Source organism: Vidua chalybeata, chromosome 2 (genome assembly GCF_026979565.1).
Source record: "Vidua chalybeata isolate OUT-0048 chromosome 2, bVidCha1 merged haplotype, whole genome shotgun sequence".
NCBI lineage: Eukaryota > Metazoa > Chordata > Aves > Passeriformes > Viduidae > Vidua > Vidua chalybeata.
Genome location: NC_071531.1, coordinates 76,871,781 through 76,943,869, shown reverse-complemented (window position 1 = coordinate 76,943,869; position 72,089 = coordinate 76,871,781). Strand labels below are relative to the sequence as shown.

The following is a 72,089-nucleotide window of genomic DNA, read 5'->3' as shown; positions in this document are numbered from 1 at the left end:
ATTCAGGGAAATAGCCAACGGTTTACCTCTGATTACAAAAAATGTTGTAGTAAAAATGGTTCATAAGATGCATTCTGAATACCTCTAAATCTGCCAACTGAAGTAAATGGATTGGTGGAAAGGAAGAAAATGCTGATGGAGGAACAACAACCTGATTAGCTCAACCACATCAGTAAAGGAACAATTCAGGGGGGAAGGCTTTTGTTTCAACTTTATCTTTTTTTTTCTTCAGGTAAATTCCCTGGAGTTTCTGTTTTGTTAGCATTTCATGTCTAATCTCCCTCTTAAGTATATAATACAAACCCATTTGTATTATCTTGTATTATCTTCTCTTGTTTTCTTATGCACAGTTGTTTTAGAAACAGGTATGGCCTGATTCAGACACCTCTGAAAGCAAAGGACAAACTTGCATTAAGCTTTGGCAAAATCACCCTCCCTGTCATTACTGCTCTTGCAGCCTAAGAGTGCACTGACACATATTTTCATTTAATCAGGGCTAGTTTTAGTGAACTTCCTACAATCTGAATTCAAACTCTCCATGTATTTTTATATCTACACATTCACATGTTTCCTATATGCTTAAATGTTTGAAAGGTGTAATTAGGAAATATCACTAAGTTTGCAGTTCTGATATCCTCATCTTCTGATTCAGCATAACTGGAAGGAGTGAGTGTAAAAACGTTAATATCGTAATATCTGTCACTGCCATAGCCAAACATATCAGATCACAGTAAATTTGCCCATCAGTGTGCGCATAGTAAGTTACTTCTCTTAGACCATTGTGCATTTCCTGTAAGTATCCCTGGAAAATATTTCCTAGCTATAGGTTTTGAATTAATCAATCAACTTTTGTTTTTATAGCACCATTCTGGAAAATCCACTCATAGCACTTTCAGTAATAGAGATAAGAAAAACAAATCCATACTCTCCTTTTAAGTCCAAAGCATCTATCTTCTTGACTATGTTCACTTAAGACTTTTCAGCTTTATACTTTTAGGAACTCTATAACTACAAAACAACTAGACACAGGAGACAATAAAAGTATCCAAGTCACAAGAAAGAACATGGAGTCAACTGGACCTTTGATTTGACCCTACAAAACATGTCTTAATTTAATAATTTGGGAAAATTAGGAAATATTGTGAAGTCATTTCTGCAGGCCACAGTGTGGCTGCTGAAGGGCAGCTATGGGTTTATTCAGTTACCCATAGATATTGACAATGTGGATGTCTGCAGCTGAGCTAGGATCTTTTCAAGGTCATGAACAATAAAAGGGTCTCTTATGGCTCCAGTCCACTCAACTGTTCAGAATGTGATGACTCATGGCCTTCAAATGTCTGTTTCTCTCTTTCAACCATTAAAGGTGTTGAGCATGGTTAGCTCTGGTGCAGACATCTACAGAACCCCACTCATTTACTAAATGAGTTTTGTCATGAACTATAGCTTGACATCACAGTGAAGCTTCAGCTTAGCAGTGAAAGGGGAAAGAAATCTAATAAGAAACTCAGCAAATCCCACATCAGACCCGTGTAACAAGATGTTAGTGGCATGAGTTTGTGTATTTAATAGTAGTGTGCAAGCCATTAGAGTTTTGGAAGAAAATAATGCCATGGAATGATGAAGTAGAAGCTGTATTCACCAACTTAGATAAGATTTTGTCATTTCTTAGAAGAACTAAAATGTCAATGCAATTATTACTTTCAAATATAAATAAGCTGGAAATTTCCACAAAGTTCACAGAGGTGCCTAAATTCATTCAAAAGCTAGTTCCTCAGTAAAATAAGGCACTAAATGGATTGAATGTAAATTATATGCCAGGTTTTATCAGATGGTTCACTGACCCCTGTTCCCACAAGTCATCCAGGGAAAATGATTAACACATGTGGTGAGCAGAGCTAGAGCCAACACAGACGTACAACTGGGTATCTACAGAAATATGCAGAAGGGCAAAATGAAGGAATTTCTCATATGTGCAATACTCAAAGAGAGCAACATTTTGGGATCTAACCTGGAGTTCAAATCCTTGGAGAACTGGAATGGAAGACCTCTGAACTATAAAGTGAATCTTCTGCTTCTCTTCATCTCACTGCTTCCTTGGCTGTTTTGCAAAACTTGTTGCTGTCCTGACTTGTGTCTAATTTGTCCTCCAAGCACCATGCCCTCACTGTTTTGTGTTCACTGTATTTTAGTTTGCAAGCTTCCCTTGTGCTAATTCATTTGGGGGGGCAAATGATCCATCTGCCTTTTCTCTGTGTTTTAGCAATTTACAGAGGAAAATTCAGTAGCATCTCACATGTACAACATATGTTTTTACAGGAAAAATTATATACTACAGAATAAGTAGCTCTACTCTGAATGTAATTAAAAGTGGCTTTTATTAGTGCAAAAAATCCAAGAGTTACAAGGTCACTTATCTCTTGCTGTCAGGATGCACCTACACCTTTAGTTGCACATTTGCTGACAAGCTCTTTCTTCCCCTGGCAGGCTTAAAACTTACTCCTTTCATCTCTGCTCAAGGTAAATGCAAGTCTTATATGCAAACAAAGGTCTGTTGAAACAGCCCTTCTCTCAGACCATGCTCTCCTGACCTGAATTTGCTCATTCAAATGCAAATAACATTTGATTTGTAACAGTTTGTACTGTACATTTGATTTGTAACATTTGATTTGTAAAGTAACAGTGAGATTCCAGTCATGTAACTGTATCTAAAAAATGAATAATCTACTGCTATCAGTTAAGCTACCTATGGTCTTTTAACAATACAGGGATTTTCTGACTCTGAAAGGCGCTTTTCTTTCATTGTGAAAAGTTGCACATACCCAAGCTGGACATGTCTCTGTAATTTTTTCTTTTCTGGGTTGGCTCTAGGACATCAATGCTAGAGCAATCAGAGACTGTTAATTCGTTCTGCTGTGCAGTATTTCACGAAACCTCAAAAACCAAAGTCCCAGCCAGTCATGCCCGAAGAGAAGAGGGCGAGTTCCTCCCTGCCCTTTGTGGAGTCTGGGAATCATAGTGGCAAAATCCTACCTTTTCACTTCCTCCAGCATTCCACAGAACATTAGTTTCTCTCATCATTTCCCTGTGACCATCTCTTTAATTGGAACAACAAGTAAGGACAATGATGGGTTGGTGACAGAGGCAGGAAAGAAAATTATAATGTGAGCAAGATTCATTCTAGTTCCATCAGAGAGCCAGTAAACTTTTTGTGTGGCTGCCATAAGAAATATATGGAGGACTCCTATAAAGGCTAAAATAATGTCTTGACTCAGGAAAATAAAATAAAGCCTTCAGAGCTCAATAAACTGTACATTTTGCTTTCAGTCACTCATATGCATTTTCAGAAACTCCAACTCCAAGTTATGTGGAAAAAAAGGGATTGCAAAGATGCCAGTATTTTAGTATGTGTACAGAAAAACACCAAATACCTGCATAGATTTAAGTACATTGCAGTTACCCCTGTCACAATGAAGAAATAACGCATTTACTTTTGACCAAGCAAGGTGGGTTGACCTTGGCTGAATGCCAGGTGCCCACAAAAGCTGCTCTATGCATCCCATCTTCAGCTGGAAAGGGAAGAAAAAATATACTGAAATGTTTGTGGTCAATATAGGGACAGGAAGAGATCACTCACCAATTACTGCCATGGGTAAAACAGGCTGGACCATGGAAAAATTATGTGTTGCAAACTGAATCAGGGAAGGTAAGAAAAACAACCAAAACTGAAAACAGTTCCCACCCTACACCTCTCTTCTTCCTGGGCTCAACTTCATTTACAATTTTCTCTCTTTCCTCCTCCTCAGCAGTACAGGGGGATGGGGAATGGGAGCTGCTGTCAGTTCATCACACATAGTCTCTGATAGTCCTTCCTCGTCAGGGGCTGGGGGGTACATCTCACATTATTCCCCTGCTCCAGTGTGAGGTCCCTCTCACACAAGATGATTCTCTACAGGCATCTCCATAACAAGATTCTTCCCATGTGCTACAGTTCTTCATTAACTGCTCCAGCATGGAGCACCCCATCTGTGGGGTGGGGTACTTCAGGAACAAAAGGCTCCAGCATGGGTCTCCTTCAGGGTCACAGGTCCTGCCATCAAACCTGCTTTCCTGCAAACCTCTCTCACTGAAGAGAGAGCCAAGAGAGTGCCAGGAGCCTGCTCTGGTGCAGTCTTTCCATGGGGTCCAGCCTACTTCAGGCTCTCCCTGCTCCAATGTGGGGTCTCCACGAGCTGCAGGTGGATATCTGCTTTACTCTGGATGTCCATGAGCTGCAAGGAGGCAACCTGACTCAGCATGGTCTGCATTACAGGCTGAAGGGGAATCTCTGCTCCAGTGACTGGAGATTTTCTTCCCCCTACTTCTGCACTGACCTTCAGGTCTGCAGAACTGTTTCTCTCACACAGTCTCATTCCTCTCTTTGGTTGCAGTTTTTGTCCATTTTTTTAATCCACTTTTCTTCCTCTTCTTATATATGTTATCCCAGCCATGCCACCATCATTGCTGTGGGCTCAGCCTTGGCCAGAAGTGGGTCCACCTTTGGATCTGGATGTCATTTGCACTGTCTCACATGGGGGAAGCTTCTAACAACTTCTCACAGAAGCCAACACCTGTAACTCCCCAGCCACCGAAACTTTGCCACACAAACTAGATAGAGTAATATAAAAGGTATGATAGCATCATTGTGTAGCAAAATAACTTGTCATTGCAAGTACATTCTATTGACAGAAGAGAATTTTGGGTTAATTACCTGATTTCTCAAAGCTCTTAGCTATCCACTTTCCAGCCAGTAAGTATTGAACGTTTGGTGATCTCTGATTTCTTACAGATTTCTTCTGCCATTCTGTTTGCTAGCCACTTACTGATGATTGTCCTGGGAATGCCCTGAGTTTCTGAACAGCAGTGTGTTTTCTACTGCTTAAGGCTGTCAATAAATTTAACAGATCTAGCAAGAAAAACACATCCTTGTTCATCAGGCACAGGGAACACGAGGACATCATAAGATTGCCAGTGGGGGATTTAATAGTTTGGATTGCCCTGAAATGAGCTGTTATTTCATACCTCTAGCCTTCACCTCACAGAAGGCTCATTACTGACATGTTCCATAGTACCTCAGTAGAATTTTGGTGTTTGAGACTTTATTCTTAGAGAGACAAGAAAAACATCATTTAGAGGCTGTCAATTATTTGTCAATTATTTACCTTTGATGAAAGATCAGTTCTTTGACAACTTTTCTACATATATTTTAAATACATCGCAATGTCTTAGAATTATAGAGTCACAAGACAATTAAGGTTGAAAAAGACCTTTAAAATGGAGTTCAACCACTAACTCAGCACTGTCAAATCCATCACTAAACCATGTCTGCTAAGCATCACATCCATAGGTCCTTGAACATTTCCAGGGACAGTGGTTACACCACTTCTCTGGGCAGTCTGTTCCAGTGCTTGACCATACTTTCAAAAGAGATTTTTTTCCCTAATATCCAATTTAAACCTCCCCTGGTGAAACTTGTGGCCATTTCCTGTTGAGCTCATTATATGTGAGAAGACACTGACCCACACCTGGCTACAACCTTCTTCCAGGTAGTTGTACAGAGCAATAAGGTACCTCCTGAGTCAGCTTTTCTCCAAAATATACAATCTCTGTTCCCTAGAGTAATCCTTACAAGTGCAGGGAATAGTCTTATCTATAAAAATATATGTGTGCATACACATGATGTTGAAAACACGTGTTTTACATTCATCCTGCATCTTGAGGAAAGAGAAACAACCATGGGAAATATCTCAATTTCCCTTGAGAACCCAGTCCCGGTCTTCTCCAGGAGAAATTGCTCAGACCTGATGCTCTCACCTTGGTGTAGCTTTATCCTACATGAGGACCCTGTGCCTAAAGTTGTAGACACATTTTCCTGGTCTTTCCCATGGAATACTTTGCTGCCAATAAGGAATGCTGTAGTTTCTGGTTTCTGGTAATTGAAATCATCAAGCCCAAAAATTTTAACTATTTAAGCCAATTGTTGCTTAGCTTTTCTTAAATGTTCAGTATAGCATATAAACAATGATCAGAGACTCATTAATGAATAAAATGGATTATATAAGAAAGAGAAAGAGGAGACTATGGAGGATAGAGAGTAAATAAATATCACAACTGGCCTGTGGCTGAGCAATTAATTTGGCAATAAATAAGAAACCCAGCCCAGTTCCATAAACTGGTCCCTAGGTGACACAGAGATCTCACCCAATCGTGTTCCATCCTAAGCTGCAGACATCTCACTGGTCAGAGAACTGGGAGGTGAAAAGATCAGACCAATCAGCTGTTTAGACTGAGGTGTTTCAAACCTCCTATATAAAGTCAGTTTGAACAATAAAACAATCTCTGTGATTGCATGGGTCTCTGAGATGTGTGTTGTCCCTGTCTCCGACCACCAACCCCATGTAAGACATTGCTCCCCATGTAATAAATAAACAGAAGGATAAGGAGCTTTATACTCTTCTCAGTCTATTGGGAATTAGCTCCTGCAGGGTGGGTAGTTATCTTCAGTCCTTTCCCATTTATCTGGTTATTTGTAATTCTACCAAAAAAACAAAAAAAAACAAAAAAAAACCAAAACAAAAAAAAAAAAAAAAAAAAAAAAAAAAAAAAAAAAACAAACCAAAAAAAAAAAAAACAAAACAAAAAAAAAAAAAACAGAAATTCTATTTCCAGATTGTACATGCTGACTTTTGAGGAGGGAGTTTAAAATTCATTACAGGCATAAAACCAAATCAAGCTGACAGAATGCTCAAATATACTGTGCTGCCCAGATTTATAATTGAAAAACCCTCTGCTGCATGAAATGAGTGAAATAGAGCAGATGAACCAGCAGACAAGCAGGAGACCAGAATTAAACAAATTTGTGTAAATACATCCCAGTTATTTATCAGATACCAGGAACTCATTTTCTCTGTATTTGGCCTCTCTGCCAGATAATGTGAGCAAATATTGGTTTGGATTGGTGGGCAGAGGGCATCCAGATTGTTTTTTTATTATTTATTAATTTTGTTTCAGGTAGATGAGAACAAAGGCCTGTGTGAAATTTTGGGAAGAAATGAAAGACTGAAATGATGTGTCTGATTATGGTTCATAATATGGGCTCAGTTCTCCTTTGGGATGCTCTAAATACTCTGTTTGGGAGCCTGGTTTACTTTTCAGATATGGACCACCTGATGAAAAGTGGATGTCTGGCTTTGCCTAAACATCACTGTAAGCATTACCAGAGTGTTCTGGTTGTGAAAGTATTTACCTGAACATTGAACACTAGTTATATATCCAATTGTGGCACAGTTTAGCAAAAGTTATAAGTACTAGCTTAGTTTTGATCACATAATTAAAGGTACATTTTTTTTTCTGTTTAGCAGTTGTGGATTAAACATTTAGTATTGCTGTCTCTTTAATAAGACCTCTGAAACTCTTGGACTGAGATCTCCCTGAAGTCCCAAAAATCCCTCTAATATTAAATACACAGTAAATAGTTGACCTGGCCAAACTGGGTGATTATCCTTGGCATCTATGTATGTCATGGTGGTAACTTTTAGGAAGAGGACTTGATTGGTAGAAGGAAGCTGGCCTTACTATACAGGCAGTGGTCTATGTAATTGTGAGGCATTTCTCATTGAATTTAATATGACTTCCCACAAACTGAAAGCCAAGCAATGCCAAGCCTCTAAGCCAATTGCTACAAGTAAGTCTGATAGTTCAGGGAGACTCTTCCAGCCCTTATACCTTGTTATTAGCAGGATTGAACTAATATTGTCTTAAGATCAACCATTAAAATAAAGAAAGAAAGGTGGTTTACAGTTTTTTCCATTTATTTTCCTCCTAAAAGTATTTTGCTCAGACACCTTCCCTGGGATCCTACTAATTTGTTGTTTTGGCTTAAAATATCTACCACTTTTTATAACACTGGGAGTCAAACAAATATTATAAGCTTGTCAACAGATTACTAGATGAGAACAACTCTGGAAGGTGGTTAAAAATATGAAAGAAATCTAATTAGAGCCTGTTTCTGAGCTCTTTGGCTCAGTGTAGTAAAAGTAGTTGCAAGAACCCATGAACTGAACTGTCTGCATGAACCCATGTCTGTCCGCTGAAAGATGCTATTCCAGAAGAAAACTGGACATGAAAAATGTGGATAAGCCTTCAAGTGGAAAAGAGTTTTCTTCATCTTTTTTGAACTGATGACACATCAAGTGCTGTGCAGTGGAGAGTTTTATTTGCTGGTGTTTAGCCATCAGAGGTAGCTTTGATATTAATATTTAAATACCAGAGGTAACCACACTTAATTTTTTTCATTTGCCCTGGTCATCTTGCCAGGAAGATGACAAGAATAAGTACCAGTGCTTGCATTACCAAGTTGCAATCATTCAATGCTGACCATTTTAGAAACAGAAACTCTAGCTACCAGTCATGAGGAGAGTTAATATTTTATTCCTCTTGTGCAGTAGCACACCTCAAGGTCAACTTTGATAAACATCCAAAAGCTCAAAGGCTTACCCAGGCCTAGAGTCTGCAAAACAAAGCAGAAGTTTTGTGTTTTCTGGTGGATGGTCTCCTTAGAAACTTGAAAATTAAAGTTAAATGGCTAATACATAATAATTTGGAACCTTTGTATGTGTTTGTTCTGAAATTTGGGTAAGGCTTTCAAAGAGAAAGTTTTCATGCCCATAAATCTTTGTAACGATCCAAATTTGAAAGCTTATACAGTGACAAAATGTATTTTGTGCTTCTGAGCTGAGTTTCTCAAAGTATACTTATAAAGTGATACTAACCTCAGAGAAGTCTCAAAGCTTTCCGCTATTAAAGGGTTAAATTTTGTGTTATACTGAGGCAGAAATGTATGTTGAATGTGCAAGAAGGAGGGATAAATGTTTGAATTATTTTAAATCTGGTATTATTTTCCTACTTGTAAAAAGCTTGTTTAATAACCCAAGAAAATGTTTTTTTTTTTTTTTCCCTGTAGATTCAGTCTCACTCAACAAATCTTAGCAGAGGATGGGACCTGAGGAAGTTCCACATTATCATTAACTGTGCTCCCTGGTGCCTTTCTCTAGTTCATCTCTCTACCCAACTTTTATAAATTATCTGTTTGGGAAATTACTTAATTGCCCATCTCCCAAGAGTTCTATGAGAACTATTTAATTAGTCTGAAAGGTGTTCTTGAAACTATTCATTTATTTCATTTTATTTATATTACGTCCGATTAATAAGTGCTAGAAGTGCAAACTCTGTTCAAAGTCATTGGAATTATGTTGGGGTTTTCTTCTTTCTTGCTTTTTTTGTTTTATTTCCATCAGGCTGGCCAGAAAGGGAGACAGTGACTAAGGAGCTCAGAGTTTGGAGAGAGAACCTTTTAATACTTGTCAGTGCCTGCTTCAAGGCCCTAGTCAACCATTCTCATGATTAAATGACAGAACAGGTCTATTTCCCAGTTCCAGAGCTAGATGATGATGATGGTAATTTCATTATATTTTCTCCATTGCTTTCAACTTGTCCTTTTAATTAAAATGTAAAGGAATGACAGATTCCCCTCTTCTCACTCTGACTTTAGTGAAAGTTCAACACCCCAAGTGGGACTTGAACTCACATTATCACAGAACAAAAGTTCAAAGCATTAAAACAGGAGCCATTAAGGTGTCAAGCAAGTAAGCTAGCACTTACTAGGATCAATTTTCCACTTAGGCAGCCTTTGTCTGTCCAATTGTACTAACTCCCACTGAATCTATACCCACTAATGGATCAAAGCTGAGAAGCTAGGAATTCTTAAATCATTAATTCCCAAAGCTCATTAATATAATATTACAATGGCACTCACTTGTGTTGCCATAAAAGGTAGGTCTTTACAGGTTTGCTTTAATACAGGTGGCTTTGGGTTTTCTTGTTTTCATGGGGGGAGGATTTTTGACCCAGTATGAAAGCTTACCATCTTAATACTTCAAACTGACTTGCAGATTGGGTGATCATTATTTATTGAATAAATTTGCATGACTGTTCAATGAATTGCTAAGCTACTATAGTAGTAATAAAATCAAGGACAAGAAAGTGTGATATTTAATAGCGAAAATACTTTTTCTCATCATCATACATTCTAGTAAACTACCACTGTAACTTCTGGATGACGAAGACAATCACAGCTCAGTCATGAATTTGTCTTTCTACTCCCACCCAGATAAGCATAATCTTTAGAATGTAGGAACATTTTATAGCTTCCACTTGTTATTTTAGAAATAATATTAACATTATAAATATTAAAGAAAACATTTGGTGAATGACATGAGGACAATGAAAGCAATAACATTGAATTTATCAAGGTGTTTGAAAATAGTAACAATAGAAGGTCCCTCTCAGTTGTTCTTTTGCTTTTCATTGTTTGGTTTTAAGAGGTGGATATAATGTATATTCTCACAGTTCATCCACTGTAATCCCCTAAACCTTAAAATTTGTTAATTGATGCAATTAAGTTGGAACAAAATCAACAATTCGGTGGAGGTACGACAGCATCATCAGCAGGTTTCTAGATAAGGACTCTAACTCTCCTGGCTCTACCTATCCTCTTAAAGCATCTACCACTGACTGAAGTGATAGACTCCCATGACACTGCAGGGTTGAGAGTATATTACAACAGAGTCTCTCAGATTTTGATATTATCTAGCAGCTGAATTTACCCTAAAGGGTCACGTAGAAACAAAAGTGTGCTAACTATACAACCTATATATATATATAGAATCTATCCTGCACAGTAAATAAACGTAATTTTGCTATTGATCTGGTGTTCTTTAAAGATTTGATTAAAAAAGCTGAACAAACCTTTTTTGAAAGATTTTTTAGCCTTGAGACAGAAGTCCCTGTTGTATGGAAAATCAGTGATTCCAAGCAGAAATCTATACATAAAACACATTTAGTTTTGTAATAGCTACATACTTCTAGACTGTGAAATGCATAAAATCTCAAATTGCAAAATAACTGCCTTTCAAAAACTGAGTGCTGAAGTAACTTCTGCAGCAAAGCTTTTCTTTGTATATTAAAATACCAGATACACATTATTACACATTCTAAAACGAATTGCCTTGCCATGAAAAATAGAAAAAAATTGAAAAAAAATCGTAAGAAACTCTCTGAGCAGAACTACATTATTGAAAATGTCTTTGGAAATAATATGTGTTATAGAGCAAATGTTAGGAAGCCACAGTGATGTTACTCAGTCCTGCATGGATGTACAGGGGAGACAGTATGATTTAATTATTCACACAATAGTTTAAAAAACCCTGACAGGTATGAACTTGATGTTCTGAAAACAACTGACAAAATAATAGAAGCGAGGATTTGATCTGCATGCATTACAATTGAATATCTATGTAATAATTCATAACATTCAGAGGTTAACTAAAGAGAACCTAATATCTTTCTGTTGTCAAGGTTGAGTTAATTTCTCATTATAAGCCATATTCTAACAATCTCACAAATATAATCAGTTGTAGGAGAAGCTGGTAGCAATCAGTACATTTAGACTGCCTAATGCATTTCATTATGAGATATTACAGTGACTGTTTTTTCCTCTGAGAAGCAGTAAAGACCATTGTCAATTAACTGTCACATTGACATTTTTTACATGATCACAGGGGATGCTTGTGTTATTTAGTGCATTGAGACAAAGAATTTGGTTTGCAAGGGAAACCATTAAGAATTGCTCAGTTTTTCAGCCTCAATAACATTCTTCTAACCTTGCTTATTTCCCCATAAGTAACATTTAATGCTCGCCATTCTAATATCTATTATTCCTTTATATAAAAATGTCAGAGTTTTTTTCCTTTTAACTCAAAAGGCTGCTTCTTTCATGATATTCTCCATTTTTCTGATATTACTCACTGTTCTCTTCTTACCTTTTGACATTTTTTTCAAATCTTCATAATAAAAAATGTCAAAGGAAATTTAAATCACAAAATCCATAAAGTTCTCTATGAAAAGTCAAACTCAGAATCTAGTGGTGGCTGTGTCAATGCATGACATTATTTTCTCTGCAGTAGATGCTGAATTGACAATTGAAAAATATCAGAATTCCATTTAAGTCTTCTCTGTATGTCCTACTTGATGTTCACAGGTGATGAGGAATATTGCAGGTAAAATATACTAAGATGATCCAGGATGAAGTCTCTTTCATGTCCTCATGGATGGCAGTCAGTGTTGGGCTTTTCACATGCTAAGCAGGAGTTTATTATTTCATCCTCAAGGATATTTGCTCAATTTAGGTATGGACTGAGTGAATGGTTAATTTGAAGGAAAAAATGCACTGAAATACATCCACTGATGACTTCATAAGCAGTCTGGGTCAGAAGGAACCATAAAGTTCATCCAGTTCCAGTCCCCTGCCATGGGCAGGAGCACCTTCCACTAGACCAGTTTGTTCAGAGCCCCACTTGGCCTGGCCTCGAGCCCTGTAAGGGATGGGGCATCCACGGCTTCTCTGGGCAACTCTCTGTTGTGCTATAAACAGAAAAGTACAGACCTTCCCAAGTCACTCTGTCTGGAGCATCAAACACTGCAGAACAGGACTCTCACCTGGGTCATCATATGCATTTAATGATCAATGAATGCTCTTAATATGCACAGCAACATTTTTGATGACCATTTAACATTATGTGGTCTTCCTGCATTTTATTAAACAACTTCCACACAAATAATAATTCAATATTGTTATGAAGTAGAATCAAATGTTCATATATAAAACAAGACATATTTGTATGCATATGTTAAATTTTATTCCAGTCAATCAACAAGTATATTTTCTTTCTGTTTTCTGGCAGCATGCTAATAAAACTAGTTTGATTCAGATAAAGAAGTCTATCACCCTCAAGCTAGGGAGATTTCTTCTTTCTTTTCGTTTCAAGAAATGTCCTAGAGATAATCATCATAAAATTAAAGTCAGTACAGTTGGGTTCATGGTGCTGAGATGGTGGTGGAATCTAATTAAAAAATACGTCTGTAGGTTTTTATCTGTAAAATATTCCTGTAACATATACCACAAAGCTTAACAGTGTAATGATAGGAGGATGTGGAGGCTGATACGAAATTGGGTCTGAGGTTCACGGATGCTACATTGTCTAGCTTTATCATTACTCATTGCATATTTATAGTCAACTTGACCAACATCCAAGGGACATTTTTTGTATGCAAATAGAGAGCATAACAGTCCATATCTGAACAGATTAATCTCTTTTGCCAGAAATCATTGTCTTAAAATTTGATTCAATAATTTCAGATGGAGATTTTGAAGGTCAGTGCCCCCTTTCCCACACATACCTAATAAATACAAGATAATGATCATGTCGTATAACCAAGCAGTTTCAGGACTAAATCTTTAAAAACAGAGATTGTACCAAGATTATTCAATTTATAGTCACTGTGGAAAACTAAGAAAATGAATGCAATTTAAACCACTGAAAACATCTTAGAAAATCCTACACTTGTTTTATTAATTGAGAACTGAACCTGAAAAAGTCAATATCAAGGCAATTGGACTCAGACTAAAATGAAAATGTCTGTCACAGTGTTTTATCCTGACTATAAGTTCTGCTAATGAGTCTTTTCTCATATACCCTACTGTCAACTCCAGAGCTGTGACTGGTAGCAAAGTTAGGGCAAATGTCAAATTAAGCTCAGCAATGATCAAATACTGGATTGTGATAGGAAAACAGTTTGGGTTAATATTAAAAACTCGGATTTGTAGTTTGTTCAGCCTAGGTGTGAGAGGCAATTTTTTTTCACAGAATCAATTAAATTGGAAAAGATCTCTGAGAACATCAAGTCCAACCTTTGATTGACCACGTCACGGCCATGTCATCTAGACCACGGCACTAAGTGCCATGTCCAATGGTTCCTTGAACACCCCCAGGGATGCTGACTATACCACCTCCCAGCTCCCTCAGCTGTTCTTCATCAGACTCGTGCTACAGGCCTTTCCACTCTCTGGGCACATTCCAGCACCTCAGTGTCTTTCTTGGATTGAGGGGCCTAGAACTGGACACAGGATTCGAGGTGTGTCCTCACCAGTACCACGTATAGGGATCCTGCTGAGCTGGTCCTGCTGGCCACACCATTGCTGATACAGGCCAGAATGGCACTGGCCTTCTTGGCCACCTGGGCACTCTGCTGGCCCACGTGCAGCTGCTGTTCACCAGCACCCCCAGGTTCTTTTCCACTGGACAGCTTTGCAGCCACTCTTTCCCCAGACTACAGCACTGCTGCGACCCAAAGGGAGGACCTGGCACTTGTACTCATACAACTGGCATTGGCCCAAGGATTTGTCTGCAGAGCCTTCTGCGCTCTAGCAGATCAACACTCCCACCCAGCTTGGTGTCATTGGCAAACTTACTGAGGGAACATATGATCCTTATCCAGCTCACCAGTAAAGACATTAAAAAGGATTGGGTGTAACACTGATCCCTAGCGGACACTACCAGTGACTGAGCACCAGCTGGATGTGGCACCATTCACCACCACTGGGCCCAGACATCCAGCCACATTTTAACCCAGGGAAGAGTGCATCTGTCCAAACCATGGGCTGCCAACATTTCCAGGAAAAAGCTGTGGAAAACTGTATCAAAGGCTTTGCTGAAATCCAGGTAGACACCATCCACAGTCTTTCCCTCATCCACTGGAAGGGTCACCTGGTCATAAAAGACTGTGTTGGTCAGGCAGGACCTACCTTTTCTAAACTCGTGCTGGCTGGACCTGATCCCTCAGTTGTCCTGTATGTACCACGTGATCACACTCAAGATGGTTTTCCTTGAAAATTTTTAAAAAGGTGATATTAAAGCTCATCCAAGACTTGTTTTTCTTAGTGCTGATGCATTAAGACTGGAATCCTGCCCAAAGATGGGTCTAATAGGAGACAGCACAGCTAGAAATCTGGCTATTTCAGGCTGTAGCTAATGAAGGAAACAAGTGGTTTCGTGGTTTGTGGAGTCTGTGGTGCTCAGGAGAAGTTTCACCTCATTTACCTGCAGAGGTTTTTAGTGTAGGTACTGAAATGAAATGTCCTCACTTCTCTGTAGAGGCAAAAATAATCGCTGCAGGGCACCATTTATCTAACCTGGTGCAGATGTGCAGAGAGATATGAACCATGCCCCAAAATTATTTGTTTCTCTTCAGAGACTAAAGAAGGACCCCTGGATAGCTAGCTTGGATGTCAAGTTCTCCATTGTAAATGCCAGGTTTAGATGAGATTACTCTTATCCCAGTCTTCATAAATTTCACAACATATAGAACTAGTGTTTTATTGCATTATTATCAGGTAGCTAAATAAAAAATGCCTAGAAAAAATTTGGATTTCCATGGATTTCATGTTTGTTCTTTTTGTAAGGAAAGCTTTCCATAAGTACGTATTGCTAAAAGCAAACTGTAGAAAACTGTTGCAACTTGAGGGAATATTTAAAATATTTATGATTTAGGTGGCAGATATGTTTCTAACAAAATTGTTTGCCTATTTCCAGCATAGTTGAAAGGGAAAGCCTAGTAGGGATCATTCTAGCTTTTTATTTATATCACAGTACTTCAGCAGGTTCCCCAGTGTCTTCCTTTTCATTTATGCAACACCTGCCTGTAGTTTCTTTCTAAAATTTTTGTTACTACAGTTTTTGTCTCAAATTTTCTTCTTATCACATTCTTCTTCTCAATACATTTATAAAGCACACCTCAAAATAGTTTTTCACTGGTTATCTCTTGTCCTTTTGTTCTTTTTTTTTTTCAATTGCTATAATTTGGATCACTAAGGTGTATATTATGACCTCAAAAAACATTTCAAGACATAATTTGTCTAAAAAATATTCTACTACATGGAACATAATGACAGTACTGTATAATAGTACTGTTGATAATTAACTTGTAAGTACTTCTGAGCCTTCTGGATATTTTCAAGTTTGGCAGAACGACATCACATTCGGGTTGTTTATTGATTACTTTTCTCACAGGAACAGAAAAAGGATCCACAGGAGACACATAACCTCTGTTTTCTAGAGATGTTTTATAATGTAACATTTAATACCTTTCAAGAGACTAAAAGTTTAATTTTTACTTAATCTGTTCGGTAGCTTAGAATTTGGCAAACTTTATAATTCTTGTATCCAACACCTTCAAGAGAAACTGCTTTCCTCTGATTAGGTCCTGTGCCTTAGCTGGTTGGTGTGGAAAACTAACATTCAGAGGAAGGGAGGGCAAGTGGCAATGCAAAACCTTAAGTTAATTTTTGGGATGCTTTATGACCAAATTTAGGGATGAACACACCTAAATTAGGCACCCTCTCCTTCCTGGTCTCTATCTTTTTTATCTGTAGATTTAAATTCCTTGTTTAAACTCCTAGACTGACATTTGCATGTCAATGTGAATTCCCTGGAAGGGTTCCAAGACTGAGCAGGCCATGCATGGTAGAAAGAAGCCCCAGATGCAAAGCTGACCTGGGGCACTCAGCCCACTCAGTGCATTTTAGCAAGAGGTGGAGGAAATAACTGAGGAATGGGGTATCTGAATACAGACAGCACTCTGAGAATCTCACTCTATCGCTGCCAGAAGCAAACTGATTCACTGAGCACTGTGTCAGCTCTCCATACACACAGTGCTGCTTCACGTCTTTGAAGGATTTTGTAGAAGGTCTGAGGAGCCAGTGAAGCATGAAGAGAAAGAGCTTCTCATTTCTTCGAGGGAGAAACCACAGCTGTGTGCCATGCAAAGTGTGCTAGCTTGGCATATAGTAGGATAGTAGAAAACACAGACTCTCCCAAAGGATACAGGAAACAACACACAGAAGGTATAATGTCTTTTTTTTTGTCCATAGATCTCGTATGTTAAGAGATCAAGTACTACAATTCTAGTTCAGCTAAAATGACATTATCTTATACATCACCTTGGTTTAAATTATTGCTTTCTGTCGGTGTCTAAAGTGTAGAACTGATATCATTTTAGTGATTGGCAGTACTGTACTATAACCTCCCTCAGCAAATCCAGTACACTGCTTGTCTACAGTTTAAAAAAGGACAACATCAGAAAGACCTGGCTGTATCCTTGATGGAAAGACCTGTAAAACAGTGATGGTGGAATAAGAGGCAATAAAAAAGGACCTTTTTTTTGCTGTTGTTTTTCCCCTTAAAAAGTTCCAAGGAAAATATATTTAACTTTTGTCTTTCAATGACCATTACATTTGTTCTCAATCTACTTTTAGCAATTAAACAAATACATAGAAATTAAGGGAAGGAGGAAGAAGAGTGAAATCTGGTAACAAAAGGAAGCAAAGAATGATAATCCACAGAAGTAATAAACATGGACAGCAGAAGTTATGCCGCCCTAGTGTGTGTTTCCCCTTTGTAGATTCTTTGAGGTTGAGCTAATCCAACTCTAAGTAGAAGCGTTAGAAAGGGTATGTCTACTTCTTCATGGCTATGTGAAATTTAAAGGAAATTAGTATTTTTTTAATGTCTCTTCATAGTTCTTGAACTCACTTTAAAATCAGGTTATTACAATATAACCAATTGGCAGGCAGCCATGCAAACATGCAAACACATAGGCAAGCATACATAGGCACATACATACACGATTAGGACACTGCATAAACTTATGGAATCAGGCTAAAAAAACACCTGATGTGAAACATGTTAAATGTCTTTGCTGGTGTAAACCTGTTCCAATGATGAAGAGTTAAATGTTTACAATCAGAAATGAGTATGAAAATGCACAAAAATCAAAGTAGAGTGAAAGTCTTGGTGTTTTTTTTCTTTTTTTCCTTTTTCTTTTTTTCTTTTTATTTCTCCCTGAAAATAAGCTTTTATGTTGAATACATGATTATAGGATATTTGAAAGAAAATATCTAAAACAGAAGATTTGCCTTTATCTGTTGAGAAATAAAAGACACATAAAAGAAGTGTAATGCCAGAGAATCAATTGGATTGAACTCATAGATAGTGCTGTAGGCCTAATAGCAAGGGACTGCAAGAGACCAACATGACAGGAAAGGCAGGATAAATAAATACTATATGATTAGATAAGGGAGACAGGTAAGATTGGGATTATGTGTGATTTTAGTCTCCCTAAAATTATGGAGAAACCTTTGAGATACTGGCTGACGGCATGTGGCATGACAGACATAACAAATTAATATTTTCTGAAGCAATATATCAAGAACCCTGCTAACAATAATTTATTTCTAGATTTTGTGCCGTTTTGTCTCCAAGATATTAATAGGCATATATGAACTACTCATCTATTTTATGTAGTGTAAAAAATGTAAAGATAGGATATTTCCTGAAAAATGTTACCAGAGTTTCAACAGATTCTGAATGATAAAATAATGTTTTAGGAATGAATTACGTGGGAGGATGTGTCAGTTTGATTTGCTCCTCGAAAGGAAAGATGCATGAATACTTAGTGTAGTTTCTGTCCCAGCATAACAGCCTTTACACAGCCTAGATACCAGAGTGCTTTCACCTTGTGTTGCATTTCTCAGTTTCTGGAGCCTTTTATGCATTCTGAATGTTGCAATAAAACTTCCTTACACATTTGAACTTGCTCCAGAAATAAATCTGGGTCAGCACAGGGTAAGAGCTGAGCATGAGATCAGAGAGTAGGAAAGCACCTCAGTATACCCATGGACCAATCCCCCCAATCCCCTAATAAAGAGAGTCATATAGAGCAGGATACTCAAGGCTAATTGGTTTTTTGGATGTCTCAAAGGACAGAGAAACCACAAGTATTCTATTCCACTGGTTGACCTCCATCACAGTTGACTTCCATCATAATAAAAAAGTCTGTGACCAAACACGGTCATCCACAGGATGACCCATAGGATTCAAAGGATTGGCATGGAGCTGATTCAGGGGGAAAACCAGCTATAATTGAAATAATCCTTAAAAAAACTAAAACTGAGAACAAAGGAAAATGAGACTACTAAAGGAAAAAAAATCAAAAATAACTAGATTCAAGCTGAAATGAAAAATGAACAAGGAAATTCCAGAAAATGCCAATATAGTGGAGAAATTCTGAAAACTTAGTACAATAAATGAGCCAAAAACCCCTGTAAGGGTTTCATAACAGGCTATGTACATGCACAGCCTACAGCACAACAGTCCACAGTAAGTCATTTATTTATGCCACAAACAAGTAATTCTCATCTATTCACTGTTTTGTTTTTTTTTGTTTTGTTTTGTTTTGTTTTGTTTTTTTTTTTTTTAAGCAGTGAGAACTTACATCATCTTATGTATCACATGAATACAAAAAAATTTAAATGCTCAATCTCTGGTTTAATGGTAATTTGGTTATTCCTCAGTTCTTATTTGTTAGTGTAAGCTCTACATTCTGTGAACTTTCACACTGAATTTTAATGAGCTAATAATTATTATATCTATTAAGCATTTGTTTACTGTACTTGATGCTTATTCATCACATAGAAATATATTTTTCATGCAGTATCCTCTCATAGCATAGAAATGTTGTCTCTTCCCAAACACACAATAACTTGTTTTCCACCAGCACCCCTAGGTTCTTTTCTGGAAGGAGCAGAGCTGCTTTCCAGCAGGTCAGCCCCCAGCCTATGCTGCTCAGTGAGTTTATTCTTTCCCAGGTGCAGCACCCTGTATGCCCTTGTTGAATTTCAAAAGTTCCTCTCTGCCCATCTCTCCAAGGTGTCAAGGCCCTTCTGAAGGGCTGCACAGCTCTCTGTGGTGTTGGCCACACCTCTCAGCTTTGTGTCCCCAGTGAACTTGCTGCAGAGGCATCTGCCCCTTCATCCAAACAAATGATGGTTAGTCAAACAATACTGGGCTCATTACTGAACCTTGGAAGACACAACATGAAGAGAAACAATCCAGTCCACTCACTTTCTAGGACTATATAATTGCAAAGGTGCCTAAATTGACACAGAAATCCTCTTTTAGCATTGTCATTTATTGTGAAATTATCCTAAATACTCCAAAATGCCTGTTTTCTGCCTGCAGGGCTATTGAAACTTCATGTTGGGGGGAAAAATATTTTTCCAACCCCCGATTAGGAAGTTTAAAAGGTTTTTATGTGATGCATACGTATTTTATCGTACAGCATCTGAGAAAGTTAGATGCTCAGCCCAGAAATGGCAAAATTGTGTTCTAGACATTACCTCACCTATTGTGACTACTTCATACCCCACTTGTACCATGTAAAATTGCCCAGCTTCAAGGGTTTTCAAAGCTATTGCTCTGGAATCTAGTGTCAATGGTACAGGTATTCCAGCCCTTCTTCACTCCAGTTATCCTGTCTATGCAATTATTTAGAGAAGCAACTGTGAAAATTGCTAGTGCATTTTGGAATTCTATTGCATTTGAGCTTCTTCTGGTCATATGAAACTAAAATATGGTATAAAGGATATACACAGTCCTTTACACTCCTGCACTACAACACAAAAATTTCCCCCCATTTAGAGCATTCACAGCCATGAGGAGTCATGCTTAGCAGCTCTGTGATTCTCTCCAAAGGAAGTGGTTTATACCCATAGCATATGGGGTATAACATTGTATTTTTCAGGAAACTGTAGGTGTAGATTCACTTCATCGTATCTTGCTTGACACAAAGAAGCTGGGATTGAAGATGGAATAAAACAGTAGATGCTTGATGGACAGGGGTTTTTGTAAAAAGGATTGTGTCAAACGGAGGCAGTGGTTACCCTAAGGGATTCTTCTAAAACATTTTTCTTCTGATTATTTAATTATCTGTAAATCATAAATCTATAAAAATCTGAACACCACTAAACCCAAAAATAAAACTTGAAATAAAATTTTAAATTGTGACTATATATCTCTGTATACGAAACCTGTAAAATATTGAGAATTTTTATGCATGCTAACTCCCCTTCCTCACTCTAACATAATTACAAAATTATATGAGTCAGTTCTAATGAGCAATAGTAATAATTAAGGAGAAAGTGCACTGGGCAATGGACATTGTCCTCCTATCTAGTGCAACGTGGCATAATTCTCAGTGCTTGAATTCCCTTATTGCCTATGCATCGTGGAAACAATTGTTTCCAGAAGATAGACTAGAAATTGAAAGAGATCAAATCTTCCCTTACTGTTGAGAGATCAATGTAATATTTTTATGGTATTCGGATTGTGTGTGCATATCCATATTTACAATATGATCCTGAGATTAGTTTAAGGAATATTCCTCTCTATAAGCCCTTCCTCTACAATTACCATAAATAGGTTCATAACTATTTTTTTTTTTACCTGGCTATATCTCTTTATACTTTGGTACTTCTTTTAGGACATAGCAACTTTCATGTGCTACTTTTTCTGTCTTGCTTAGTTTCTCATCTCACACATAGTTGAATGAAAAAACTTGAACCATTGGGGTGAACCAGAAAATTGAATATCTAAAACAAGTGAAAAACTAGATGAAAAATAATGAAGCCTGTAGGATAAGCAGCAGTATGACAGTAATGACAGCAAAGAGTTGCACTGAAGTTGCCTGAACCTGCAACAATCATGCTTCAATATTAACTGACATACACCAAAAATGATTACAAGAAATTATTCTTAAAGAAGCAATATGAAGATGGATATGCTTATAAAATTAATTTATCATAAGACAGGTACAAGCTGGAGCAAAGGTTGTGCAAAACTGACTGAGGCTGTGGCAAGGTGGGGGTAACCATCTTCTACCAGGCAACTGGACAAGGTGAAATGGCTTTAAATTCTATCAGGGGAGATTTAGGTTGGTCATTAGGAAAAAATTCTTCACTGGAGGAATGGTTAAGCATTGGAACAGACTCCCTAGGAAAAGGGTAGAGTCACCTTCCCTAGAAGTGTTCAAAAATCAATTGAATGTGGCACATCACAATATGGTTTTGTGGGTGAGAAGGTATTAGGTCAAAGTGTGGACTTGATATTTTACAGGTCTTTTCCAACTTTAATGATTCTATGATTGCAGGAAAATATATCATCCTTGCTTTGTATTATTTAATTCCTTTGGTTCTCCCTATTTCTTCTTTCTGTTTTAACATTCTCTCATAATAAGTTTTTCAACTTAAAAAAATTATTTGTTGAACTAGAAAACAGTGACATATATGCTGCATGTCAGCAGGGCCACTGAGGGCACAAAATGTTAATCACATTTAGATATTCACAACATTGTTAAATTCTGATTGAGTAATATTTCCTGTGAAAATAATTATTTATCATGATTACCTGGGACATATTTTTTCTAAGTAGTTTATTCATCAGTGCTTCGACTTGCACAATTTTAAGTAATTTTTGTGACAATCCCTATGATGATCCTTTTGACAGGACAGCTACTATAACTGTTAATAGAGAAGAAGTTACTGATTCACCAGTGGATATATTTTCTCTTATTCAAGCTAAATATGGATAAAGAAAAACCTTACATGTTAAGTTCAAGACTCTAAAGCCTCAGATTACTCAAGATAACCAGGGAAGCTTCCTTTTGCTTTAACAATATAAGAACACTGTATCTGATTTTCCCATTATGGTATACATCATCCTCAATAGATCATTTTCAGTGTGACATCCTCATTAATATACTTCTTACTTTAGATCCCTTAATTATTAATTTTTTTAAAAATTATGCTCATCACAATCTCTCTGGATGCCCATGTAAATTATTAAGAAGAATGAGTAATGGATGACTGATGTGAAACTAAATTGAAAGAGACTCAGCTGCACAATACAATATAGTCCTTGCCCAATGCCCTGCTTCTCCCCTAAGGCAAAAGCCTTAGTCAAGGGGTTTGAAATGTGCCCAGAGGGTCAATGGGTTTAGCCTGTACTGACCTTTACAGGGAAAACACATCAAAAAAAGGAGAACATCCAAGTAGATTGTTCTCAGCCATTGTGAGGTCAAAATTAATTAATATATGAAATGTGGAAATAATTTCACCTGTTTATTTTCCCAAAGTAGAGGTGTCTGCAGAGAAGGTAGGTTTCGAAGTCCCCATTATAGTCACTGGAGGTGTAGTCAGTTAACTCCAGAGAGCAGTTTCTGTCTTCATAAACTAAACACTCACTTCTCAATTTGATTGCTTAAATATGGGCCCTTGATGATACCCTAGGCTATGCCAGGCATCTAGAGAGGTGAGAGCCATGATGCTGAGCTCACAGGAGAGATTGCTTTCTGAAGGTCAGATGGGACACCCCATCTCAAATGGCATCTCAAATGGTACCATTGCCTGTGATAAGACAGATGAATCTGGTAGATCAGCTGACTTGATTTCACCACAGACAGAAATATGGGAATTAGATTGTGCCATAATTAGAAATTAGGGCATTAGGAATTCCTTAAGAAGGATGATTTCCACCTTAACATTTAAAATAAATACAGTCACATGTTAGCTTGATCTGAAGAGACTGGAAGCAATAGTCTTCATGCCATTGTCAATATGGCAAGAGACTCTGCTTGTGTTTGTTGAGCCTGAGATGGTCAACTATTTACAGCTTCTTGAAAAGACATTGCATCAAACTGGTAATGAATAGGTATCTTTCATTACTCTATTTAAAGCCCATTAAAAATATAATGTGTGAGTTTTCCATCTTAAAATTTTGTTTTGTTGAAATTTGAAAGCCTATTTCATATTTAGATTATAGATACAATATTTTTCCTACAGCAAATGAATTGCATTCCATGTCTTCTACAGTTGTTGACTTGTCAGCAGCAACCTTTATTTGTTAATATATTTTTAATTTATTTCCAAAAGCATGTATCTTCATTAATTTATTGTATTGTCCTTGGTCAAAAGCCTGAATATAATATTTTCAAGCAAAACCTGCAAATTACAAAACTAGTGAGGAGTAATGTTAATGTCCTTGACTTCAGCCTTTCTGCAGATTTCTCTTCTTGGTGACCTTCCTTTTTCTAATGAGACCACCAGATTTTTCTTTCCAGAGTTCACCAAATGCATTGCACAAATCTGCTTTGCTGCACTTACACTGCAGTATTCAGTTGTTTCTATAAAGCAAAAGCAATGGGAAGATTATTTTCATTGTGATATCTTATCACGTCTAAGTGTAGATCATCTTCTGTACAGCCGATGGCTGATGAATAGCTTCAAGACAAGAAAAACATGCATTCTGATTTTCTGTCTTTCCCGAAATCTCAGAAAATTGCAGTATTGCTACTGTCTACAGTGTCCTTACCTTTCTATCACTGCCTGAAGAGATTCAGACAAGGAGACATTATTATCTAGTTGTCTCTCAAAAATACATCAGCAACAGGAATCATGTCCTGTGTTTGATTTTGTTCATGAACACCTTCACAAAACCTGTTGCCTATAAAGTGGCAAAGGCAGTATTCTAGATTGGTAGAGTTTAGATACATGTAGATAGGAACTCAAATAATCATTTTATCTCTCTATGGCCCCAGGGTAGAATCAAATGTATCAGCTGATACATTTCTATTCTTCTTTTGAAAACTCAAGTGACAGTAATTCCACTGCCATCCTTGGATATTCTATTGCTTAATTATTCTTATCATTATAAAGATTTCTTCCCACTATCTATCCTAGATCTCCACTGCAGTTTAACCCCACCACAACTATTCTCCCCCCAATAGGTACATGGAAAATTTTGTTATTGCTTTCTCTGGAGCCTTTAAAATATTTGAAGATCATTAGCATATCTTCATTGGAGTTTTCATTACACAGATTCAATCACTATGTCTTTTGGAGACTTTCCTTCTAAGACAAGGTTTTTATTCCTTTAATTAGTTTTTCTCTTTTGGATCCTGTCTAAATGCTTTAGAGTTTCCTTGGAACATAGTGCTCACAAAAGGATATTCCAGAGCAGTGCAGTTTAAGACAGTTGACTGGAACTGAAGGTTGTTTCATGTCATTTAACTATGAAAATCCAGTTTATGAATTTGGTCTGAAGTTGCTTTCGATATGTCTCTATGAATATTATTGTAATTAGTAATCTCATTCTCCTGTTCCTTTTATGATGAGCTGCTCTCCACTCAAGCTCTTCCTGCTCTATATTTTGGGCATTGTAAAATGTACAGGTAACATATAGGTAGTTAAAACCACAAAAAAATGGAAGAAGTAGACAAACCAAAGGCAAGTGATTTCCTCTTACATGTATTTGGGAGGTAAAAGAAGGCAAATACTGTGGCTGGACTGCTGGAAGAAAATGAAAATCATGCACATCAATCCCAAAAATTTAATACCATTACTGTCAGGAATAATTACAATGGACATTACAATGCACATGTCTTTAATACTACACTCTCAAAACGCTTTCCTTTAAAAAAAAAAAATAATTTTATACCTTGTTTTATCTCATTTGCCTTATTGATTTCAGTGACTTTGTCATTGTATTATGTTCTTCCAAGTTTTTGTTTGATTTTTTTGTAAATATCCAGCATATGTTCCTAATTAGAATGTGTATATATAATCAATGTGATAACCAGTGGATTACAACTCTTTTCAGTGAATATTTTCTTTTGTCTTTCCTTGATTTTTAATACTCTTCAAGCAAAATAGTTGTATATAAAGATAGGATTTCATAGAAATGCACAGCAGTAAAGAGACTCTCATGTTCTCTCAGGCAAGTTCATCAGTGTTCTTTTTAAACTAAGAAAAATCCATTTTAAAGCAGATCTCTCTTCTTTATGTTTCTAGAAGGAGAACTTTTAAAAAACTGTTGGCAACTCTTTCAATAATAACAGAATAAAATTCCTAAAACCTTAACTCCTTAATTCTTGGGAATTTTCATTTTCTCTCCCTCTCATGTTTGCATATTAAACTGGGAGATAATATTTTGCATAAATTTTAAGAGTTTTAGAGGTCAATGTCAGTCTTAAAATTTGAGGTGGCTTAAGTGCCACAACATGCATGCAACAATAATGCATGCAATTTTTACTGGGCCAAATTAATCTTACCATGAATGTGTAAAGCTGCCAGTATTGCCTGCTGAAGAACAGGTACAGGACTGCACTTCCTCAAATGCACAGGTTTCAATGTTTGAGTAGTGTGTTTCAGAGAAAATTTGTTTTGCATCTCTATTTAGAAATTATTTTATTTGTTTTTTTCCCATTGGAAGAGCCACCATTAGATCTTTTAATCTTAGTTTTGCTGAGAAATCTTAAGTCTGATATTCCTCTGTCAACAGGCAGACACAAAGAAAGTAGTTTCCTTTTAATTTCTTTTTTATTATTTTTTTTTAATAATGAACATTGAAAATAGTAAAGGAGAAGTAGTTTAAGATAGGCCATAAATACGTGGTCTTCATATACCACAAATGGCTAAGTAAATACCAATATGGACAAATAAAAGTCATTTGAAGCTTCTCTGGACAGCCCTTCTACGTAGGTGAATTATATACACTATTATGGCCCACTGTATGAAATCCTTTATTTGACTGTTAGTTGCTGGAATGATTACAGTGTAGATTTTTTCCTGGCAAATGTCTTTCTTGACCTCAGATACCATAAACATAACCTTAAAAATAGCACATTTTCAACTAACCATAAATATTGAGATGAATTTCAGAGTTAGCAAAGATAAATTTTTCAAATAACATAATAAAAACTGCCTTGATTGAGCATGAAATTTGCCCCCTGCAGATCTGAAGGCATGTGAACCACTCGAGTGCCATTTAAGTCCTCCAAATGGAAGTGAAGTGGTGAACTTCACTCCAAGCACACATTTTAGATGTTCTTCTTGACATAAAAAGTTTAGTTCTTAAAATTTTATTTTTAAAATTAATAACGATGTTCAGAGCAATACATTTTTCATTGTGTCTAAATATTATTTTCAAGCCTATATCTCCAATGGACTTTGTTAATAAAGAAAATAATAGAGCCTCAGGAAATGGTGTCGTGACGGTAATAGACTTGGTTCGGTAAAGCTTCTGCTGTTAATTAAGAAACTTTCATCTTTGAAGTGCAATATTAAAAAAAATTCTTATTAACAAAGGTATGTTAGGTCAGCAATAAAGTAGATTTCCCTTTGAACATTATATCTAATCAATCCAGAGAGAATTAACACAATTATATTTTATCAGAAATATGTAGAGGGAAGGATCAACAAGTGGGATGGAGTGTGACTTTGGTATTAATTACAAAACTGTTTTAGGAAATAATCAATCCTTTGTTAATCAGGTCAGGTATATGAAATGCCAAAAAAATTATTTATCAAGCCACAAGGATGAAAGTCACACACAAGAGAAGTCTCTGAATTGTAGAGCAATCATATGGGCTTTTCTTTGCATTTTAGGTTGTATTTCTAATTCTATTCTATTCCAAATATCACTAATTAACTAAGAAGGAAAACATTAAATGGCATAAACTGTAAGAGACACATGAATTAAACCATTTCATTTTTCAGTGTTCCAGTTAGACTCTCAAAACACATGATTATTATTTTTTCAGTATTCATTTCTGAATGCATTTGACTTGATTTGATGGAAGGCATATATTTAGTCTCTTCAATCATTCTTGCAATAAATCCTAACTGCTTTATTGAAACAAGAGCCACCTGAAAATTTATTGCAAAATGCATAACAAACCCCTATTATTCTTATATAAAGCACTCTCATTTCCAAATTTGACAAGTTCCCTAGACCCTACTCTTCCCAAAATGTAATGCAACTAAACTGGGAAATAGGAAATAAATCTCAGTATTAAAAAGATCTTCAGGAATAACTAAGCATCAAATTAGGCAGCATTCCTATAATCCAGACACAAAAATGTCTGAGAGAGGACCTGTCTGTTCTATTCTCTATTGTATTACATTATAACATTTAGCTCATAACTTTTCATGCTTATTGAAACTTCCTTGAAAAAGTTTCAAGGTCTGTCAGAAGCAGTACTTTTTTTCCTACTCATTTCTTCTTATTTCCAACTTATTTCTCTGACTTTTTCTTTGATGTTTTTTAGTTAGTGCTTGAAACATCAAAATCTCTGCATAAGCCTGATAGAAGTCCAAGAATTAATTAATTTCTGTTTCCACTTTTTTACCAATCTTACAATTTTGTAACTGTCCATATATTTTGAAATGTGCATGTAATTCCTAGTCTGTATGAGCTGCTGCTTATTTCACTCTCTGACGTGTGGTAGCTCAGCATCCATTACAGTACAGCCCAGAAGCCATCCTTGTTGTACTATCTGGCCAAACACACACGTAATGAGAGGTTTTGTTACATGGAGTTTGATGACTTGATGATCTTGGAGGTTCTTTTCCAGCCTTAATAATTCTATGATTTTATGGCTGATGATCAAAGATCTTTTTCCTAGGAATCTTCAAATTAAAGAAATTGTCCTCAAACCACCTGCTCTTCTCAGGTCAGTTGTTTGATTCTCTTGTTAACATCTATCACACTGTTAATTACCATTGGAAAGACACCTCCACGGTTACTAGTTTTAGTGCAGCTTTTAACTACCACCTCATGGAACAAACGAGATTATGGGATACACTATTCCTCTCCTGTGGGGGAAAAAAAAAACAAAAGAAAACAAAATAAAATCCCCTTTTTTCTTCCTTTTTCTTTTGGTAATAATTTTTCAACGCTGTCTTACATTTTTTCATTTTTCCAGATGCCGCTTTCATTAATAAAATACCTGTTCATTTGCAAATCTTTTCTCTCATCTCCACTCTTTCCTCTGCCAGGGATCTGTCTCTGAGATGTTACTGTCTTGCCTGTTCCAAGCATTTGCTGGATTTCTTGAATCGATCTCCTAGTGTCAGCTGCACAAAGCCAATGCCAATTGGCATCTGAACAATATTCACAGTCAAGCCTAAGTCTTAACAGCTATGCATGGGTTCCCTTTTTCCAAATCCTCCCAATATCATCTCCTACTATATACTGACATATTGTTCATAGAAAGGAAGGCTGATCCTGAATGCTAGAAATAACCTCTGACATACACCTGATGTTAACTGAGTACATTTCCATTATTCAAAATATACCTGCTTTTTTTTTTCTCCCTCAAGACCTTAATTCACCAGAATGTCTCTAGGCTATTTTTGTCAAGGTTTGAAAAATGGCTTAGTGTGACTTTTTTGATGCAAGTTAATACAGTGATAAGCACAGTAAAGTCTCCAGGAATAGCAAATCATTAATTTACTTCAGAAAATAAGACTTCAGTGATGAATAAGCCCCATAAGGATTCCATAGTTTTAAGCAGCTTCACTGACAGTGAATATCTGAACTGGCTAAAAGAAAAGTAAAACATGTTACCAAACCTGTAATTATTTTATACAGCTAAGCAGTACATAAGCTTTAGAATGGAGGGTGCTTGGCAAAGTTGTTCGATATTAGACTTTACTAAAATGGATGACCTTTATTTTAAACATATTATATCCCAAAATTATAGGACAAGAGAACTAGAAGATGTAGCTAAGAGGAGCACAGAAGAACGTTTTAGGCAAAATATATAATTTTGGACTGTCATCACAATGTAGACAATATCTTGAGTCCCAGTTTCATGTGTATTAATAAACTGATCAAACCCTGCTGATGGAAAAACTCACAATTAATTAATTCAAGGTGCTGTGATGTCTCTGGTCTGGAGTTCAGCCCACAACTGCAACCTCTGTCAGACCAGAAGCAAGATAAAGTCAATCTTTTCCTTTATCCTTAGTGATGTTCCATTTTGCCTATCATTCTTGAAGTAATTTTCCCAAATCTCCCAATGGTCTTTTAAATCCCATCTCAGTTAAGTTACTCATAAAACACTATTGCAATTGAGAAGAGTTTGCTGAGGTAAATATCTAATGCAATATCCTGAATTCACCAAAAATCCAGAATAATGCACTTGTTAGACTATCGGCATGGTACTCTGATGTTGAGAGAGATCCTTAGAAATCCGCCAAGTCTTTTTCACTATTTGAGATTGTTATTACCAAACCAAAAAATGAAATGTTCTTCAGGGAGGAATTGTGAAGATCACATTTGTAGCATTTTTTAACGAATGGCTATGTGTGAGGTAAGGGTATTAGTGACTTCTAGCCAGGGGAAAATTTGTAAATGGTCAAATATCTGCTTCTTATCAGAACCTCAGGTTATCTGCCAATATGGACTTTTTGCAAGGGCATGTAGAGATAGGCAAATGGGGTGATGGCTTCAAACCAAAAGAGAGTAGGTGTCATGGTTTGACGCTGGCTCAATGCCAGCGCCCCCCATGAAAATACACCTTCCCAAACCTATGGGAGTCTCTGAAGCAGGTCTCTTGGCTCACCATTGCATCCCCCTAAAAATGCAGTCTCTGTTGCAGGAGGAATTGGTTCAGTCTATGGCTAATGAGAAAAGTCCAGCCACAAGCCACTCAATCATCTCCTCCCACCTAAAAATTTCTTCTTCTAACATCTCAGGTCCCAGACTGTCTCTCTTCTACTTCAGATAGAGGAGGAGTAATATTTTACAAAGTCTTCATTTTCCAGGAAAGGGTTAAAAGTCTCAGACTCCCTGGACAGCTGAAATCTCGGCCCAGATCTCCAACTTCCACGGCTGGGCACATTCCCCCCCTCTTCTCCTTCTCCTCTGCTGGCAAATTCCAGGTGCCGTCAGGCTCTCTGTGTCTTTCCCTCTGGGTGGAGGGGGGCAACAAAGATATCTCCATTTCTCTCCACTCTTCCGTCCACAGGGGGGATCTGCCCGTTTCCAGTCCTTCAGCCCCTGGCCTACCTCGACCAGGCAACATGGCTTCCCCTCCCCTGCCCAGCCTGTCTGCACTCTCTGACAACCGGAACCAAAGAGACAGTTCCCCTGGGAGTTCTTGCTTTTAACCCCCTGTGTTCTCAGAGGCATGTCCATGCCTTCAGTGGTCACTCCAGGTGCCAATATCCAAACCTGATCACTGATTGGTTTGACCACAACTTCCTTGGAAACTTCACTTCTGTGTCAAACCATGACACTAGGTTTTATTAGATATTAGGAAGGAATTATTTATGGTGAGGATGGTAAGGGAAGAAGTTGCCAGGAGAAATAGTCTCTGAAAGTGTTCAAGGCTAGGTTGGATAGGGCTTTGAGCAACTCAGTTTGGTGGAATATGTCCCTGCCCATGGATGTGGGTTGGAATTAGGTGAGCTTTAAGATCCCTTCTAACCCAAACCTTTATAAGATTCTATGATATCCACGTGGCATTTCAAAGAAAGAAAATTTAAAACATCCCTTTCTAAATTATGGTGATTCCTCAATTTTACTTTCAAGTTACAGTTACATTTCTAGTGGAAATCTATTCCTTCTGGATTTTTACAACCAACTGTAAGAGCTATGACAGTATTTGGTTCCAGGCCCAGTTTGAAGAAGGATTTGGCAACTTTGTTTCTACTCTCTCTCTATGTGGACAAATTTATCTGATGAATGAAATAAATGAGTTAGGCAGAAAAATTTAAATCACATGATACTTTGGTAGCTGGGGTACTATTAGGCTCATGCAATGAGTAGAATTAAAGGTTTTTAATTCTTCTGTGAGTTTTAATATTTGAATTTTAAAACTTATATTCCATTGCTAATCTCAGCAATGTTATATTTATTTAAAAAAAATGAGAAAATCAGTTCTATTTATCCTTGTTGTTCTACAAGCCATATTATTCTGGACAAATCAAGACTCTGTACTTAGTTATCTGAGGCCAAATCATACGCCTGCAGAAAATGATAAATCTCTATTAATTTTCATTTACACAGAACTGCTAATCTCCCTCATGTTAGGGGGAGATTGGAATGGCAGGTACAGGATGATGTGCACTACTACTGCTCTTCTGCTCAAAGGCTCGGCCTAAATGGTCCCCTCACGAGCTCTTGAAAATCCAGAATAGCAGCAAATCAGAGAACTTTATGGTTCTGGCAGTTAAAAAGAACATTAAACTCCACATAAATGTTAACACTTTATTTATACAAGCCATGAATTTATTGTTCATAGGGCCTCAGACACAGCAAGGCAATATTTTTCCATTTTCCTCTTAAAAGACATTTGATTTGCAAAGGTAAAGATCCTTCATGCATCTTCCCAGCAGCCTATTTTAAAGGATGAAAAAATTAATTCATTCTTCTCTAGAAATCAGCAAGTAGAAGGTAAATAACTGTGCCAGTAATGGAGAACCAGTCTGCCCAGTGGGGACATTCCCTTGTGCACTATGAATTTCCCTGCTGATCAATAAAGAATGTAATTTACTTTGTTTGAAAGTAGTCTGGAGTGAGACGGGTACACAAAATCCCTATCCAGCTTTTCTTATCTCTATTTATTTCTTATAGTATGTCCAGAGAAGCAACATGAAATAATCAAAATTAATCCTGACATTTTTTCACACACCATTAAAAAAACACTTTAAAAAAACACTCTAAAAGTAAAGTGGAAGCCCCTGGACTAAAAAGTTAGAATTTCAGGAGTGGGTTTATTAACAGAGAGTTAATTAATCAATTGCAGCAATAATGTTCTGCACTGGAAATCACTCACATCTTAAACAGAGGGTCTCAAAGGAAGAGGAGCACTGAAATGTCTTGGCCAAAATACAAAGAAGAAAATGTAGTCAGGCAAACTGTAATACATAACAGATTGTGTGAACCTTGTTTCATGAATGAATCAGAGCCATGACATCCTTTTGGAGATAACCTACTGGCTCTAATATGGTGAGTTTAGTCCTGTTGCTCTTCACAGCTTAATGTCAACCTTACAAAAGAGCTTTGACAATTTGAAAAATAACACAGAAATAACTTGTAAACATGAAAAAGGATCCAGAGCTCACAGAGCACAATGCGAAAATCCCATTTCCATTGATGTCAGTGATATTTGGTTGAAAGTTTTCTAAGGGACCTTTGGAAAGTAGTACTGTAGAGTGCTGCATTAAATAGTTTAAAATTAATTCCTTCACAACCAATCTAATGAGGCTAAGAACACAAAATACAAAAGAACAACAAAGTATGTTTTTATGCAAAAATGTGCAGTTTGAATTTTTCTTGTCATCCCCAGCAAGGGACTTTTTGAACATGATATTATTCCATTAAGTCTACAGAGAATATGCACAAATACAACTATAGCTTTTATTGTTCCCAGAGTTTGCCCAGCAGCTCAACAGTTTGGCTAAAATTTTACTTACTGAATCTTGATTGTCGGGTAAGATTCAAGAGAAAAAAAAGTCGCTTGCTTACACATATTTTTTATTTTTTTCAGGCTTCTGAAAGTAATTATTTTTACTGGTAAATGGCATGATTTTTATGTAAAATGATTCCGTTTTTAGATTGTAAAACCTTGGGATATGACTGTCACCCTGATCCCAGCCCAGACAGGGGTCTTACACTTAGATGGCCCTGTGGTCTTTTTTGTTGTGTATCTATTCACACCCAGTCCATGAGAATTCCAGGCTGCTGATGTTTAGCACTGATGGGATGGCCTGAGCCACCTCCAGAGACATGAATGCAACCATACACTGAATATTTTTGATGCTAGCTTTTCACTTTGGGTTCACCTTTAGTTCCTCGCATGTACACTGGTTTGAGACACACTTTAGGACATCTGCATTGTGGTGCACTGCATGTCTCAGCTACACTTATTCCATTCATATTTGCTTAGGGCCGTCCCACATTTCCTGCCATCCACAAACACCTCTGTCATGAGGATCTCTGGGTCTTTGAGAGGAACTCAATGGCTTCCAATTTAATGAAGGAGTGACCTTGTGACCCAATGACCTTAAATACTGTGGAGTGATTAAGCAATTATTCTGACTATTTCATTTCTGCACATTCTGCATGCTATAAAACTAATGGTGTTCATAGCAACAGAGACAGAAAATCATAATAAATGCATTATATTGAAATGACTAGTCCACATTTCATGCCTTTATAACACTTAATAGAGCATCAATACAGAGTAAATTAGAAGCCAAGAGCAGCCAAAGCCCTATAAGATTACTTCCAAGTTACTTTGGCACTCATGCCTTTTTCTTAATCTTTACTTCACATTTACTGTAATGTTAATTATGTAAATTAATATATTCAGAAAGCAGGGAGTCCTTCTGCAAAATAAAGATAAGATTGAGGCTGTTTTCTTCTTCTCTGATGAAGTCTACAGCTCAAAAACAAGGTACCTTTACCATTCATATTAGGGAATTCACACCCTTTTTTGGTGTTACACTGCAAACAATTCTATCTGAACCATTAACAGCAGCGGAAAAGGAATCTTAAGGTTGAATAATTGGGGAGGCTGGCAATGACAAAGAAATTGAAAGGCAAATTGAAGGAAGTGTGTACAGAAGTGGACAAAAAGGATGACGAAATAAAACAACCTGATTTTTCATTTGGATAACTGAGAGAGGCTGTCAAACATTTTCACCTCCAGGGCTCTTTTTGAATTAGCACTAGTTTGACAGTTGCTGCTGTGAGGTGCCTCAGGATTAAAAGTGTGGAGAATAAAGATGTCATTTTGACTCCAAGAGAAGATGACATTCAGTAGATTTGTATTGGATTGCATCTTTATCACAGCAAAAACCATGTCTCACTTGTTCTAGTAAGTGTCTTGCTTACTTTTCATTTTCCAGACACCAAAAAATGCAGACTGACAGTCTGATTAGCTCACATAACTTCCATTAATGAGTCTTCATTCAATCACATTTAAGGGACATTTATTCTTTAAGACTGAGGTTATAAAGGACAAGGCAGTAATACTATGCCAATTACTTTCTTCTTTCAGCTGTCCCTATGAAATACAGAAATTACTATGTTATTCAGCCAAAATGAGAAAATATTTATCAGAGTTGTCACTGAATGTAAGTGTTGTCTCCCATGAGAGTTCTACCTGTAATTGAACCATTTGGAAAGCAGCATGGGTAGTTATATTTTCCATGTCGGTGTAATTCACATTTATAAATAAGAATTCACTAAAACAGAAAAAAAAAAAAAAAAAGGAAAAAAAATAAGTACTGATAGATTAATTTAAGAACTACTCCTAATGCTTAAAAAAAAAAAAAAAAAGAAGCAATGTCCTCCCCTGGGAGGAATGAATTAACTTGTAGGGAAATCTCTATAAAGAAATCATCCTTTTTAAAAATATAGAACTGATAACAACTTCAAAAGAATAATGTAGGAAGATATTTTGAAAAAAAAAAAAAAAAGAAGATACTCTGAATATTAGCCCAGGATACATTCGAAGTATGTATCAGTGTTCTCTAAATGTAAAATTTTTAATATGTTCAGTATTTTGCAGCCAAAAATGACATAATCTTAAGTGGCTAGACACTTATGATACCATTGATATCATGGCATCCTCATTTTTTCCTGAGCTGCTTCCTGTCCCCCTCCCCCTCTTCCCTCCATAGTTATGATTCAATTTTTGTATGCATAAAATGTTAGTAAACTAGGATATCTTTTAAATTAGGTGTTTCAGTTAAGTGGCATCTAGATGCTGGGAAATAAAGAGTCTTAAAAAATGATGACTATGCAGTTCAGAGGCAGAAGTACCAGCAGAATTTATATCTGCTGAGGCATTAGTCCTAAAGCCTACACTTAACAGTGTCCTCTCTGTAAGTATTACCAAACTGGCATAGAAATCAAAGTGGATTAAAGAAACCAAATCAAAACAATGATAAAAGCCAATCACCCCCACCACCCCCCCAACAACAGCAACAAAAAACCCCATCCTGAACTTACAAAACTTTATGGGAAATACATATTTTTATTCTTTACTCAAGATAATTATTCTCCCTAGTGATGCCTTTTGAAAAAAGAAATCATATTCCCTATTCAGGCTGTGCTTAACCTGATGAAATGAGACAAGCATTTTAGTCTCCATTGGTAAAAAAATTAATCTGTTCTTTTTCTTAAATCATTCTATTTTCCCTAAGTTTACTTTCTGGTTTCTACTGAAAATGTGTTGCTTAATGCACTTCATTTCCACATTTGACTTTTTCTTAATGGCTTATAATGACATTTTTCAGACATTCTATAATGAACCAATGTCTTCTCCTCGTGCTATTTTTGAGCGAAATGCCCCTAGCTCATCTGAGAAATATAATTACTTTTTCAAAACTATTTGATGTCCTAAATTTCTATACAATTCTATTAATTTCCTCATTTGATGTAATGATTCTGCCATGATACTTAGATTCTGTTTTTGCTGTGCTGCCCTTCTTTGAATCATCAGTAAATTCTGTGAACTCACATTTAACCTCTGTATACAAATCATTAAGAAACTTTCATAAGGCTCTTATACAGATCAGTTCTTGGGACTCTTTCCTGTTTACTGTCTCCTATTCTGTTTATCAAGTCCATTGCTTACCTTTAATTTCTTTTTTACTGATCCTGTTTTTCCCAATTTCTAAATTAATCACCAATATGAGAGTTTATGGAGTACATTATGGATGCATCAATTAATCTATTGCTTTTCCTTTGTTAAGAAAAGTATGCACCTTGCAATAAACAAATAAGATTAAATATGTTGTTGTTTATTATGCTATCTATCAATTCTCTCAGGGTATACTACAATTGTTATATGTTTATAAAAACAAGGTAAAATGGACTGTTTTATTTTAGTTTCAGGGAGAGATACAACTAGACATAACCAAAGAACTGATTTTTGTCCACTAAAAATATGTTAGTATGTCAAATACAGCTGAAATTAGAGTAAAACTACATCATGTCCTTATATTGGCTTCATAATTTCATTTATATATTTTATTATTTCTCTATTTGTTACATAATATTCACTTTTAAATAATATTTTTTTCAAAATAGAAAGTTTTTTTCCAAGAAATCAAAAAGTTATGCTATATCAAAATGTTTTTTTCTGTGCAATACCATACAATAAAAATTTGTCCAAGCTGATCTCACCTCACATCAAAAAAGAAAAAAAAATTGAACTGGTTTTGTCTGAATAGCACTGAACGAGAGAAAAACTATTTGAGTGGAATTTTTCCAGCTAGCTCTTTTATTATTGTCCTTAATTTTCTGTGCTGGAGTTATAACTTTAATTAATTTTCTAAATGGAATTTTATATTAAAATTCGAGTAATGCTGTGAACATGGCAAGATGTGGACTGGTCACTTCTGGAACCTGCACTCTACAGGGAGAGACAGTAATAATGTAGGGACAACAGTCTCAGTTGTCCCTCAGCATCTCATTAACCAAGGACAACAATTTGATTCATGAAAATAATTTTTTAGAGAGCACACAGCTGAGTGAAAGGATATGAATTCTGAAATGGAGGAGAGCCACAAAGAAATAACATCTGTTCCATCTGCTTTACCTTTGCAATTGAAGAACAAAGCCCATAGCTGCTGTTTGAACTGAAAGTTTGTTTTATTTCTATGGGCGTGAGAAAGCTCATGCGCACACCTTGCTCCAGCAATGTATAGTTGGTGTTAGATCAGTAAGTAGAAAGAGAGTTTTTCTTTCTTTCTTTCTCTCTGCTTCTACCAGAAAAATGGACTCAAATCCCAGTCTCACTGGGATGGGAAAAATTGGAAAGAAGGGAAAAAAAATTCCTGTGTTCTATATAGCTAATATGTTGCCATAACTAATTTTTCTTAATTCTTAAAGGGTGTGAATCAGCAATATTCCTTTCAATCGTATTATTTAGCATTTTCCTTCCTGTGAAAACTTACCTTCAGTGAAAACCTGATGATGTGTAACAACTTCTTCACATTTTTAAATGCTTGATTTTTGTGAATAACACTGATCTTTTGAAATGCAGACTTTTAAGCAACATCCTATGAAAGCAAAATAGAAGAGTTTCTGCCACTGAGACATGTTCCTTTCTATTTTCTCCTTTTACTGAGCTTTATCTACGTAACATGCACTGTAAGAGTACAACACTGCTTTAACAAATGCAGAATCCAAATCCTAGTAAATTATCATTCTTCTTACAACTGCAGAAATCACTTCTATGTCAAAGAACATATGAGATATTGAATGATACATCTTTATTCTCTCAAACAGTTTTATTCTATCTTTCATCTCATATAATTACATTTTTTTTTGTACGGCTTTCTTTGGCTCTGTGTATAGTAATCTTATAATAAAAAAAAAATTAAAAAGACATATCCTCCCATAGACTGAATTTGAATGACAGCCAATCTTGATTGCAGAACAGAGTCATTAAATTTAGAAGGTATTTCAGGTAGGAAAGTTTGATTAATATCAAACAAAGCCCATTTAATGCTACACCCTTTTCAGAATGGAATGGCACATTTAATAATTATATGAAATGGCTTTAATTTCTAACACCTATTCCATACCACTTTCATTTCCATAAGATTGACAGGATAAGAATACTTAATACCCAAACAAGAAATTCTAATATTCAGAACCATAAAACTTTTGGTGTTTTCTCAGTGTAACTCCATAATTGAAACAAAAATTGTTTCCTATATCCCTTCCTACTTTGTGTTCCTTTCAGTATGGAAAAGAACAAAACAAAAACCCCTCAAACTCTTGTTTAAAGCTGTACATTTCCTAGTCCTTCCACCAAGGTATTAGCCTGAAATATACCAAAACCATGTATGGAAGATGCAAAATTCCATCCAGACAGAAGTATTTTAAGAAAAAAATTGTTTGCATATTCCTTTTATTCATATTTATTCAACTATCTTTTGCAGTGATGAATAACAAATGTGTATATAAATAAGAAATCTCCATATGTCAGAGATGTCAACACATGGAACAAAATATATTATTCTATGCTACATTATAAATGACTATCTGAAACTGAGCATGTTATTTAGTTTTCCTCTTATTTCAACATTCCAAACTCTAGAAAACATTCCAGAAATGCTGCTTTTTAAAATAAGGAAGGCCACACATTTAGATGATTGTTCCTGCCACTGCATACTCAGAAACAAAAGCCTGCTTCAAAAGATTTATTATCCAAAAAAAAAAAATCCCTTTTTACTGCTAGATTCTTTCTGAAGATTTCCAAACTCTTTATTCAGAACAAAGGTTATTGTCACATTGCAGTACAAGACACTGAGGAGTATCATGCACTGCCCATTCATTTGACAGTCCATGCAATTGCCATAAATCCAACTGGCCTGAAGGATGGATTAACTGCTTCTGGAGTTTATTTTCATGTATGCAGCCTTGAGAAAATCAAGATATCTGTCTATCTTCTTGGTAATCCCTTTACTTGCTCAGAATATTTTCCAACATATTGGAGGAGAAGGGCAGAATATTAAAAACTGAATAAAAGGAAATGGGGCAAAATAAGTTAAAGGAGTCACAGAATTGTTCTTGTGCTAACTCAAATGTTCCAGGACATTCCCCAGCACAGTGTTTCGGCTGTGTGCTGAACTAAGTTCTATGCCATGCAAGACAATAAAGGAATATTTTAAACCCTTTTTAAAAGAGGAAACTCCATTAACTTTCCACATTTATCATCTCCCATGTTCATTAATTTTTACTTGCTGAAAGAAACAAAACTCACTTCTAATTTCCCCATGCTCCTCTCTGTTCTTTGGGGGATAAATTGTAGATGTTCTCACTGGCAAGAATTAAAAAAAAACTAAGCTGGATTAAAGTTAATAGCTGTGACATCAATTTGTTACTTCCACCTCTGGATTTCCAGATTTATTTATTAACTTCATCCTTTGAAAAATTATATACTTGTTGTCTGTCTGAATTAAGCTGTGTGTTGTACAAGTATACTTGATTGATGCCTAACAGAGGTGTATAACATGTACTCTGGTTTTAATTATATGGGAGTAAGGATATTATAAGTAATATCAATATATCAATTAGAATATCAATATATATCAGTTATATATATATATATATATAAATTAGAATAAGTAATGCTGCTAATACATAAACATTTTCTGTAGTAAACGACCTCACTTTGGTGTCAGATGTCTCTTTCTTAACATAAATTTGAAGTATACTTGCTGAGAATGTACACTGTTCTGTGATTTAGTTGTAGTGATCTTTGCACACCAAAGGTAGATAAAGTAGTTCTTGTAGAAGAGTACTACATTCCATAGAACAAGAAAAAATAACTGTATTTTCACTCTGGATATAAAAAATGGTATTCCCACTTGATGAACAAAGAGGCCTGACGATCAGATATGTCATCTTGCCAAAAACTCACAAGTTTTGAAAGATTTGAAAGATCAGAAAGATTAAAAAAGGACAAAGAATCACAAATTTATATTTTTTTTACATCCTTTTTCTGACCTCAAAATTCTTTGCAAAGCAATACAACACTTCAGAAATTACTAGTTATGGAATAACACCTTATGATCATCTTGATTGTTTTATAATTATCAATCAGTGAAAACCAGAATTAGAAATACAACCCATATTTTACAGGCATCCTAAACCTAACCTTCATATTTATTCACACCACACACCTGAAACTGTACTGATCAAGATTTATTGAAATCTCTTTGGCTTGTAAAATCTGAAAGAAGAATTCTTTTTTCATTAAGTATTAAAGAAATTAGATTAGAGGGGGATTTCTTTTTTTAGGGGGCTAAAATTTTTCCTACTTGTTCTTATCTGATGGTTTTTCAATAGATAATTTTATGTAATAATCTGGAATGTTTCCTCCAACAGTTTTCTGTTCAGTGTATTAGCCCCTGAAATTTTTATGTGTTTCAAAAATAACTAGATAGGCTGAGATTGAGCTTTCATATTATTTTATTACTCTTAGAAAACTCCTTTAAATTTAAACCGTTTGAAAAGCTCTTTCGGTCATCAGTATCATTCCCTCAAGAGCCTCCATTTTGAGGATAAACATTCAAGTCCATGATTTTTGCTTTTTGTTTGATGCCTTTTACAGTGAAGAAAGAAAAGCACAGCAAGGTATAAACTTTTCCTGAAAAACACTGTTGTGTCAGCACATACACAGAAAATAGCTTTAGTTTTAGTTTTAGATTTTGTTTGGCTTTTTCCCACCTTTACTGCTCCAAAAGCAAAATGTACATTTCTGAAACTTATAGAGATATTTATTGTATCATATGTGCTGCTCAGGGACATACAGTTGTGATTAAAGTTGGCCCTTTTTGCATTGTTAAGAATTTTTCCATACTTCAATACCAAGCAAGAGTTGTACTAAGTATCTAATTTCTGTCACTTCTGCTAAAGGAAAGGTATGATGTAAAGGACAGTGAATTTGTCCTCTTGGGTTCTGTTCTGGCAAATTAAATCAGAATTCTGTTAAGCAGTGTTTTTCACATACTTGGAATGAAAATGCTGAGCCCACATTCTCTTTCATGAATAAACTTCATTGAACTGCATTAATCCATTAAACACACAGAAACACTGTTGGAACAAACCCTGGCACAGAAGTGAACAGCCCAGGTGACTTAATAAATCATCTCCCATTCATCACCTTTGACATGCGGCAAACGCGTTCCAGAATTGGCTTCGCCTCCATTTCTGGGATCCTCAGCAGAGGTGCTGCCTCTGCCACGTTGTATATTACCTGTTCCACATGAACAAGACCATTAAAATAAACGAAGAAGGAAAAAACATCTTTCTCATTTCTTCTCTCACAGTCATCCCACTGACAAGCATATCTGTTTTTGTCTTCTTAATGTTTGAGAAATGATCAAGTTATTTCTAGTTGGACAGGATTTTATGTTCATATAATTCCCGTAACAGGGCTCTAGGTTTCTTCAGTGGTACACTTCTGCATCTGAACAGCACACTTTTGGCTTAAAAAATCTTTGGGGTAATGAAAACCATCAGTGTGTGACAGTAATCATAAAATAGCACTTATCTCCTGATTGAAATTGAAGGTGATCTCAAGAAAAAGCTAATTCTGAGCCTACTCTAGACTAATGTTATCATTCTATGATCCTGTGATTTTCAAAATAGAGGAAAGGATCTTCTTTCCATCCCATTATCTCTTCTCTTGACCTTTTATTTCAAAAAGGCAAATTCTCCTTCTCTCACCAATTTCTTTCAAAGAAATAGGAAGGAGGGAACATCATTGTAGATCTGCTTTCCATCCATGGTTGTGAAATTTCTGATCTATTCAGGAATTTTATGACCATATAAATCTCTGAGTTGCATGGAAAAAAAAGGTAACAAATGTATCAGCTCTTTATGGTGCGTTGAATTGAACAGCATTCCTGCAGTTAAAAAGCCTACCCACAAAACAAGTCTTTTCCAGGGGTCCTACAGCCAAAGCCAGTCTCTGTATAACACAGTAGTAATTTCTGAAGTCAGCTATGAACCTGGCTGCAAGAAAATCTAAATAGGCACATTGGAAGATCATAGAACTGTTAAGGTTGGAAAAGACCTTTAGATCATTAAGTCCAACCCCCAGCTAAGCACTACTACCATGTTTACAAACCAGGTCTTCAAGTGCTATAGCCACATGCTTTTTGACTACCACAGATGGTGACTACTCCACCCTTTTTCTGGGCAGCCTTTTCCAATGCTTTACAACCCTTTCTGTGAAGAAAATTTTCTTAATATCTAACTAGTTGGGCTCTGGCAAACTGTGAGACCATTTCCTCTCATCCTATAACTTTTTACCTGGCAGGAGACACTGAAACCCCTACAGCCTCCTTTTGGGCGGTTGTAGAAGGCAATGAGTTGCCTCATGCGCCTCCTTTTCTCCAGGCTAAACACCTGCAGCTCCCTCAGCTGCTCCTCATCGGTCTTGTGGTCCAGATATTTCCCCAATTCTGTTGCCTTCCCTGGATATGTTCCAGCACCTCAATGTGAGAGGCCCAAAAGTGAACATACGACTCAAGGTGCCACCTCACCAGTGTGGAGTACAAGGGGGAATGGTCACTGCCTGGGGTTGTAGTGACCCAGATGGTGTTTGGCCTTGTTGAACCTCATACAGTTTGCCTTCTCCCATCAATCCAGCCTGTCCAGATCACTTTGTAGGGTCTTCCTACATTTCAGCAGATCAACACTCCTGCCCAGATTGGTGTTGTCAGCAAACTGTCTTAGGATGCACTTGGTTCCCTCATCCAGGTCACCCATGAAGATGTTAAACAGGGCTGGCCCAAACACCGAGGCACTTGAGACCAGCCAGCAATTGGAATCTACTCCATTCGCCACTACGCTCTGGGCCCAGCCATCCAAACAGCCAACCAAACAGTTACTCAGGAAAGAGTACATCCAGCCACACTATGGGAAGTCAGTTTCTCCAGGGAAATGCTGAACATACTCCTTGAAAGGACTCAGCTATTATCTGCCAATGAAAAACCCAGTTACAAAGGATGGGCCAATACTGCTGTATGAGGTTAAATAATCAGGAATTTTGGTTGAGCAGACAAGGAAGAAACAAACAAGCACATTTTTATATTTTCACTTTTTTAAAAAAATAACTATTTTAAACATTTTAAAACAGATCTAGCAAATAAAACTGATATGAGTGAAGTTGAAAAGAAATTCAAAAGTATAAAAATAATATCTTTCATTACATGAATCTTTTCTCTGGCCCACATTACCTTGTGGGATTTACAGATATTTTTGTCAGCACCAAAGTGGAGGGTAATGAGTGCTGGTGTGAGGACAAATAGATTACCCAGAAAAAGAAAGAAGGGAACTTCTTAAACTTGCCTTCTCATGCAAAAAAATATACTGATGAACTAATCACTGTGCATCAAAAATCTCAAAAAATATAGTGCATTTATTGGTTGCCAACTTGCTATATTCTTACCTTTACCCATCCAGCCTTATGAAGAATTTTTGTACGTGTCTTTCTTATTACATACATCTACTCCCTGTGAAAGTCAAGGCAGGAGGGAAAGAACTCTTAATTATGACAATTAAACCAGAATTTCAAAACAGAAATTATTTCATTTCTGTGACATGAGGTCAATAATCCTATTAGTTGTTAATGCATTTGTATTCCCCAGGCAATCACAATGGTAGCATTATAGCTGCACACTCACAGTACGGGGCTAGCATTGCTTGATAAGTGCACTGTGTCTCCACTGTAGTGGTGATTTACTTGTGGAGTGGAATTACTTTTATTGTGTTAACAGTAGATAAATCTCCATCCAATTTTTTTGCTGATAGATGGCTTTTGCATGGAGCTCCAGCTGAGCAAGAAGGGGCCATGAAGATACTTCAAGGAGAGAGGGAAGGAAAATAATGGACAGAAAGACTATGTGTCTAAAAAATCAAAGCTGTCTGCTAAAAATCCAAGTTATACAGTAAACATCTCAATGGCAAAAACTCCTGAGTTTTCCAAGACTGCTGCCGTGACATCTAGAGTCAAAGTGAAAATCTTTACATTCTTTTCTAGTTACTCTTGTAGGTTGCATCTGGGACAATCTAAGAATGGTCATTTGACAATGTTGATACAGTGTCTTAAATTTATAAGCCTGAACACCTTTAATTTTTCCAGCTATGTTACTTTTTCTTAAAACAAGCCAAATCAAAAAGCTACTCTAAACCATGAGCTTTTCCTATTCATACTGATTCTGGACTCGCTATAAAGAGAAAACAAAAACACATCACATATATTTTTGCTTCTAATTGTTCAAATAGTATAGTTGGTTTTATTCTGGATGTATTATCAATAAATTCACTAGTTCTCAATATTCTGACTTCCTTGTAGTCCTTTGAAAATTAATTTCTTTCTTGCTTTTCTTGTGAAGCTATTATTTTCTACCAAAAACTGATGTTTTGTTACTTATAATGGATCAGTACACTGTAAGGGGATACATAAATAGACAAGGAAGAGGTCCATGGTATGATGATGTCTTTTCCTATATCATGTTGTTAGACCTGAGCTAAACGTTGCTTTGGTCAAATAATACAGATTTAATTTTCTTTACTTGTTAGAGGACAATGTAAACAGTAGAGGAATAACTTTTAAGACAGCAATATGCTTGGAAGAGAGGGTGTGTAGAGAGAAAGATGCACCATCTTGTAGTTACCTTCTTAAAACACAAGAAATGTCCTACCAATATTTCCAATACTTATTCCTTCTCTGAAAGTAGCAGCAGAAAAGGCTGTTTAGAGAGAATATGCAAGTCTAAACCTTGAATGGAGATGACTTCTTTGAAAGTTATTGTAGTAGGGATGTTAGAGTGTACATATCTCCATCTTCCCTTTTATGTCTGTTTAAAACTTTCTGTTCTCCATGTCACTAAAAAGATAATTAAAAAAACCACAACCACCTCCCCCCCCCCAGAAAAAAAATACGCAATACCCTAAAACCAAAGCACAAAAACCTTAAAAACTTACCCACAAAATGAACAAACAACCCCACAAAACCTCTGGATTGAAGGGAGCCCTGAATTTTGCAAAATTGCTCAGAGTATGAATGCTGCTAAAGCTGAATTAGGTCAGCAGTGATTGTTTAACAAGATGTGGAAAACCTCCAAGGATATAGATTCTTTCTCCTGTTCCAGTGTTATGTGATCGTCTCAGAGAGAAAGATCTTTTCAATTTTTAGTCCCCTTGTATCCATTCCACTTTGATTTAGCATCTGCCACTAATAAGAAGAATTGGACTCTGTAATCCTTGTAAACGTTCTTGAACCAATTCCAGGATGACATTAGACTTCTTTCACTCACCTTAGTCATATTAAATATACCCATCTTCCTCTACTTCTCCACTTTCTGTACTCTAGGGCCTTAATCACATTTGTCACTCTCCTACCTCTGGTTTTGTTACATGCTTCTTGAATTTGAGAGGTTCAAGACTGAACACTCTTCTAGGTGTAACTTTATCTTCACTGGTGAGAATAACATCCACTCTCAGTCTCCTGGCACTTCTCTTCATATGGTATACAAATATGGACCATGCATTCTTCACAGTCATTCTGCTCCTGGCTCCTGCTAAATATAGTGGCCACCCACTGTGCCCAGGTCCTTTTCAGCAGAACTATTTCAGCCTGTCAGTTAACAGCTATAATGATAAATGGCTTTATTCTGCTCATGTGCAAGACATTGCTCTTCTCCTTGCCAAACTCCATAAAGTTTCTGCTCATTCAACCTTACAGTTCATCAAGGTCCCTCTTGACTATGGCTTTTTTATTTGTTTTGTCAGTCACTCAATAGTGTAGTATTGACTTTGCTCATTTAACATCTAATTTGTCTCATCTAATTTGTCAGCCTAATTTCTCTAATCCTTTTTGAACCTCTTGATACTCTGTGTCTCCACAATCTCCTCCTGGCAACAAGCTCCAGCATGTTACTGCTTCACTCACATTGTTTCTACATTCAACAAAACTCAAAAATTTTAATATTCATAGCAAAGTCTGAACACTTCTAAGGACGGTGATTATTTGTAATGTTACAACATACATTGCAGTTTCCTCAAACTCTATTTATATTTTTTTTTTTTTTGACTGTGATGCAGCATATGATTGTCATTAACATCTGAGTTCCATGGGGACATGGTTCTCCAAATATGAACTGTTCAGCTCTACTGCTCGTCTTTCGCCATTAAGTCCCTAATTCAACATAACACCTAAGCACATCCATCAGCACGTTGCATGTTCATGGCATGTTTTCTTGAATAATGATGATGTATGCACTGCTGACTTAGTGCCTAAGTGGAGAAACTGCTCCTTTGCTTTTTTTTTTTTTTTTTTTTTTTTCTTATTTTCTCTATGTGCATAATGCAATAAGATTGCAACAGGTGCACCTCATCTGCCACAGCATGGTCAAAAATCACAACTAACACCTATCTTTATAAAAAGATGGGGTAGGAAAGAGAAGGGTGCCAGTGCAGCCAAATATATCCCTTCTTTGCTTGAGAGGGAGTGTGTGAAAATCACTATGTTCTTTTAGAACACAAAAAAAGGAAACATTCTTTTTATTTCTGTTCAGAGAGACAGAATTTTTTCAGAGGAACCTCTACACCATGAGGAAGAGAGGATGTTTTGTGTCACTTACCCAAGCTGTCAGTGAGGATGTTATTTCAAAATCAAGTGATTTATCAGGGAAGGAAAATATAACAAATCAGAAACCTTTCCAAAGGGAGTTTCATTTTCCAGATTATATCAGAAGTGCTTCTATATGGTATAAATAGGTTTTCCATAAATATTGTCTTTAAGACGATGTGTAAATATTTTCTTTAAGAGTGCTCATAAATTCTAATTTATTAATGGACAGTTTGGGTAAAAAAAGGTACAAATCATAACAAAGAAATTAGCTGAAGAGAAAAAGAAAGATGGGAGCCAGTGGGACTTTAACTTCACCATGGTATCCCAATATTTTCTCTTAAAATGAACCAGAAATGGCAAATTCTTCTCATATTTGAACCCCTGACATCGTTGGAGAGTTCTGAGATGTCAGCACAGACAGAAATGCAAAGAACGGAAATTAAAAAAAAAAATACCTAAACCTGTTCTTCTAACAGTGACAAACCACTAATGTAAATAAAGTATCTAAAATAAAAGGTGTACAGATCATTTAAGTTCTGTTTAAAAAATACATTTAAATTTCTATCAGTTAAGGGAACATGACAGACTTCTTTGGGTACCTTTTCCGGTGTTTGTCTACCTTCCCAGTGAAAAGGTTTTCCTTTCTGCATCACCCTCTTTCCTTCTGCATGCTTCTGAGAAGGTCCCACATATTTCTTCTCTAAACCCTTCCATTAGGTAGCTGAAGACCACAATAAGATTTCATTTTAATTTCTCTTTTCAAGGCTGTCCAAAAGCAATTCTTTCAGTGTCTGATTGCTTATACATCACACATTCTCAAGCCTTGGTCTACCTTCATAGGTCTACTGCTGGACTTGCATCAGAGTGTGAATATCTCTGCACAGCTGAGCACAGTACTGCACACGTGCTTATGCCAATTTGGGGCAATATCAGGAACAACGTAGAGAATTAAAACCACACCAAAATCTGTGTGAGTCATTCTACTGCAAGCAGACACGTCATAAAACCCAATTCAAGAACCATACCAGAATACATTTAAATACATCTTTCAGTTAGCATAGATCTATCCTTAACAGATTTTTAAATTCAGACCTTGACAAGTAATTTTCATTTTTAGCCAGAGAAAGAGTCAGAAATTAAGCTAGTAGATCTCAGTGTTTATTGAATTTAAATGATTGAATCTTTACTTGCTTTTAACCTAGGGAAACAAAAAGCAGGTAATAAATCTGAAGCCACCTGAAATATATTTGTTTTACATTTTCTTACTCCATTTTCTCCATGCAAAGTCAAAAGTGCATTAAAAAGTAATATTATGCTGAGCTCACAAATATGCAAACGCCTCTAGATATCTTGTCTCAATAAAGTTTATAGAATGCATTCCCAAAGGTCTGACAACAAAACAGAATAAATCGCAAGGCTCATAAAAAGATAATGCATGCCATTTTTTTGCTTACATAAACACAAACAAATGCAGCAAGAGGCAGGAGTGACTCTGAGAGGCCTCTTCCTTTCAAACTAATTCCTCTTATCATCCCATACATTTGTAATGAATTATCACTACCTAAGGCAAAAATAAATAAAAGATTTTGTGAGCACATGGGTATTTTAAAAAAAAAGTCTGCATTCTTGCAAATTCTATTGGAAATCATCTTTGCTTCCTTTCCTCAATTCAGATTTGCTGTTGAGGATCATATCCTATGGGGACCGCACTCTACAAAAGAAAGAGAAACAAGAGTGACAGAAGAAAATGCCCAATGTTACCATACAGAAGAAAGAGCCCAGCAAAGTCCATTGTTAATTTATAAAGAAATGAAAATACATAGAATGATGTTACATATTCAGAGCACAAATATCCCAGGCAAATCCTTTCCTACATCATAAATTGAGAAAGTTGCTTTCCTCTTCTGTGAGCAGGACCTTTAATCAAACAGTGAGAGAAGTCAGGATATGTTCCTGGTCAAAAATTAATCCTGAAAAAAGTCTTCATAACATTTAAGCCTTATTAGCTGAGTTACAGAGGTCTGACCAGAATTGTTAGTGTGTGATTATAGTCTTCCTGGCTACAGTTTTATACATTTTATATATACACCTTTTTAAATGATAAATGGAGTTAATTCCTGTTGGTGGCTTATCTCAAGTGGTGTTCTCCAGGGCTCAGTATTTAGGCCTGCCTCGTTTATATCTTCATAGGTGACCTGGATGAGGGATCAAGTACACCCTTAATATGTTTGCAGGTGATACCAAGTTAGATGGGAGTGTTGGTCTTCTGGAGAACAGGAAGGCTCTGAAGAGGGATTTGGGCAGGCTGGATAGAATGGCTGAGGCCAATTGTATGAGGTTCCATAAGGCCAAGTGCCAGATCCTGCCCTTGGGTCACAATGAGCCCCTGCAGTTCTACAGGCTGGGGAAAGAGAGGTTGGAAAGATGCCTGGCAGAAAGGAACCTGGATTGCTAGTGAACAGCAGCTGAACATGAATCAGCAAAGTGTCCAGGTGGCCAAGAAGTCCAGTGGCATCCTGGCCTGTATCAGAAATTTTGTGGCCAGCAGGACCAGCGCAGTGATTGTCCCTGTATTGGGCACTGGTGAGGCCACTCCTGGAATCCTGTATTCCAGGGGCCCAAAACTGGGCCCCTCACTACAAGAAGGAATTTAAGGTGCTGGAGTGTGTCCAGAGAAAGGCAATGGAGCTGGGGAAAGGTCTGGAGCACAAGTATGATGAGAAGCAGCTGAAGGAGCTGGAGGTGTTTAGCCTGAAGTAAAGGAGGCTTAGGGGATGCCTCATTACTTTCTACAACTGCCTGAATGAGGCTGAATTGAGGTTGGCCTCTTTAATCAATGACTGATAGGATGAGAAGAAATGGCCTCAAGTTGCACCAGGGAAGATTAAGGTTGGATATTAGGGAAAGATTCTTCACAGAAAATTTGTCAAGCTCTGGAACAGGATGTTCAGGACAGTGGTAGAGCCATCACCTTTGGAGGTATTTGAGAGACATGTACTTTTAGGGACTTGGTTTAGTGGTGGACATGAAGGGTTCAGTTAATGGTTGGATTCAATGATCTTAAGGGTCTTTCCCAACCTAAATTATCCTGTTCCACAATTTTATGGAAATAACCTCTTCACCTCACATATAAACATTCACTATGAATCTTTCAGACACACAGAAGTCAAAGGAATTGTCTGAGGCTGAAATGAAATCAATATTAGAGTACCATTCAGAGTGTTTTCATGATCGTCATCCAAAGGTCAAACTTTTTATGCCATTGTACCTGGAGACAGAAACAAAGATATCTAAGCTTTACTTATTTTCACCTGACACTGAAATAGAAATGCCATGTCTACAAATCTCAGGTAAACATAATAAAAAAGCTATTAATTTTCCATATCTTAAATATTATATTTAGCATCAAACATAGCAAATTAAAACAAGTGATTTTGGGCTATTGTATCTTTGCTTCTACTTTTCCTTGAGTATACATACTGCTGATACTTAATTTAAAATCTTTCCCTTCAATCTCTTTTAACAATTTTATAAATCAAATGTGTATCTTTGCTGTTTCTTATGATCTCATTTTTCATTTATGTCTTAATTGGAGATTCTATACCCATAATGGGTGCCAAATAGATGGCCTATTTTGGTCCGTCTTTAAAGTTATTGAGCAGTGTTATATTCACTAAGAGTAAGGGTGGGAGGAGCAAAATTATGGAAAAAAGAGTAAAGAGAGAAAGCAAAAAAAATTCCATTCCATGAATCATTTTGTCACAGATTAATGTAGGCAGCACTGTCAGAACTAATTAGACATAGATAATATGCAAGTTTTCCCCCCTCACTATTTTTCATAACTTCACTGATATTAAGTATGAATTTTCATGGCATAAAGTGTATCACAAGTATTTTAATATTTACTACTGTATTTTTAGCTATATTCATCAAGTCTGGAATAGATGGTGTGGGTTTTTTGTTATTTTGGTGGGGTTTTTCTTTACGATATAGCTCTGAGAAATAAGACTCTCTCCAGGATGATTTTCAATATCTTGCAATATGGCTGGTGTGTTATGATTCTTCCATTCACATTGTAATAACTGTTGCAAAAGCAAAGCAATGTCAGCCTATTTTCCAGAGTTCCTACCTAATAAGTACTCTTGGACATGCAACTTCCATTATCATCAGTAATGGAACAATTACAATGTAAATCACTGTGATGTTTCAGAATGTGGATAATTTGCATATTATATGTGAGTTTAAACTTCCTGAAGGTATTTAAAATTAAATTGTAAAAGTAGGGAAACATATTCTGTACAGCAAGTTGAGGTTTATTCAGTAGCTGTATTACAAGCAAGAAACCATATCATTCAATTTTTAAGAACTCAAGGTGTCCTATTATGAAGCTTGTCTCATACATCTATATATAAATATTTATATGACTTGCAAACATGTGTGGATTGAAAGAGATGTCTATTTTTTCTACTTTTTGATGCCTATCCTGCTGTACAGCAATTACAATGGAGCTTATTGAAGTCTTTCCACTGACTCTGGATTTGTGGTTTATGTTCACTAATATTATTGCCTCAGTCCTACAGACCTGAGATTCTCATGTGATTCCTGTCCAGTTATTAGCAGGGCCCAGGAGCCTCTGTGTTGGATGGATTCAGTTTGGAGTGATTGTGGGCTGAAAGATGTGTAAACAGCAGAATAAAGCTGTCTATATATCCTGGTTGAACTGATTTAACTCTCCCATATAAATGAAGCCCTTCAGCTACACAAGTGACAATACATTGGTATAAATGTGCCTGTACAAAAATTACCTTTCCCTTACAAAGAATGTAAGATGCACCATTACAAAGTCCTTCTACAACTCCATGATCTGCCTATTTTAGGGGGTACATCAAAATGCAGGAGTTGTCAACAATCATACTCGTCAAAGAAAAAGTTATACTCAAACCAACTGTGTAAGGGCAGTGAGCTGAGATCAGATTTCTATCCGTGGATAAGAAACCAGAGTTACTAAGCTGGGTCCAGGCTGTACTCTGGGGGCATTTATAGCGTCTCTGCAGTCCAAAGCCTGAATCTCTGTTTCTCTGAAGATTTTTACCTCCAAAGATTGGCTTTCTTTTAAAGAACCCACACAAAATCCAAGCAAGATAGATTATCTCATGGTCACCTCTCTGCTTACTGTCTCTTCCTCTTAAACACTTCAGTGTTGTCGTGTCTGAGGACCAAATTGATAGAGAAGGCTCAGTAAGGGGTGCTACAAGACTACCACGTGCTTGTGACATGTCTTTAGCCCACCTATGGCATGAACACATCCTTCAAGGGACCACACACCAAGTAATAACAAAGATCGTATAATTATAGAGGAAGAAAAGCCTTTGATTAATTTCTTCAATAACATTTTTAAGGAAAACTGGTGGCTGTATTAGAATTCGCTAAGTACCTTTTACTTGACTGTTCTCCTCTCAGGGTTCATCATTCCTGTCCCTTCCCTATAGGACACTGAGTCCACAGTTGATGAGGAACATGGGCATCTGTTTAGGGGCAGGAACAACCTGATTATTTTCTCTGCTCTCTGGTACAATTTCCTTTCACTTTCTAGGCTCATACACATGTAGGACCATGCCTCCCATTGACTGATTACTGGCAGGTTTGATTATAAAAATAGCACTCTGCAATTCAACTGGGTTGCAGGCAACAATGAAGGATTTGATGGAGATATATTCTTTCTTTGCAGTCTCATTTATCAATGTACAGTTTCTCACTTGCCATTTATCATCTGCTTTTCTGTGCTTCCCTCGACATCTGGAGGATTTGTAGTCTGCTAAGTGGAGCAAGGCCTTGTCTTGAATACCTTACCATCCCTGTCTAGGCAACATACTCCTGATTTTTCCCCTGTTTAACTGTTCTTTAAATAAACTTGACAGGTTCAATATATCCTCACTGCAAAGAATATATTGAGAAAAGCAGTAAGCAATAGTGAACATACTAAAAAGCTACAGACCAAGGAAAAAAAATAGTGAGACAGAGAGAAATGCACCTCTAATGCATGTATGAATTTATAAAATAAAAAGCAGTAGTGATAATTGCATGTCTTTTAACTCGAGAGGACCATAAAACAGTGTGATGGAGTATACAGATGAGTACCAGGTGGAAAGAGGTCTTCTGTTTTGCAAGTACTTTCAGGAAGCTTCTTGCTTTTATTAGTTACGAAAGAAATAATGCATCCTGGTGTATTTCAAGATTCTACAAGATCTCTAAATATCTCACTACCTTACAGATGTTCCAGTACCAAATAGCTGACAAATAAGGAGGATAGAAAAGAAAAAAGAAAAAGCAAAAATAAAGAGGATAACTGGGGGACGGGAGGGGGGAAGGAAGCAGCAAGAACTCTTTCAAATAAATTGAGTTAATAAACCAGTTATAAATTTGGAATCACTTTAGTGACCTTTTAAAGTTCCTTTTATTTTCATTTCCAAATGTCAAAACAGGGTATTTTGACAATTTCAAACCATGATAGTTTTTCTTTAAAATTGAAATGTGATATTTTTCACAACTGGTCCCTTTCTGCGAATGATTTCACTTTTGAAGAAAGTTATTATTTTCAGAGTTGAGGAGGGAAAACAAAAGGTTAAGAATTTCTGGAAAATCATGATACTCTTTACCAGTAAAGTACATGCTTGATCAAATATGGGCTACCTGTCCAGTTTCAGAAAGCAAAAGGTTGGGGCCCCTCTGAGTTTGAGCTTCACCTGGTAGCTCAGCCTAAATAGCACCTTAAGCAGGAAGGGCATGATGAACTGGGAAGTGGTCAGCCCTGTGTCCAACACCTGGACTAGCCAAATCCCTGACCTGACCACCAGGTGGAGGAATTACACAGAAGAAAGGGTTTTCCCTTTGCAACAGCTACTGTGTGCATTGACATTTATCTGAACGACTTTAGAATCTTGTCTGTAGTCAATGTACCAAAAGCTGGCTGAGTCTGATGTCTTGTCTTGAACTTGCATCATCATGGAAAAGCCATCTGGCACTGCTGGCTGAAGGGTTGGGATATGACTTAGGAGAGGGGAGCTCACTCTGTAGCTGTTTCAGACTAATATAGCATTAGGAGAACATCTTGGGACAGTTTCACAGGGGATCTTGCTGTGTTGCTGGTGCCACACCTGAGCTCATCGAGGTTTTTGCACAGTCAAGTTCACACACTGAGGAATGAGCTGACACCCTTCGAGGCAGTATGGTCCTCTTATACATCACAGCTCCTTCTCTATTTGTTTTGCATCTCCAGGCTTTGTGTGATACTCGTCACAAATATTTTGGTACGTCAGCCATTTATCATTGGAACAGATCCCCACTGTGTATTTCTATGCCCAAAAAACATCTCACATACTGGAGTGCAGCAACATCAAGCTCATGGGTGGGACCTAGGAATTATTGAGTCGTTTTGCAGTTAACAGGTTTTAACTAAAACATCTGCCTTGGTTATTAGCTGCTTTCTTCTCTCAATTTCCCTATATAATTCAAAAGTAGATCTCAATATTTTGAGATCTCTGTCCATCACTCAGATTATTTTGAGTTTTGTGATGCTGACTGTCATAGCAGTTTCTGATCTCATTGCACACCAAATTAATAAAAGCCAGTGTCCCAGTGGACTGGGAGAAGGAACCACATGACAGAGCAGAGTCTTAAATGGTGTCGCATATTACAACTCCATCCAAACTGATAGAAATGTGATGATTTTCACCAGCATCCGACTTCCATTCCCCCAAAATGAAATAATTTCTTCAGAGGGTTCATATACCTTCTCAGTATATGCATTATACTAAAATTTTTATACATATTTAAAAGTACATGGAAATTCTTTCAAAATATTCTAATGAGGCAGAAGTACTCAGTTAAAAAGCAGGAAAAAACTGTAATAGCAACAGAAAAAAACAGAAGTAGTTCAAGTAATTCAAAAAAGTTTCTTGCCTTTATAATAACACTTAACACATTTGTCAATCTCTTTAATGGAATTTCCATTGATGGACAGTAGATTAGTCTCAAAGCAACTGGCAAGTCTGTCTTTGAAATATTGCCACTCATGGGTTCAGATAAGAAAATTAGCAAAAGACAAATAAAATAAACATAAATAGTTTTAATGGAAAGCTTTCTCTGAGCTGCTTCTGTCTTTCTTAATCAACTAAGAATAGGCTGTGATTACAGTAATCATTATGCAATTAATCACTATAATTACTTTTTATTGGAATAAGAGTTTAAAAAGCAACTAACATATTTTCTGTTCTTGCTTGACTGGAAGACATTAAGTACTTGTCAAGAAGTTACTAAAATAATGTCTTTGCAATTTTTTTCTTTTTGTCATCTTATTATGTTTTTTCTTTAATGTAAAATTAGCAGTGCAAGTTTATGCATGTCCTATACACAGATGATAGTCACACTAAACAGGGATGTGCAGTTCTCCATTAGTAATAGGATGCAATTTTTTGTCTGCTCTGCATGCCACATGTTTTTGTTTTTTTTTTTTTTATACAGAGTGAACTTACAAATAGGTGTCTATAGTATGCTCATGATCCTTGTAGTAATGAAAAATCAACAACAGTAGATTAACAATTTAGACCCACTTATCATTGTGAAATTGAAGTTTTGCTGTTTCTGGGCTTCTCTCTTTTTGACCTCAAGCTGAGAGCAGCTCTTAGTGTCTGAAGGCGGGGCTATGTGTTTGTAGCTTCTAAGGCCAACCAGGAGACTCAGCCCTTGCAAATTACTTCTCACCTCAAGTTTCAGTGTAATGAAAGCAAGGAAAGATAAGAGTTTGCTTTACAAAGGATTGCAGTTTCTGAACATTTTATACATATATCCCTATTTATGTATTGAGGCTGTAGTGGGATGTGTAATGACTGAGTTGGGCTTGTATTTGGTGCTCTTCCTTCACCTCTTCTCTCTTGGGAATTACCCACAGTACTGAAGAGGCCATCTCCTTCTCTTTTCCTTCCACATCTTCACCAGTCATCACAAATCTCCCAGGAAAGTCATCCAGGAACATTATCTAATTCAGCCCATCAACATTCCTACCCTACATTGTCCTAGCTCACAGCCCAGGATACTTTTACTCTTTCAAATCTGTTTAATATTTTTTTTTTTTCTTACAGAACTTTTGCACAGCTGTGGGCAGGTACAATCCTTTTCTGTCTACTTACTCTGCTGTTTTATACCACCTCAACTCTGAACATGTCTCAGACAACTATGTGCCCACTGAGGGGACTGTTTTGCTGTCTTAAATAAAGCCAGGGCAATACAGTGAATACATGGAATTGTGTAATTAAGAAAACTTTTTCAAGGGGGCAACCAGGAAGCAGTGCATGGCTGAATCCACTGATAAACAATCTAAAACTAGACCTGCTTGGACAATGTCAAGGCTTCCAAGATGCTGAGGTCTTCTTCTAAGTCATTTTATGTTTCTTACAACAATTATCCCTGGACCACAAACTTCTGGGTCACATGCTGCCCTACTTGGGCAGGCAAGCAAGCTGTCAGGGCTAGGACTGATTTCAAACACTGGTTCCATCCAATGATTTTAAAATATGGAAGAAGTAAAGATGTAGCGAGTATTTTATCCCTACAAGTTCTTATAAAAAATTTTGTCTGAAATGTTGGTGTAGAGTATGGATTTAGCTACTGAGAAATTACCCTGTTTATGATCAGTTTCACCCCAGACACCTTTTAGAGATCGATCAGCAGTGGCTATTTTTCTGTTTCCCTGGGCAGGAGGTAAAAATGCTTTTAAAAATGTTGACTGTCTTCTGACATGGGACTCTAACAATCTATTACTAACAGGAAAACTCACTGAAATGACTGTTAAATGAAAATCCTCCCCGCTACGTTTTTCCAAGCACCTCTTTGACTAGCAGACCAAGAGAAATGCTTTTAAATAGCAGTTCCAGTGTGGGACCCTGCTGGTACCTTTCAAAGAAGGTATGAACCACCATAACTTGAATTTGCCCCGCAGCAGAATTTTAGAGGCAACTGCTGGAGCATTTGGGAAACTAGAGGACTTAGAGTAAAGATACTTGTGTAAACACTGACACATTCTTACAGAACATTTTTATTTGAACAGATTAATGTTTTCTGACCTCTGGAAAATTTATGATTCTCCTAAGGCGAGTGAAAATGCTTTGTGTACACTAGGGTTTTAATAGACAAAAATTAACATGTCCTAATGGCAGGGCTTTTCCCTCTGGGACACAGTTGGTGATATAAAAGTTTTGGGTAAAGATATGTCAATAACTTCTTTCTTTTCCATCCATTTGTTATGAATTTTTTTTTTTCCATAGAACTGTACAATTTCTTGAGTTGAATGGGACCCAGAGGGATCACTGAGTCCTATTCCTGGCCCAGCACAGAACATCCCCAAGTGTCACACCATGTGCCTGAGAGCAAACCCTTCTTGAACTATATCAGCCTTGGTGCTGTGACCACTTCCCTGGGGAGCCTGTTCCAGTGCCCAGCCACCCTCTGGGTGAAGAAGCTTCTCCGAATATCCAACCTAAACCTCCCCTGACACAACTTCAGGCCATTCCCTAGGAGAATCCTGTTACAAAGTTCATTACTGAAGTAGTTGCTTGTTTTGAATAGTGAAGACAAGCTAGCAATTTAGTCTCTGAAAATTCACACACACTGTGGGTTTTGAGGCTATTGTTGACCCTTTGCTTGATTCTTTTAAAATAAATATAAATTGCATTTTTTCTTTTAATCCCAAACTAAAATAAATGTCTCTGACACAGCTGCTTCTTTATCATCTGTGTTCATAAAATATTTCATGAATTCACAAAGAACTTAAAGAGCTCTAAAACTAATTTTTTCAATAACATTTTTGGCAAGACATGTGGGTCAGTTTTAGCCAAATATCATAGCTAATTTCCTGCACAAGGCTTGAAGCTCTTTCCTAAGTATTCGCAAGAACACAGAGTTCCTGGGACATTTGATACTTAAAATGTGTCTCCATTTTGTTTTCTGCCAATAATACTGACAACTTTAAAAATTAGTTTTATCTGTAGTGGGACTTTTTATAGTCCTTGATATCAGTTTCCTTATGACATGCAATTTCTCTTAAAAAATTAAGCTTAGGTCCGCTGAAATTGTCACTAACCTTGTTCAAGTTTTGTATAGCATTATTATCTGGGATAATATAATTATCTGGGATAAAATAATTATTATTATTTTACAGTCTGAGGTAGGAAGCTTTAAATCTCCACATTATTATAACTTATTTTGTGGTGAACTGAGCAAAATAGCAAATGGTGGTTTCAGGGCAACTAACGGAAGAACTTCTTGCCTACACTAGCAACAAGCTTTTGGCACAAAGGTTTTAGGGTTTAGTGTGTCAGCTCTGCCACACAACAGCAACACAGATTTGCCCAGTTTGGGGCTTTATCACTGCCTTTCCCTGAGACATTGCACCCTCACCCCCAACTGTTGGGCACCTGCATCCTTACAAAGGCTCACATGGGAACTAAATGAGCTTGTTCTGCGGCAGTGGGAACAGTGTCTTATTTTCAGAGCAAAGCAGGGAACAGTTGTCCCCACTGCACACCCTCAGGGCAGCCCTTTGTCAGCTAGTGCTTCCTACTGAGGGTGAAGCTGTTGCTGGAGTGAATTTAAAGTCAAAGATCATATTTTCCTTTGAAAATACAGCTGATATGCCTAGCCATCAGGGAAGTGTCAGTTCTCTTTCTCTCTCTGTTTTGTGTTTCATGAGACCAAAGATTTACCACTCCAATGGAGTAAAATCTGGGAATTTATCTTCATTCTGACAAAGCAGGAATGTCTTTTGCCTTTAAGACATGCAGGTGAGCACCTGTTCCCTTGGAGTTTTGGCTTTGAACCAATGGGGAACTTCATAACACTCTCAGTCAAAAAGCATCCAGTTCCACCTGGCTTGGATATAAAACCCAGAAGTCTGTCTTGGGTTAAGCTAAAAGAGATTTAATTGAAATGTTCAAAGGCTTTTGTTTTCCTTTTGGTGAGTTTGGGTTGATTGGTAACAGAACCCAGTCCCATAAAGTTTGTGTGACTTCTGGCTGCCCTAGGGGGATTTTTCTAAAGGGAAGTAATAATACTTTTCTGATCTCCAATATGTCTTGAAAAGAAATTGTCTGGGTTTTTTTTTTTTGTTTTTGGTTTTTTTTGTTTGTTTGTTTTGTTTTGGTTTGGTTTTTTTTGGTTTTTTTTTTTTTTTTTTTTTTTTTTAATTTATGGCAACTTAATTAATCCTTGCAAAACACCAAAGTAAACTAAGTTCTTTAAAAATGCTTTGTGGTATGGTACAACCTTTGTAAGCTGGTATTTAGGAACAAAATTAGCATGTCTGGTAATTGCAGACACAAGTCCCTGCACACCATGAAGATAAGAGGAAATATGTGATATTGTGTTTAGCTGCAACTTCTTACACAAATATGTAGTCTGGATTTTTGAAGGTGTTCTGCAACATTTTAATTCTGTTCAATTGACACCTGCTGATGAAAGGGAGCCCTGAGTGGCGATCTCAGATTTCTTTAGATCTGAACAAAACTGACAGTCTTTCAGACTAGGGCAGAAAAAAACAGATTTTCTGTCAAGCTGGGCCATGCAGAAGGATGACTTTGACAAAAAGAACTAGGAAAAATAAAGAGAAATTAGAAAGGGCTGAGAGGGACATGTTTGCAGTGCTATAAAGTCACTAAAACCTTGAAGGTACCTAAAATATTTTATATTCATGCCACTATATCAAAAGGTTTGGACCTCCATTAAGTATTAAGATTTGTCATTTTAAATTGCTTTTTTTTGCCAGCACGAGCAATATAGGTATTGAAATTTCCTCAGAAAATGCTTATCTCATCAAGAGTAAAATTATAGTATATTAAATACTAATTACAGTATTGTGAAGAAAGGTGAACTTTCTGGTGACATTTTATCTATTAGTAGAATACTAATTTTCTCCTTTCTTAACGCAGAAGACACCACACATGGTGGTTTCAGTTATTTTCTCATCAGAATTTCTTTTAAAAATATGTATATAAAAATGATTTTTAAAAATCTTTTTAATAATCCATGATTCCAAAGAAGCAGCTAAGTTTTGATCACACTTGAATCAGAGTTCATCATTATGCACTGAGAAATTTTTCATGATATCTAGCGAGCAGAATAACATGGAAACTCATCCTGGAGCTTTGGAGAACCATGAAAGTGAAAAAAAAATATTTTGGTTTGATTTATTTTGTTTTATTTTATTTTATTTCTTCATTCTATTTTAAATTTAATTTTATTATATAATATAATATAATATAATATAATATAATATAATATAATATTTTATTTTTAAACACATATTGCAACGTTCTGTTGGAATAGAGCAGTGAATTCTTTTTATTCTTTTTTTGGTGGTTTACTTCTATTCTCAGGGACTAATCTGATTTATATGACATACAAACTTATTTCAAACTTTGATAAGATCAGCTACCATCCTCTTTTGAAATGTGATTATCATTGGCTGACATCTTCATTTAAATACTTGTTTTGTTTTTTATGTGTTCAAACAAAATCCTTTGAAAGGAAAGATACACTACTTTTGGCTTCAGATCTTTTTCTCATTTTTCATTTTGTTAGTGCATTTTTTCTTTGCTCTATGTTTGTTCTTTGTCAAAGGCTGTCAGTCTGATCTCATGAAATGTCATACTGGGACTATAAAATATTAAATAAGTTTGTATAAGTTTTGGATATCTAAGGAAAGACATTTCATTATGTCTCAGTTGTGCACAGTTCAGTTATGATGTGCTTTGGTCAGGATGAAAATAACATTTTTTAAAAGTCTCCATAAATATTTTATCTGACAAATTTATCTTCTCTTTCTATCCAAATAATAATATCTTCAAATAGATGAGTTTACTTGCTTTTTTCCTCATATATTTGGGGATTTTTTTTTTCTTTTCTGTGCACAATGGCAAGCCTCAAATATCCTGTGTTCTCTGTGTTAAACTCCATCTAGATGCCTAGCAGAGATTTATTAAATCAACCACAGGGTTTTGTTTTCATTGTTGACAGCAAAAAAGCACAATCCATTCAACCACAAATACATTTGCATGAGTGTTCATCACAATGGTTCCACTTGCAATTTTAACTTTTTTTTTTTGGTAAATATTTGACCACTCATTATACATGAAATGTAAACAGAAATGTACAGACAGGAAAAATGAGAATCAATTCACTGGAAAACCACATATTTTTCACACTGATTTTTTTTTTCCTGCTCTTGTACATATTCTGACAGTTTCTGATAGCTTTTGGTCTGTTTTTTGATTAAACCCTTGTCCAAAATTTTATTCTGAGTTCAGTCGTTTGTAAAGTTGAGTAGGCAAATAATTTGGGTACAGATTTCCTGCTCATGGAAATTATTTCATTGTGTATTCCATGAGTGGTAGAGTTCACTTGTTTCTGACCAAGAAAGAACTGTTCAACTTGTCTTTCAACTGAGGTAATTATCTACTGCGAAGTGATATAGTAGCACACAGAATTGGAATAAGAAACCATCAATTGATTTGGACTTTTGTCAGTGAGTGAGTATAGTTAAACAATTTATTTTAGTGACTATAATGAGGAGTGCTTGCCTTCACCTGTCTTTTTATTTCAAAGCTGTAGCCAGTTGTGTTTGAGGAGAACACAATCAAGTGAGGAACACCTCTAAAAGCCAATTTATAAGGCTTGTTCCTGCAAACCTGATATATTGCTTTCTTACTGATTTCAGTGGGTGGCCTGTGCCTGTCCCAGCTGCAAGCCTCAACCTGTGGATAAATCAGATGCTGTAAATCTTTGTCTGAGGAAGAAGAATAGGGATCATATGCTATGTGAATAATCATATGCTATGTGAATATGATATGTGCAAGCTGCTAATCATCATTCCACTGCAGTTAGTTTCCACTTTTAGCACCTATTATGTAAAAAGGGAACATAGTTCACTAAAACACAGGATGAACTGATAGGAGTGGGAGTATAAAGTGTGGTGGTCAGGAACCCCTCTTCTTCCCAGAGTTTGACCATACCACCATCCTCCTAGTCACTACACTGGCATTATGATCATGATAAGCTCCCTCTGATTGATGTCAGGCAGCTGAAGCAGGTTCTTGTGCAGCAAGAGGGCTTCCTCCTAAATACAGAACCACTTCTAATAGCTCTGTAAATCAAGTGCATGAAGATAATAGTTTTTATCTACAGGTCTGACGGTTGTTTATGGCAGGTGAAGTATTCAAAAATACACATTGTCTTATTTCTCAGAGCAACCTCTAGCCAACAGTTAAATCTTAATAAAGTATTTTTCCAGAATCCATTTGCTGTACAGAAATGGCTAGCTTGACCAATAAATACAGACCTTGAATTCTTCACCAGCTAAGCAGAAAGTTTTCAGAGAAGATATGTGTTAAGGGCATGAGGAATATTCATTGCTGTTGTAATGAATGATCATTTTGCATATACATAAGTAAAAAAGCAAATCTATTGACTCTTACATTTATGCATTTCTGCTGAAATTTGAACCTGCAGACAACTCAGTAGGTGATGTTTTCATGCATCAGATAGGCCTTTTTCCAGTTATTGAGCATAGTACTATTACAGAATTTGTCATACTGTGACTTTCAATTGTGTCCATCTGCACATATTTAAAATGAAACATGATCAATTAATTCAATGGAGAAGATTTTTTTTAATTGAAGTGTAATGACAATAGGCAATTTCACTTTCAAAAATTTCGACCTCAAATATTCTTGGCATCCCTGACGTCATGAAATCCATATTTTTTGAGTGTAAACCCTTCAATGGTTACATCAGTTGTAAAAAAAATGTTTTATTCAATAATGTTTTGTTTGCCCCACTTACCCTGTTTCTCTACTTGCCTGGATGCCTTTGGGTTGTAGGATCTCAGTTTAGAATGTCATTGTTTAGGAATGGTATTCTCAATTTAGTATTCCTGCTGAAACACCTCAGACAAGCACTGGTCTATCACTCCTCCCCTCCCGCTTCAGCGGCTGGAGAGGAGAATTGGAGGCACAAAAAAGTAAAGATCACAGGTTGGGACGAGGACCATTTATTAGAAAGAGCAATGACAAGAAAGACAACAGTAAGAACAATCCTGAGAGCATACAGGAGAAGAAAAAGATTCACACTCAATTGCTCAGGACATGGAACCCGGCGCTGCCAGACCGCATTCCCTGGCAAACCCTAAAGAACGTGACTTCCTGACCCTCTGTGTCCCCTTCACATGGCGAGAGGTCACCACTGTATAACCCTGGGGTCCTGGCACTGCAGCTCCTGCCTGCTGCAAAAGTTAACCCTGGAGTGGCCAGAAACATGACATATTGTTTGGAGGGGTTGGTAACTACTCTTCCAAATAGGATTTCCCTTCCAAAAACCTGCTTTAGCAGGACAGTTTCCCAACAAGCAAAAAGCCTTCCTTTTTCTGTTTGAGACCATTCCTATTCAACACATGGAATAGTTTGAAAAAAATGTTGTTTTCTTTATTTTGTTAATAGTCTTTAGAAAGCAATTGTAAACAAAACAAAAAATTGCTGAAACACTATTTTTTGTAAAAGGTGACCTGCAGAAATAAAACAGGAATTGATGCTTTCGGACATGAATATATCACCTGATAATCCTTCCTCCTTATCTGCTATCATTACCTCCAAGATGTCTCCTTTTTTTCAATGAATATTTATTTTTAACAGATTGAGAAAATTTGAAGGATTTTTTATTGTTTCTTTAGAGATGTTGACTCTTTTGCTTGTATTAAAGACTTCTTTTAACAGACAAGTGCATTAGGAAAAATAATTTTGTGAATATTATATAGTACAAATTATCTCTGCACAGCACTCTAGAAGCACATATGAAAAGCTGTAAAAAAGTAAAAGGCATGCACAGCTGTAATTGTTTTGATTTTGTGGTAAGGAACATGTATTATGGAAGAGAAAGCTCCTTTTTAAAAGAGAGCACCTATTATCTGTCCCACATAAAAATACCATAAAAGAGAATTCCCTACTCCAAAAAGTGTAAAGAGAATTGAAAGGCATAAAGTAAAAAATAGAGGGGTCAGAAAAACAGTCTTTCAAATGTTCAGATTATATTTTTGATTTTAAAATGTGAATAAATTGCCAGTTTTTATAGAAATCCTTCTGTATTTTGAGGGTTGTACAAGGCAGTGTATAAATGCTTTGAGCCTCACAGAAAAAAACATTCAGGGCAATAGCAGAATTAATTTTATTGTGAAGGTAATGAGGCACTGGCACAGGCTGCCCAAAGAAGCTGGGATGAATGCCCCATCCCTGGAAATGTTCAAGGAAACATTGGATGGGACTCTGAGCAACCTGGACTAGTGGAAGATGACCCTGCCCATGGCAGGGGGGATGAATCTAGATGACCTGCAAAGTCTCTTTCAAACCAAACCATCCTATGATTCTATGAACATTAAGATAGACTGCATTGCTGACCTTTACTGACCTTGCTGTCCTTAAAACCATCATCCAAAACATGCACTGGTTGTAAAAATATGAAAAGCAGAGAAAAGCACTGTTTTGATAGATTATATTTTGCTGTGTAAAACCCACACAGCAATACATTGCAATTTGAGAATAACACCTGGATCACCAGCTAATGTCATGCTCATGCAGATGAGTGCTGGCCTGAACACTCCAGAAATGATTATTCACTCAGAGCTGCATTAGAAAAAAACACTTGCAAGCAGGTAAATGAGATGCTTGACACCTCATGAAAACAAGAGAGAAGTGAGAGAACCTGGCAAGATGATGTTCAACAGAGGATTTACACAACAACTTAGCACTAATTCATGGGGCAAAATCCTGAATGGTGCAGGATTCAGGAAGCCAAGTCTGTGCTCTCTCTTAGCTCTGAATAAGCAATTTAAGTGTAAGCCTAACTCTTAGCTGTGGTGCCATTTACCTCAGTGGGAGTATTCATACACTTAAAATTAAGCATATGCTAAATATCTTGTACAATTGGGACACATTTACATCTTTAAGTAGGAGAAGCAGCATGGGTGATGGAGTAAGTAATTTCTGGATCACAAACAGAGATATACATAAAATTAAGAATATGAAGAACAAATGATTAAGTGCTGTATTAGAGTGGTAAGTGTTTGCCTGTAAATTGTTAGCAAACTCAAGCCATTAACATGAATTCACATGTTTCCAAAATGCCAGTGTGGAGAGTTACTCTTAATGCATGTCATAAAAATCTCTAATTATCAACAGACATAAATTCCCTCAGTATTTAAAAACAGCAACCCACAAATGTACAAAATAACTCTGTGGCTATGCAGGTATAATTTTTCTCATGTCTCACAGTTAGGAGTAATTTTCTTCCTGTGATCCCTGCTCAGCAGCCTTGTGTGTGGTTATCCATGTCCAGGGATGGTGGGAGAGAGAAAAAAACTCTATAGGGTAGTTTCTTTTAACATTGTATTTCTGCCCGTGCTCTGCCCACACAGCTCCCGTTATGGCCCCATCCCCTGGAAATACTGAGGCTACCATAACACTTCCTTCTGCCATACTCTCTGAGGGACAAAAGAGAGAAACAAAGGAACCTGTGAGGCCAAGGTAGCAGGGGAACAGTGAAGTTCATACAATTAGCCCAAGTCATAGGGAACCACCTACTCAAATGATTTAAAATATCTTCCATATGCCTCTGATCTTACTCAGCCCACATTTCAAACAACTTTACTGAAAGATCTCTGACAGCACAAGAAAGTGTACTTCGGCCTATCTTTCAGAGATGGAGCAGTATTTTCAAGCAGTTTGTGATTTTTATGCTCTTGAAACACCAAAGGGGCTTGCTTCATCCAGATATTTAAAAAAAATAGTTATTGCTTGGTCTTGCTTGGATAGCTGAAGAGGAAGATTCAGTAGCCATTTCCACTAGTCAAACTCTTCCCAGTCCTCTGCCCTCATATAAATCTGAGTTACAGGGGTTTGAACTCAGTCTCTCACGCTGAAGTATTGAAAGACTAGTGCTTGCTGAGTTTAGATAGAGGCACAAGGCAGCAGATCCCAGTAAGGACTAAATCTTTCAACATAGTCACATTCCTGCTGCCATGAATTTGACCCATATTCAATTATTTATGAGCAAACAGGCTTGTGTCTATGGATAATAGGAGAAATGGATTATAAATGAGTCTTTGTGGACATATGCAGTTCATTGTCTGCATGTAGATTTTCAGTTGTAATTTAATAAGATTTTTGTGAATATTTGGCCTATCATCTTTGAAAAATAATTTTTGATCTAAGTTTGCATTGTTCAAATACAGTGCTATTAGTTCTTCCTTCCACTACACCACAGAAAAGTCACTGATAAAATTTATATTCATAAGCTTTTAAGTCTTAAGGAACTGCCAGGAAAATTAAGTACATGTTGGACCATTTACCTATACATAACCACTGAATATCCATCTCTTCCAATTCTTTCCCATTTCTTGAATTCTCATAGCACAAGCATTTTTCTGTGTGCAAACACACAGCTGGACAAGGAAATCAGGAACAATAATACCAAATGAAGAGTTTTTGTGTGTACTTTTATCTCTGCATCCCACAAATATTCTGTGATGAAACCACTCATGAATGCACATACATAATTGTCTTTATTTCTTTGTGACACCTATGACATTTTGTAGCTTACAAGCTAGTTCTCACCCATGTTTAGTTACAAGCAGAAAAGTACAGAAAGGAAAGGATAAAAAAAGGAAGAAGATATCAGATAAATAACATTTTTTTTTTTTCTAGATGTTGGGGTACTAGGAATTTTTTTAATTTAAAGGCTGTCTCATTGACTGGATATGGAGCACAGACAGATATATAAAAACAAGAAAGTTGAAACAAAAAGCATTCTGAATCTATAACTTCTATGTTGCACTCATCACCATGTTATTGGAGTGCCATGTCTGCCCACATTCTCAGCAAAGGCGCAATTAGGTAGTGCAAGAATTATCCTGTAGGAAAACCATTCTCCTTGAACCATTGTCTGAGTAAATGTAAAAAATATGCCCTTGTGTTTCGGGATAGTAATAGGAGTGCCAGAATCAATTATCTTTAAGAGCTCTCGGGCAGTTGGAACAGACATGTCTGACAAAGCAAGGGGCACTTGGCATGCCATTAATTGAGTCTAAGATATGTAACACAGACAGGAGCTCTCTCTGATTGCAGGATCCACTTCTCCTCTGGTCCTTTAAGGGGCAAGCCCATTTCTAGAGATGAAGAACCAGGAATTACATGCCCAGATTGGATATTCCACATATACAAGGCAAGTTAGGAGTCTCTTGAGTAATTTCTATTAACTAGCATAATGCATAGATATGCACTTGGGATACAAGATGAGAGAGAAGTGACAGGTCATGGGCTAGAGCTGCTGCTGCTAGGAAATAGCAGAGATCAGTCTGATGTGACCATTTTGAAGACTGCTGTATATATCCACCTCAAGCATTCTAAGTAAATCATCTGCTCACTGAAGAATTCATAAATTGCCTGTTAACATCATCTGGGTAGGGGAGAGTGCCTTTGGCTTCTGCTGGCTTCCCTGAACAGAGATTTTAATCAGTAGCTCCTCATGAGTAGCTCCTGAAATCAGATATGGTAACCAGGAACCCTAAGACTTTATCCCCTAACTCATACACTTCCCAGGGCTAGGTTGTGTTTGGTGGTTTTGGTTTGGGTTTTAGTTTTTTTTAATATAAACTCCCATATTTAAGAAGCCAAGTAATATAACAAATTTAAACAAGAGAAGGAGAAAATTTTCTATTTACAGTTATATGAATAGACTAATGAGTGATTTTATTAAGCTTGGATCTCTTTACCCTTCTCCTTGTTTTATTGATATTCAAATAAAATGAATTTGCCTTATGACTCAGAAGAATACTCTGAGCTGACAAATTAATAGCTAAATTGTTTTGGTGCGGTATTTCAGTGAATATCAAGAGGACTGTTAGTCACTGATGAACTTGCTCAAGAAAGATGATAAACCCTCTTGTCAATCATTTTGCCAACAGTTGAAGCAGTATGGAAAACAATCCTGCTTTGGACACCTCGGCACAGCTTTGGGAATGCAGTAGGTGCTTTTGTTTTGCTGTTGCACCTGATCCACCCCAGATCTGTTGGAGAAATGTATGTAAGCAGCCACATCAGTGGGACTGGTCTTTTAGCACCTGGTTATCTTGCAAAACTCTGACTTCTGAAGGGGGTGAAAAATCTTTACATTTCGGTTCAAATCCTATGAAAATGAAAGATGGCCACCAAAATACACCTCAGGATACATTTACACCCAACATAAATATAGATAAGTTATTAAGGGTTATCAAGCACTGTATCAAGCTGTTCAGGGTAGCAGTGGATTCACCATACCTGGAGGTATTCAGAAGATGTGTAGATGTGGAAAACGGGGACATATTTTATTGGTGGGCTTGGCAGGGCTAAGTTAACAGCTGGACTCGATGATCATAGGGGTCTGTTTCAACCTAAATGGTACTCAGGTTCTGTGATTCTATTCTACATAAAATCAATTAAAAAAAAAAAAAGAAAAAAAAAAAAAAAAGAAAGGCTGTCCTTCATCAGGTGACAAACTCTGTAAGAAACCACAAATGTAGCAAACAGATACAGCACACCTCACCATTTTTTTTTTGTTGATCACCTACTTTGTTCTATGCCGTAGACTACAAAGTTGGGATAGGGAGGCACAAAAACTCACTGAAGAGGTAGCTAAAATGAATGGAAATAGCTTTATACCTAGAAAAAGTAAGAGCTCCATTTATTCAGAATTTTTTTGGTTTTTTTTAGCAACAATCTAGAGACAAAAAGGGTCATCCAGAAGCACCTTGAATTTGGTGGTTTTTAAGACGGAAGGAATTAATGCCAAAAGCTGCAATTTCAAAGGTGCATGCTTTGGCTAACCCAAGAATGGGAAGTTTGCTTCATTCTGCTCAAACTCGATCTTTTTCAATGAGGAAGGCAAAGCCCAAGAGCCAGAATCCCAATTAGACAGGGAGTTAAAGAGAGGAAAATTTTATCATGCTGGTGTACTTTATCAATGCCACTGCATATGAGAGTAAAAAAGCTGCTCAAGACTAGCAGGTATTAGAAAGAGCTCCACTAAACTAGACATTGTTTATAATCCCCAGGTTACAAAGGTAGTGGCCAGGATAAATTGATCATGCTTAAATTTCTACAGTGTCTCAAGTCTAAGTCATAATATCAGATTATGTCGTTGCTAAAAAAAAATTTCAGACAGAGGCTGGTTTTCAGAGGTTTTCTATTTTAATACAACAACAAAAAAAAATAACTGTAACAGTTCAGATTTGGGAAAAAAATAAAATATGGGATTGATTTGATCATTGAGTTTAACAACCAAATATCTTATGCATCTGCAGTAACCTTCCAAGTGACCCATAGTTAAACTAGTTTCAAAATTACATAAAAACAATTAGAGAAACACAGTGTTTTGATAACTGCTGAATTATTCTCTTATTGCTCCTGTTGTTTATCTAATGGTTAGTTGCAGAACTAAATCAAGATTATGGCCTTCAGTGCCAGATGTTTTATATGTATAAGGTTGTATGCACTGTTCTATCATTCAACATTAAATTAGAAACTGTAATTTGGTTAAGCATCAAACATTTTTAGGAAGAATATCTACAGACCCAGTGCTTAAAGAAACCAAAATCTGATTCTGTAACCCCATCTTAGCATGTCAGCTATAGCTAAGATCTTGTATAAATAAAATCATATCTAACATGTTCTTCATCTGTGTGAAACATCTATAGCCCCTTTCTGTATCCTTAATGTCTTTTCTGACTTTCCATCAAGTTTATCAGAAGATCTGGCTGTCAATTATTCTTTGCTGCTGGATATTTTTTGTTTGAGAAATCTCTTAAGGGAAATGGTGACATTATGTCATGTACAGTGGCCTGTCTGGTCCCGAAGATATTGTGTTCATTGTACAGACATTGCAGAGTTAGTCTATCAAATGCTCAATTCAACATGGTTCAAATTAAATGGCAACTTTGTGAGTTCTAGACTCACTAAATTCCTATCCTTTTGGAAGCAAGAAATGTAAAAAGATATGCAGGATCCTTTAATGTTTATTTTGTGGTTTTTTGTGGTTGGTTTTTTGTTTTTGTTTTTGTTTTTGTTTTTGTTTTTTGGTTTGGTTTGGTTTGGTTTTTTTTTTGTTTGTTTGGTTTTTTTTCCTAAGACTAGCACTAAAGGAAAGAGAGTATATTGGGATCTTTTTCATATTAGCCAGATGTATTCAGTCCTTTTTTAAACTATTTTATTCATACTGATAACTTGGATATGTAAACCTGCAAGTTATGTGAAGTTTTTATTTTTAGAAAGTACCACAACCCCCCTATTTTCTTTGCAAGCACATGTTGAAGTGTTTGAAGAATCTTCATGTTCTTGAGTGTCAATTCAGAGTTGAGAATGGATTTAAACTCTCTGGACAAAACATTATTTTCATTATTTATAGCATAGAAGCAAATTGAGAAATTTAAGAAATTTTGGTGTATGTATCAGAAACAATGGTTCTGGTATTGACACAGAAAGACTTAGTGTTTGTTAAGAATACCATCCCTTAAAAGGAAAGAAAATCCCAACCAAAATAACCAACCAAACAAAACCAAACCACTGGCAAACATCCCAAGTCCAACAAATTTGTTTTCTAGACTGTTAATAGAATATAAAACATCAGATGAGTTTGAAAATCTCAATGTATTTACAGCTATTCTACTCATAAATCTATTTTCTATCTAGCTTCACAGAATCCCATTGATGAGATTCTTTGCTGAAAAGCAAATAACCCCTTACAGTTATTGAACATGGAAAGCTATCTTAAGGACAGTATTAAAAATATATGTTTCTCAGAGCTTAAGATTCAAAAATATATTTATATATGGTTATTAAAATTAGTGTCTTTTGCAATATGTAGTCTAACTTCTCAGTACTGATACTTGAACTACATGTACTTAGGTAAAATATTTCTATTCTTCTGAAGACTGCTGTGATCATGGTGAGATACCAATCAACTAATGAAGTCAATGAAGACATGTAAATGAATTGTGATTTAGCTCCTGGTATCTGTATCTGGTGTGTCTCATCCCATTACCATTTCCTTGACTTATAGCATTAATGTGATCTGACAACTCTTAATACCAACTGAAATGACACAATGTAATATGACAACAATGTAAAAGAATACACTGCTTACAGACTGTTTTTCACTCTTCATTTCCGATGGGCTCTATGTAAGCTAAAATAAACCAAAGTGATGAGATGCCAGTTTATCACAACTGTTGTGAATGCCTTGAAACAATACTGTCTACCATTTTATTAATCTGTTCTCATGCAGATGAGATAAAATACATTTTAAGTAGAGTTATGTAACCTAATTTTTGTATTAGGTTGTGTATACCTCCTGTGTAGCCTGAGCACATTAAATTCATTAGAAGCTTAACTTGGAAGGATTTTCTTGAGCTTGAGTGTTTGGGCAGAGGTTGCATGACTGGGGCACTTTATTTATTCAAAGATTCTCAATCAACAAATATTATTGCTCTTAAGCTTTTGACTGACAGGTACTGAGTTACTGTATACCAGCAACTCCATGAAAAATCTCCACTCTATTATTCTGTCACTTAATGGGGTTACACAAGAGGATTGGTTTCTGTCCCACAGCTACAATATACTACCACATGACCTTTGGACTTTTTTTGTTGCTCCAGTGAAAACTGGTTAGCACAAAAATTAAAATTATCATGTGCATTAATGAGGGTTGATTAATGTATATACGTACTTTTGTGTCCATTCCACTTGTTCTCTGAGGGGTTTTGACAGAGCAGGTTTTCTTTCTCAAGGGAATAAGGTAGACCTCACTGATAGCAGAAACACCTTTAGGTCTGAGCTTATTCTATTGAACTGTCTCGTAGCAAAGGCAGACAGACGTGCACAGCCTTGCAATGAAGCATGGGTTTAAATAACAAATGGTGTTGAAAAACTGCTTGATCTTAATTCACATAAACTTGTTTCAAATTATCTACCACACATTACAATTCTTTGCCATGAGCTTGAAAGGATAACTGGTTCTCCTCAGGACTAATATATGCGTTGGAACAAACCTCTAGTTTTTTCACGTTATAAAATCTTTGTTTCCTCTTGGAAGCACAAGAGTTTGACCTCTCCAGTAAATAGGATTAAAGTTCTTAGAACCTTGCAGGCATTTGCTAGTTATTACTAACAGCATTCTAC

At 36.6% G+C, this 72,089-nt stretch overlaps 2 long non-coding RNA genes across 3 annotated transcripts; one reads left to right on the top strand and one right to left on the bottom strand.

Annotated features, from left to right (window-relative positions):
- Positions 1-39,414: 39,414 nt before the first annotated feature.
- LOC128784168 (uncharacterized) lies at positions 39,415-49,098 on the bottom strand. 2 transcript variants are annotated; one of them, XR_008429391.1, is made up of 5 exons: positions 48,878-49,098; positions 47,388-47,509; positions 43,603-43,666; positions 41,308-41,400; positions 39,415-39,459 (listed from the first exon to the last, which is right to left on the bottom strand). It is a non-coding gene; the product is annotated as an uncharacterized LOC128784168 (long non-coding RNA). The 2 variants fall into 2 exon arrangements; XR_008429390.1 differs by lacking the exon at positions 39,415-39,459 and having other exon boundaries at positions 41,180-41,400.
- A 151-nt stretch (positions 49,099-49,249) lies between these two features.
- LOC128784153 (uncharacterized) lies at positions 49,250-53,135 on the top strand. The gene is made up of 3 exons (XR_008429378.1): positions 49,250-49,767; positions 49,944-50,138; positions 53,060-53,135. It is a non-coding gene; the product is annotated as an uncharacterized LOC128784153 (long non-coding RNA).
- Positions 53,136-72,089: the final 18,954 nt, after the last annotated feature.